Source organism: Suricata suricatta, chromosome 11 (genome assembly GCF_006229205.1).
Source record: "Suricata suricatta isolate VVHF042 chromosome 11, meerkat_22Aug2017_6uvM2_HiC, whole genome shotgun sequence".
In the NCBI taxonomy this organism is placed as follows: Eukaryota; Metazoa; Chordata; class Mammalia; order Carnivora; family Herpestidae; genus Suricata; species Suricata suricatta.
The window spans coordinates 58123979-58192850 of NC_043710.1; the positions used below are offsets into that span (position 1 = coordinate 58123979).

The following is a 68872-nucleotide window of genomic DNA, read 5'->3' on the forward strand; positions in this document are numbered from 1 at the left end:
GTTTTATTAGGTTTTGGTCAGCCCTCCCCTCCCCTTCCTCCTTAGTCCCTCTCAGGTCTCACCCTTCTTGGTTGGATAGATCCAGGTGCTGGGTGGTCCATTCCTGATTGGCTCGTTTCCATTGTATGAGGGGTGGTCTATGGCCATACCTAGGTCTTTCCTCAAATTCCTGAGGGAAACTTGAGGGGGATGGGTGGGGTCTGTTACATTCTTAAGAGGAACCTTAGCCTGAGGTTGTTTGCTGTGGTCAGACACTCCCAGCATTGTTCCAAAATGTTTTTCCACATCCGGGGACCTCACCGGGGTCCTATCCTTTCCCTCTCTGCCTATTTTATCCTATCATTTCCTGCCATAACTGGGACACAGAGAGGTTAGGTGACTTGCTCAAGGTCACACCACTAAAACGAATCCAGGCAGTGAGTCTAAGGTTCATGGTTGCAATCCTCACCTGACATGCTTCTTGTGGTTCCAACACTCTGAAAACCAGAGGGGCCCAAGCATCTTCTGGGCTCCACAGTTTTGCAGGCTGAGGCAGACGTCTTCTTACACATGACCCCCAGCGCCCACCTTTGAACACGGGGGAGTCCCCCAGAGGCAATACTACCCAACACCCTACATGATGGGGCCTTACTGGGCCCCCCAACTTGCCTGTCCCGGGTCATCACACATTTCCGCCAGAAGCCCGGTTTACAGACAGGAAAAGGGATAGAGGAGTCTCCTGGGTCACACTGCCAGTGACGGGCAGAGTGAGGCCTGAAGCCAGACCTGCCGGGCTTCGGCAAGTCTTACCGTCTCCCCAGGAATGAGCCTCAGCCTCACGGGGAGGCCAGGGGAGGCTGAGACTCCACCACTGACTCCAAGAGAGGCAGCAGGGTGTAGGCCAGGCAAGAAGCACCAACAGTGCAGAAGCTGAAGAAGGCGGGGTGAGGCCTCCTAGAGAATTGGGGGTGGGGCTTGGCGATGGAGGCTATGGCTCTAGAGGCTTGATGGTCAGCACTTGCCTCCTGGAGGAAGGAAGGGCTATCCAGATAGCAGCAGAGCCCCAGACACACGGCCTGAGAGGAGCACTGACAGCCTGGGGGAGGCTGCATGCCAGGGCACGGGCCCAGCAATGGTTGGGGGAGCTCAGCCCTAGGGCAATTTTGGAACATTGTTCTGTGGGTGGCCGGTCATGGTTGCATATTTCAAAGTCTTCCTTGGCTGGATGGGGACTAGAGAAGGGGTAGGGGGGTAGGAGGCGGGGCTGGAGCTACACCTTGGGGAGAAGGAAACATCTGGGAGGTTTGGGAAGCAGAGTGTGAGGCCGTGGCCGGATAGTCTGAGTGCCTGAGAAGTTAATGAGATCATTAACCGAGACTGAGAATCCCGGTGAGTGGGCCTGAAAACGCCGGTGAGTAGGCAGGAGTTTCTGTATCTGCAAAGTGGGCTAGCGTAGGCCTGGGGTGAACAGATCAGAGAGGCATGTTTCCCAGAAGCCCTGGGCCCCTACTCCGTGCCAAGGTTTGTCATTCACAAACCTCAACCTTACTCCAGAAACCGGCAGCTCCTGAAGGGGTCCTATTACGCACGTGTCAAAGCTCAATAAGGGCCTGGGGCCAGCTTTCCTCATCTAAGGGCCTTCCTTGAGTGCACTTTCCACCGCTCTAGAGTCCCCCTCCTCAATCCGAGCCTTGGAGAGGGGGAAGAGATGGGCGCTCGCCTCTTCAAGCCCCTCTTTTCCCAGACTCCTTGTTTGGGCCTTGCAGGGCTCTCTACAGAAGATGCATGCCCGAAGCGCGGCCGGCCTGCTAGCCTTGTGCGGGGCTGGCACAGAACCTTCGAGTAGAGCAGACCTGGGTTCGGCTCTGGGGTGCTCCGGGAGATTCTCCGCGGAGGAACGAGGAAGGTCTGGAGGGAAGGAGGGAGACCGGAGGCCTGAGGAGCCGAGAGAGGTCGGGCCAAGCCCTGCGGCCCCTAAGTCACCCTCCACCCCGGGAGAGGGAACCCGGCGGCCACCTCCCAGCCGGTTCGCCCCAGTGCACGGCGCCAGTTCGCCTGCGCAGCAATCCTGGCCCGCCCGCCCCGCTGGAGACCACGCCTCTGTCCCCAAATGGGCGGAGGCCGCGGGGCGGGGCGGGCCACAGCCTGGGAGGGAGTCGGAGCTCGAGCCCCCGCCCCAGACCAGCCCCAGCCGGATCCCCGGCCCGAGCCGGAGGCCGGTGCAGCCTGGGTTCCAGCGGCCGCGCGGTGCCCTGCATCTGCGGCCGGCCCGAGCCGGGGCGGCGCGGCAGGTAGGAGGCGCTGCGCAGAGGGAGGCGTGTGCGAGCGCGCGTGTCCGTGTGTGTTTCGGAGGTGTGTGTGTGTGCGGGTGCGGCGCGGGCGGGTGCGTGCCCTGTGAGCACTAATAGGTGTGCGGGTGCGCATTCCCCTGGCGGGGGAGGAAGGAGGTGAGAGCGGGCCTTGAGGCCCGGGGCGGGGGGGGGTTGGGGGCTTCGAGAATCCGAGTAGCCCCACCCCCCGGGCTACTGCCCACCCCCATCCCCACCCCGCGGCCTGGGGCCTCTTCCACCTCCCTCTGGGTGGGTGTTCCGGAGCCAGTTTCTTAGTACTGAGGAGGTGAGGTTTAACCCCTCCGGGCTTGACTGTCTCTTCTCATCTTCCTCACCATTCCTCTTTCTTGTTCTCTTCCCAGTCCTTCTCCATCCGTTCAATTCCACAAGCCCACCTGGATGTCCCCCTCAACCCTGGCCTTGGAGGCTTGGGAAAGGGGCATGGCCAAGACCATTTGCGTCCTAACCCTCCCTGGTTTGATAGGGCCTTTTTCTGGGCTGTTAGGCTCGGGTGTGTCAGACTGGGGCTGGAGGGGGGACGGCCGTGAAGATCTGGGAGAGAATGGATCTTGGGCTTCTCTGATCCTGCCTGTGCCCCTCAGATTTGGGGACCTGGGGAAACCAGCCTGGGGTCCAGAGGTGAAGTAGGACAGAAGGTCAGTAACAGGTGCCAAGTCTTCATGTGGAGGGAATCCGCACCAGCCCTCAGGGATGAGGAGGGTAGGGCAGAGGATGAAGTGAGCTACCTTGTCCCTCAGGGCTGCTGAGACAAAATTTGAACTTAGGTCAGCCTGGCTCACAGGTCAGAATCTTCCTGTACCAGCGTTGGAGAGTATAGTGCTGAGGCCACCCATTCTAGGGGGAAAATCTGGGTAGACTTCCTGGAAGAGAGGGGTTTGAGGGTAGGGCTCAGCCAGCTCTGCGGTGAGGCCTCCCAGGGAAACCGCTATGTTCTGCTGCAAGGATTGAGACCTCCCAGGGTCTTTGGGCCTGGTCCCTGCTCCAGTCCCCAGAGTCCTGGGGTAGGGGTGGGGAGGCCTGGCTGCTTTGCCTGGCTGAGGGACTGGCAGGGTAGGGTGGACCCAGCTGGCGCTCCTTTAGGCTAGTCCAGAGCTGGGTGCCAGGCCATTGAGGTGGGGTCAGTGCCCTGATGAGCCTTCCTTCTGACTGGCGAGGTAGATGGGGTAACAGATTAGCCCTTGTGAGCGAGCATCTAGTGCTGGAGCCCAGGGCAGGGGGCTGCCCGGGAGCTCGGGGAGATTTCGCTGCAGACACTTGACTGCTGGGGCTCAGGATGAACAATTCAGCAAGCAGAAGAGAAAGGGCAGGGCATTGCAGGCCCAGGGGAAAGGCCTGGAGGTGTGACTCTGAATGGTAGCCCCGTGGGGAAGGGGAAGGGCCTTAAATGGTCAGCTATGCCTCGGAACAACCAGGACAGTTACTACAGAGGCCAGTGAGGAGGAGGCCGCAGCAGGGAGAGGCCCTCTCCCCACTCCTCTGCCGCTCCTCTGCCTCTCCTCTGCCTAGCACCTGCTCAGGGCTAGGTTTGGCACGGGGGAGGGGATCTGATAAGAGATTCCCAGAGCTGGGATAGTGCGTGTGGGAGATGTTTGGGGGGTGCACAGTGCAGAGGGAGGGTGGATTGGGGAGCCCTTTTTGAGATGGGGCCACCACGGGGGCGGGGGGGGAAGTCAGAGATAGGAGGCCTTTGGGCTTTGGGGGACAACGTCCAGGACCCTGCCCCCAGGCCTTCAGGCTGCTTCTGCCTTTTTCCACAGGCTCTCAGGACAGCCCTGAACCCCTGGGCCCTGAACAGGAGGCGGGCTTGGAGCCCACAGAGGGCACAGGGAAGCCTCTCTCCACCTCCTCTCCTGCCTGCAGGGTCTGTCCTTGTGTCAGGCTTCTTCTCTGCCCTTGCCTGTGCCCAGGGATGAATTTTGCTTGATGACAGGGATTGGGGAATGATGATGATTAAGGTAGATCGTGTTGCTAAAAGTGCCTTACTAAGTACCTGGTGTTTGATAGCCATTATAATTAATAGTGCAGTCGATCCTTGAGCAGCACGGGTTCGAAGTGCACAGTTCTACTGGTACGTTGATTTTTACAGTACTGTAAATGTGTTTTCCCTTTTTTAGGATTTCCTTAATAACAGTTCCTTTTCTCTAGCTTAGTGTATTGTAATGCAGTATATAATACATACAAGGAACAAACTATGTGTTAACTGTTTATGTTACTGGTGTGTTATGTTTAGGCTTCTGGTTCATGACAGGCTACTAGCAGTAAAGTTTGGGGGAGTCAAAAGTTATAGGTGGATTTTTGACTGCTGGCGGGACTGGCACCCCCTAACCCCTGCTTCAACCCTCCCCCCACTGTTGTTCAAGGTCAACTGTAATTAATAGTGGGTATCACCTAGTCCCTTTCCTGGGGGAGAGGGCCCACAGCATGGAGGGGAAAACTTTGGGAGCAGGGAAAGGGAGAAGGGTTTCCTCCCATTGAAGTGGAAGCCCCTCCCCTCACTCTTCACTGGTGTGGAGGGCGGGGCTCGGAAGCCTTGGGTCAGCAGTCCTGCTGCCTGTCTGCCCAACCAAGGCCCTGCGCTTCTCAAAGTCTCCTGTCCCCCTAACGGGTATATGAAAAGCTCGGCAGCAGGCCTTAGGCTCCCCCAGCTGCAGGGGGCAGGTCTGCACCCCTCAGAGTTGGGGACTTGGGGAGACCCTCCAGCTACTTTGGGGCCTGTGCAGACAGAGAGGGAGTCTGTCCACAGCTGGTCTTCTTTCTCACCTTCCTGCCCAGCCCTCTATCGTCAGGTTTTAAGTGCCTTTGGAGCCCCTTCCCTCCACCCCGCAAGTCCCCCCCCGGAGACCTTTTCTGCCCCTTCATGCCTTGCCCTTGCTACTCAGAACAGTTCTTGGCTGGCTGCGGCCCCCCACACCTTGCCTTCAAGACCTGCCCGGGTTTGGTGGCTTCTCCCTCAGTTGACGGTGACCCCCTGGGACTGCGTTCAGTTAGGCCAGGCTGCCCACTTCCCTTGGCCTCAGGCCCTGCTTTTCCCTGCTCACTAAAGGCAAAATGGGCCAAGTCCCTTTGGGATTTTAATCCAGGATGTTGTAGGAAGCGGCCCTCAGGCTGGGACACAGGCGGCCTAATGGAATGTGAGCATTTGCTTGCGGTCCTGGCCTGAGTTACTGCTTCCCATTCTGCTTGTTCAGAGATGTGTCGCTGGGGCCCCACCTCAGTGCTCTAGAGGTCTGAGGGTGCCCGTGGCTGAGGCTGCGGTGGCCTGTGGGTGGGGGGCTCTAGTTTACTGACTGCCACAGGGGGGTACACGTGGTCTCTTGGAAGAAGGGGCTAGTGGCCGGGGCAGAAAAAGCTCATCCATTGATACTCAGCTAACCATCAGTCATGGAGTGTGCCCAAGGGATGGCCACAGGACCTTGTGCCCTGGGGGACAAATGGCAGAGAGCCTGACAGCCTGCCCCTGCCCACATGCCACCTGCTGTCGTATAACTTACGCCGGTCAGGTGCAGTGGGCGCTGCATGGTTTGTTACCAGTAACTAAGACTCAGAAGTTTGGGGCAACCTTGTTTTCCATGGAAGCAATTCAGGCTGAGTATTGCTAGCTCGTCCACTCACTCCCTTGAGAGGTGTGAGGCCACATCCCTGGCTGCCCACTATCTTCCCCAGGAACAGTGTTTGTTTTCTCTTGCTGTGGTAACAAATCAGTGCACACGTAACACCAGTTTCTTCTCTTCCGGTTGTGGAGGCCAGAAGTCTGAAATGAGTCGTGGGGATCAAAATGGTATTGGCAGCGTTCGTTCCATCTGGAGGCTCCAGAGGAGAATCTGTTCCTTGTCTCTTCCAGCGTCTTGTGGCTGCTGGCCTTCCTGTGACCTCATGACCCCAGTCTTTCTACTCCCCTTGTCCTGTTGCCTTGTCCTCTTCTGGCCTGCCTTGTCTTCCTTCTGTCTCCCTTTGATGAGGACACTGCGATTAAAGTTTAGGGCCCAGCTGGAGAATCCAGAATAATCTCCACAACTCGAGATCCTTAATCACATCTGCAAAAGATCTTTTTTGCCACCTAAGGTAACATTGTCAGGTTCCAGGGAGTAGGACACGGATATTTGGGTGGGGGGGGGGGCATTCTTCAGCCTCTCGGAGGGACCACTTGCACTGTCATTGCAGGCCATCCTGAGATTCCCCTCTTCCCGGGCACCCACAGACACTGGCTTCCCCCAGTGTTCACCCCTGGTGCTCCGTCTCTCCCGGCCCTCCCTCCCCAGCCTAGGAGTTTTTGTGGGCAGAGCCTGGAACTGCTGCATCTCTGGCCCTAGAGCCCAGCCTGAGATCGTGGTAGCCAGAGCTCCGGGATATTTGGAAGAAGGGAGTGTGCTAGCATGTTCCTGTGGGTTGCCCTGGTGACCAGACCCTTGCCTGTGCCTGACAGTATGTCAGGGCTTTCAGAGTGGCGCTCAGCTCATTGTAGTCATTCATTCAACAAACTCAATGCCAGGCAGGGTTCCTTGATCCCCACTGTCACCCTAGGAGGGCTGGGGCCTGGTAGGAGCCCCATTTTGCAGATGAGTATAGTAAGGCCAGTGAGGCCGAGTCCCACCTGGAGCAGAGGTGTGTGGGGCGAGCTAGGCCAGTTGGGCGGGTAGAGCCAGCCTTCATTTTACGGATGAGATAGAACTTCGAGGCATGAAGAAGGTAACTGTCTCCCAATCTGTGGATGAGGATGAGGATGTGGATGGGACATTCTGAGGCCCCGCCACATGACATGGTGCGGAGCAGCACACAGACCCTGCAGGTGCTGCCAGCACACCTCTGCCCGGAGGTGAGGCTGTCACCCACCTCTGCCTCCAGTGAGAACCCCAGCCAGAGAGCCCCTGCCCTGCACGTGGCACACCTGCCTCAGGGAGGGTCTCCCTTTCAACCCCACAGCCACGGCCATGCTGCACAAGGCCCTGCTTCTCAGGGTCTGTTTCTATAGTCTGTCTGCCTTCGTCCTGGCTTTCTTTCCATCCCAGCTTCCTGTGAGCTATCCGGGCACCCAGCTCAGATGCTGGCACCCTCCCGAGGCCTCAGCCTGGCTTCCAGGACACTCACTTGCTGGCTCTGGCAATGTTACTGTGCTGGCACCTTCTTCCTTCTTCCTCTCCCTTGCATCTCGTCTTCCAGCCTCACTTAAATGGTATCTTCCCCCACAATGTTCCGTCCTCCTCTTAACCGTCCATTTCCACTTCTTGGAATCACAGCCTCCCAGTTCGAGAGCCTGCTTAGCTGTCGCCTCCTCCACGAGCCTTTCATGCCCTGAGTGAATCTGTGCCCCTTTCTGAGCAGGTCTCTCAGCTTGGCACCAGGGCTGTCTGTCCTCAGGCAAGTGGACCTCCCAGGTGGCGCCCTGCCAGACTCCTGTCTGTGTCCTTGGCAGGTGTGAGGGAAGGTTGGGGAGCGGACGCCCGCTGGGTGGACCTCCCAGGGGCTGATGAATGGGTCCCTGTCTTTGTTTGAGGGAGGGATGGAAGGCCAGGCAAGAGCACAGCTCTGATGTGAGACAGGCCCCTGACTCAGTTCCCAGTGCATCTCTTCCCTCTCTGAGCCCTTCACCTCGTCTGCCATGAAAACAGCACAGCTCATTTCTGAGGGTGTGCACGAGCTCGACCCAGGACTGCAGTGTCAGTTTCCGTGTCTGAGAAATGGGTACCACCTCAGCAGGTTTCCCACTTGAGTCTTGGAGGCACGTGGTACCGGAAGCACAGACGGCCTGTTCAGGAAGCAGGAAAAGAGGCTGTCCTGGTAACAAGCCCAGCAGATTGAAAAAAGCAAGGAGTGTCCCCTTTTCTGCCATTCAATGGTGAGGACCTGTAGGCCAGCAAGGGCGGGGGCTTGCCTGGAGTCACACAGCACAGTGGAGCCATGACCTGATCAAGTCGCATTTTGTCAGGTTGTTTCCCTTGTGTGGGTGAGCTGTAGCTCCAGACATCGCCCCCACCCAAGTAGGAGAGAGAAGCACCCCTGGTGGGTGGCACCCAGCTGTACTGCCCCCCTGCCCCCAGCACCTTCTCAGAGGGCAGGATGTGCGCAGCTGGGAGCTCCCAGGTAGGGTGGCCAGTGGCCCTGGGTTTCTCAGGATGCATGACTTTCAGGGCCCAAACCAGCTGCTCGCCCTGCCTGGAGCCCACCTCCTGTCCAGGGAAGTCCCCGCCGCCAGGAGTGTGGCTCCTTTCTCAGTCCCAGCTTCCTCCTGCCCCGCCCTTGCCCCAGCAGAGCCCAGGCTAGCATGCCCCTTTGGAGCTCCTCTCCCAGAGGTGCCTGCGTGCTGGGGTGCCTGGCCTCCTCACACCACCCTGTGGAAGGACCCAGGGCCCAGTGAGGAACAGCTGTGGGCCAGAGGCCGTGGGACTCAGCTGGGACCACATGGGCGAGCCAGCCTCAAAGCTGGCTTTTCCCTCGAATGCACTGGTGGGGGTTCATCAGCACCCCAGGACCAGAGACCGACCCCGTGCCCTCGACGGGCCTGGCCCTGCTCTTCAGGCCCTCCACGTTCTCCAAGCATTGGACGACTCGGTTGCATTTCTGTTTGCAAAGATCGCCACGTCTGGGTGGAGACTGGTTTGGACACAGAAACGATAAGGGCAAGGGAGTGGAGAAGAAAGACAGGATTTCCCAGCCCCGGTGCCAGGCTGCCTGGCGGTGGCTGGAGTGACTCACCGGCCCGGCCCCCTGCCCTGCTGCTGGAGCCCAGAGTGTGAACTGGAGCATGAACTGTAGTGTGAACCGGTGGCCCAGCTCCCTTCCTCACACGCTTCCCTCCCCCACCCTGCCATCCTTTCTCTAGTCCCCAGTACATGCCGGAGGCCAGAACAGTGGTATGGCAGCTTGAGGGGGCAAGAGGAGAATGGGGGTGTGCTGTGGGATAAAAGGGGATGCGTACACTTGCAGAACGAAAACCGTACAACCCGCCAGTCCCCAAATGCCGAGGCTTTCCCTTTCTAGGCTTCTCCCTGGCACCTGGCCTGCTCCGTCCTGGCTCAGGCCACAGTCCTCCCCACCCGGGGCGCTGCCTCAGCCTCTTTCCTCAGCGTCTGCCCGCGAGTCTCACCCCTCCCTCCACCCCTCCTTGGCTCCCCTGTGCCCTCAGTAAGAGTCTGAGCCCGGTAGCCTCGCATCCTAGCCATGCAGAGCTGGCCGTGCCAGCTTTCCCCACTCTCTGCTCCACACCCCTGCCTTCCCCCATCTGGAGTGCAACCTGCCTGCTCTCCCCATGCCTTCAAGCCCTACTCTGGCTCCCTCTTGAAGGGACACCACTGTTTTTCCTGTCCCTATAAACCCACCTGCAATGCACCTTACTCCTGGGAGCATGACTGCTGAGTATCTGGCTTAGTTCATGGTATGTGTCATGGCTGCTTGTCTGTCTGTCTGTCTGTACCCCTCCTCCCTGGGACATCTTTGAGACTCTGACCCTCATTGTTAGCGCAGGGCCAGCTGAATGGGTGTCAGCCAAGATCTGAATGTTGGCATTGTCTGTGTCCCCGAATTGGGAGATGCAGCTGTTCTGTCCATCTTTGACCATGGGATGGGGAGGGGGGCCTGTTGCCTAGAGTGGGGTGTGGTGGGAGGCCAAGGAAGGGAGGCAGGGGCATGGATGGGGGGTTTGGTTGCCGGGCTGTGGGTGTGGGGCTTCGTTGTCTCCTTTGGCTGGCACTGGGTGAAGCCCGCTGTGCTGGGCTCAGGCTGCAGGATGGGGCACCCCAGTGTGGCGTATGGGCGGTCATGGCCCAGAGGAGGGACCCCCGGCAGGCCTTCCTGTGTCCTCCCTTTCACCCCCACAAGGGGCCGCCCACCAAGGAAAGTTGAGTCTCCTGCTCATGAAGCTCTAGAATTTGCCTTATCTTCCTTTACACGTGAATCTGTCATTTCAAGTGCTATGGCCTGCCTTCTCATTTTACTGCTCTAACCTTATACTTTAAAAAAAATTTTTTTTAATGTTTTTGAGAGAGAAACAGAGTACGAGTGGGAGAGGGACAGAGAGAGAAGGAGACAGAGAATCGGAAGCAGGCTCCAGGGTCTGAGCTTTTAGCAAAGAGCCCGATGTGGGGCTCGAACCCACAGACTGTGAGATTATGATCTGAGCTAAAGTCAGACGCTCAACTGACTGAGCCATGCAGGCGCCCCTAGCTTTGCACTTTGCTAGTGCCTTCTCCATGTGGCAGCCAGCTGGGTCTCCTGTCCCTCTCACTTCTCCGTCCCCTCAGAGGGAGCCCGGTGTCTGCTGGTGTTCCAGGACCCATGAGCCTCACTTGAGACCTCGTCCTCCCTCACTGCCACCTGGGTAGGTACAGCTCCTTTCCCCCAGCACCTGCCCCCAGGGTCAAGAACATCTGGGGTCCCAGCCTGGTGCCTCTTCTCAGAGAGGAAACCTTGTAGGTATGTGTCTGGTTGAGGTACAGGGGTTCCATCCTCACCTTGTGGGACCCTCTCTTGGGTCAGAGTACTCCCAGTGGCAAAGCCACAGTCTTCTGAAAGATGGAGGCGGAGGCCCACAGAAGGTCACGGCCCATGTGTAACAAGGCCAGGCCAGGCCAGGCCAGGACCCCGCCCGGGGCTCCTTCCCTGCTCCCCACCCTAGGTTGTCCCACCCACCCTGGGTGCCAGGCGTGACACTCCAGTGTGTAGTATCCAGAACTGTCAGGATCGGGGTCACTAGATTCAGCCACCCCTTCTTCCTAGGGCCATTGCCCTGGCTCTTTTGTTTAACATCCTATTAAAGCATAACTGCCCTGTGGAACTGCATAAAGTTGTTCAGGCGCACAGCCCAGTGACCACACCCAGATCCAGAGGTGGTACTATCAGAGATCCGGCTGGCCCCTGGCAGTCTCTGCCCCCAAAGATAGCCACTATCTGCCTCGAGGTGACTGGAGGTGGGTTATACGGAGGTGGGTTATGCGTACTTTTCAATTTTACATAAACGGGATCACAGTGTTTCTTCTCTTGCCTAATGTGCTTGTGAGAGCCATCCGTGGAATTGTGCGCGGCAGCCATTGGTTCATTTTCATTGCTGGACGCTGTTCTGTCGCAACACTGTGTTTACCCTCTCTTCTGTTGATGGGCGTTGGGTTTTTTCTGATTTTCAACTGTAACAAACACAGCAGAGATAAACATTCTTGTACAGGCTTTTTGGTAAATAGGTGCTTGGGTTTCTCTTCAGGGTGTACTTAGGAGTAGAAGAGCTGAATGATGCCTTTGTTCAGCTTTAATAGATATGGTCAAGTGGTTTCGCAGAGTGGTTTTACCCATTCATACTTCCACCATCAGTGTAGGAGGGCTGTACGCTTAGAAGTGTGTGTGTGTGTGTGTGTGTGTGTGTGTGTGTATGTGTGTAGTGGTATCTCATTGTGGTTTTAATTTGCATTTCCTTGGTGACTAGTGAAGTCGAGGGCTTTTTCTTCTCATTTTATTATTGGCCATTTGGACATAATCTTTTTCTTCTTTTTCTCTTCAAGTTTTAATTTAAATTCTGGTTAGTTAATGGATAGTGTAATATTGTTTTCAGGAGTAGGATTTTGTGATTCATCATTTATATAGAACACCCAAGGCTCATGCCAACAAGTGCCCTCCTTGGTACCTCATTATCCATGTAGCCTGTCCCCCACCCACCACCCTTCCAGCAACCCTCCATTTATTGCAAAGAGTCTCTTATGGTTTGTTTCCCTCTTTCTTACCCCACCTCTTCCCATATGTTCATTGTTTTGTTTCGTAAATTGCACATCTGAGTGAAATCATATGGTATTTGTCTTTGACTGACTTTATTACTCTTAGCGTAATACACTCTAATACACTCTAGCTCCATCCACGTCATTGCAAATGGCAGGATTTCACTCCTTTTGGTGGATGAGTAATATTCCATTGTATATACATACCACATCTTCTTTATTCGGTCATTAGTCAGTGGACATTTGCGCTCTTTCCATAATTTGGCTATTGTTGATAACACTGCTATAAACATTGAGGTGCATGTGCCCCTTCGAGTCTGTATTTTTGTATCCTTTGAGTAAAAACCTAGTAGTGGGGTTACTGAATCATAGGGTTATTCTGTTTTTAACTTTCTGAGGAACCTCCATACTGTTCTCCAGAGTGGCTGCACCAGTTTGCTTTCCCACCAATAGTGTAAGAGGCTTTCTTGTTTTCCACATCCTCACCAACATCTGTTGTTTCCTGAATTGTTGACGTTAGCTATTCTGACAGGTGTGAGGTGATATCTCATTGTAGTTTTTATTTGTATTTCCCTGATGATGATTGATGTTGAACATCTTTCCATTGTCTATTAGCCATCTGGATGTCTTCTTTGGAAAAATGTCTATTCACGTCTTCTGCCCATTCTTAACTGGGTTATTTGTTTTTTGGATGTTGAGTTTGATAAGGTCTTTATAGATTTTGGATACTAACCCTTTATTAGATATTTGCAAATATCTTCTCCCATCCCATAGGCTGCCATTTAATTTTGTTGATTGTTTCCTCATATATGCTCTTGTTCTATTTTCTTCTAAAAGCTTTATTGTTTTCCCTTTGGGTTAGATTTGCAATCTATGTGGAACTGATTTTTGTGTATAATGGGGAGTTAGGAGTCAAGATGAATCTTTTTCCATATGGATAACTAGTCAACCCAGCACCATTCATTGAAAAGACCATCCTTTTGCCAGTGCACCATGATGTCACCTTTGTCATAAACCGGTGTCCTACATCTAGCCTTTTTCTAGCCTTTCTATTCTGTTCACTGGTCTGTTTGTCTCCCAGTGCCATTAGTATACTGTCTAAATTATTATTTAGTTTTATGGTAGGTCTTTAGGTCTTCTTTATTTAAATGTTTATTTATTTACTTTGAGAGAGAGTGAGTGAGTGAGCAGGGAAGGGGCAGAGAGAGAGGGAGAGAGAGAATCCCAAGCAGGCTCCACACTCAGTGTAGGACTTGATCTCACAAACCATGAGATCATGACCTAAGCCAAAACCAAGAGCCCGACACTTAACTGACTGAGCCACCCAGGCGCCCCTATGGGAGGACTTATCAGCTGCTAGTGTGAATCCTCCAGCCTGCTCTTCTTCAAATGGCCTTGGCTGTTCTTGGCCCTCTTTATCTCACCTCTTAGAGGAGAGGCCCAAGGCCCAGAGAGGTCAGGTGACCTGCCGCAGGGATCTGGACCACCGTCCTGCTCCTTCCTCCGCTGCACCCTGCCCTCCAGGGCTCCGCGTACTGCTGAGGCTTCCCCTGTGAACTTCATCGTTTTCTTTCAGTCAACTTCCTTTTCCCTTAATGTTTCTTAAAGGAAATTATGTGTCTGCTGTAACTGGAAAGTCAGTAATGGGGTACCTGCCTGGGTGGCTCTTGGTCAAGCGTCTGACTCTTGGTTTCGGCCCAGGTCATAATCTCAGGGTCATGAGATTGAGCCCTATGTTGGGCTCTGTGCTGGGTGCAGAACCTGCTTGGGATTCTTTCTTTCTCTGCCCCTTCCCTGCTTGTGTGTGTACGTGTGCACACGCTCTTTCTCTCTCTTTCTCAAAATAAATAAACTTGAAAAAGAAAAAGTCAGGGACACCTGGGTGGCTTAGTTGGTTGGGTGTCCGGCTTTGGCTCAGGTCATGATCTCACAGTTTGTGGGTTTGAGCCCCGCCTCAGGCTTTGTACTGACAGCTAGGAGCCTGGAGCCTCCTTCAGATTCTGTGTCTCCCTCTCTCTGCCCCTCCGCTGCTCATGCTCTGTTTCCCTCTGTCTCAATAATAACCATTAAAAAAAAGTCAGTATTACTCTCCACAAGTACAAGGTAATTGGTACTTAAAAATAAAGTACAAACAACAGAAAAATTAATTCACTTTCAGCCAGATGCTGGTGTTCTGAGCCTGAGGCCTGATCCTCCTTCATCAAGTATAGGTGTACAGGGGCCACAGGGGACTGAAGACATGCTAGACCAAACTGAGTTCTCCTTCAGAGAGAGTCCTTGAGAAAGAACGGGATAGGGAACAGCTTTCTTGCTGACGTCTTTCCTGCCACATCAGAGTACCCTCTAAAGTGATCACAGTGTTAATCGGGGCTCTGCTTTGGGAAGCCTTGGTGTGATAAAGAGTCTGGAAGCTTAGGATCCAGCTAATGGGCCGCAGATTTTGGCCACATTCCTCAATGTTCTCATCTATAATATGGGACCACAACTCTCTCTCTGGTTCTTTCCTGGTGGTGGCGGCCACAGGTTCCAGGGAAGGCTCGCTGGTGTCAGCTTCCGCCCACAGCGGGCTCAGTGTGATCTCAGATGAGCTGCTGCTTACTCCACCCTGTGCACAGCAGGGCCGTGCGCACCCCCATGGAGGCCCAGGGAACAACAGCAGGCTGGGCCATTGCTGCCTGAAGTGGTTACACACCGTTCCCAGGGTGAGGACAGGGCCGCGCAGGGCAGGCCCAGGGCACATGCCACTTTCTCACCCTGTCACCTGAGAAGCCGGAACCAGGTAGGGCTGATCACCAGCAGCTCAGAGACGTTAACTGCATGTCCAAGGATGCACAGCGCTCAGTGGTGCAGTCAGGACTGGAGCTCAAGTCTGACTGACCTGCCAGAAACGTGGTTCCTCTGGGCTCCCTGGTGAGCACTCTCAGGCCCTCATCCAAACCCGGATCAGCACCCCATCCTCAGACAGCAGCCCCCAGTGCCAGGCTGGGCCTGAATCACCCTGCACTGCCGGCCACTGAGACTTGATGTCTCTCAGGAGCACATGCAACTCCATGCGGCAGTGTCTCCTTTGGTCCTCCCAGAGACCCTGGCAGGGTCCTTCCAGATTAAGGACCACGCAGACCAGAGATGCAATGTGGCCCGTCCAGGGTCGCACAGCACAGGACATTGGGGAGCTAGAGCCAGCTCTCCAAGAGCTGGAGAAGGGCTGGCTGCCACAGGGAGTGCCCCGGTGCAGCTGTGAAGCGCCCGAGATGGTGGGGGTGTGGGCGCTGCAGTGGGAGTCGGAGGGGGGACAGGGAGAGGCCTGGTCCAGTGGGAAGGGGCAGCCCCCTGCCTTCAGGACCGGAGAGTTGGTGCAGCTCTGAAGCGGAAAGCTGACACTCTCTGGTAGTCCCTGCCGCTTTTTGAGCCTGGTTCTCCCACCCATGAAGGGATTCCTACATCCCCTGGGGCGGCTCTCTCAATACAGATGTACTGAATCTATCTCCCAGTGCTGGGCCCTGGGGTTACAGAGAGGAGTCCGACATGGCCCTGCCCTACAGGGGGGTAGGCTGGACCGGGAGATGGATAAGTCCTATGCACACGGGGTACGATGTAATGGGCGCTGTCACGGGGTTTCCTGGACTGTGGAAGGGGAGAGGAGACAGGGGTTGGGGGGTGAGGGGGAGGTACTTGGGCTGAGCCTTGAAAGGTGACCAGGTCTCCAGGTATGCACATGTGGAAGGAACACTGTGTGCGCTGCCTCTGAGTAAACAGCTGTAGGAACTGCAGGGGGCCCATAGCACTGAAGCTGGCATGGAGAATGGTAGGGGTGGGGTGAGCATGGCAGGGGCAGAGGGAAGAGGGCTGCTGAAGGCAGCTGTCAGTGTGGGTTCACACCCAGTGCAAAGGCGTTCAGAAGCGGGATGTGCTGGGCTCCAAACTCAGGCCCAGAGATAGAGCCCCAGATCTGGAAGCCGGCTTTCCTGACTCTGGGTTTATCCATGGCCTTCAGCAGTGATGGCTGCAGCTGTAGGGAGAAGGGCAGAGCTCAGAGGCTCTTGACTCCGTGACCCGGTGGGGTTGTTGACCCAATGGGTGGAGTGGGAGGTGACCTTGGGCCACGCGGAAGGTGTGGGAGGACAGTCGCCCTGAGGTTCAACCTGTGCAAAGAAAGGCTGGGGCTGAAGAGCCTGGCTGGCTTAAGTAGGCTGGGGCAGCCTTGCTGGCAGGGGTGAGGCTGGAGAGATGAGCCGGGGCAGACCTTCAGCCAGGACTGGCCCTGGGTTCAGCCAGGCTTTCCTCTTAATGCCCTCCCCGGGAGCAGAGCCTCCTGGGAGCATGACCACCATGTGGCGCGGAGGGACCACCAGAACCTCATTCTCCGCTCACCTGGCGGTGCTGCCTCAGCCAGCTTGCTCCCTCTCCCTGGCCCCTCTGGGCTCTGAACTTGGAATTGCTAGGGCTGATTTCTGGGATCCTGCTTTCAGCTTCTTTGATCTAATTCTTGCAGCTCTAATTGCTTCCTGGCCAGGTCCTGCTGGAACCTGTGATGCTAATGAGTGGCTGTGTGCCAGAGCCCAGGGACTGGCTCTCCAACCTCCCCTCTTCTTTCCCTGAGGCCTCCCAGGCTGAGTGTTCTGGGCCTTCCTGGAAGACAGCAGGGCCAGAGAGGTTAAGTGGCTAGCCCAAGGTCACACAGCAGCAGAGCATACAGGGCCCTGTGTCTTGGTGGCCAGGAACCGTGTGCCTTCGTGCTCTCCCTGTTGCCCCTCCGGGTTCCACTCTCCTCCTGCCCTCCCTGCACCTCCGTTTCTGGTTGCATCCCTCATCTATCCCTTCCTGTGAACTTGGCTCCGCCAGGGTGTGTGGAGTCAGCCCTTTCTCCTGCGCCACAGGGTCACCAGGCCAAGGTGGAGGCACCAAAGATGTGAGTTCAAGTCCAGACTCTGCCATGGAATGGAGCAAGGCTCCTCTCCTCAATGAGTCTCAGTTTTCTTTTCTTAAAAATGGATGCAGTGGGGCACCTGGGTGGCTCAGTCAGTTGAGCGTCCGGCTTCAGCTCAGGTCATGATTGCACGTCCGTGTGTTTGAGCCCTGCGTCGGGCTCTGTGCTGACGGCTCGGAGCCTGGAGCCTGCTTCAGGTTCTGTGTCTCCCTCTCTCTCTGCCCCTCCCCGCTCATGCTCTGCCTCTCTCTGTCTCAAAAATAAATAAAACACTAAAAAAAAAAAAATGGATGCAGTGGAAGTCTTGTCCAGCACTGCTTGCCAGTACTGCACACGAGCCTCCTGCCTGCTGGTTTGCACATGGCAGGTGCTGGAGAGATGGTAAGGAGGCGTGACTTGTCTCCTTCTCTTTTCATCCCCCCCCTTCCCCCGCCTGCTAAGCAAGTCTTCTCAGCAACACCATCTTTCAGTTATGAAAGCAACATTGTTCCCATTGTGGAGCTGAGAAAATGGGCACTCAGAAAGGTTGAGTGACTTGTTCAAGGCCACACAGCAGGTGAGAGGTGCCACTGGGACTGGCACTCACATCAGTCTTGTTTTCAAAATCGTGTTCGCCCCAGAAGCCAGCATCCTTTGCCTCGGTTTCCCTCAGCTGGGCTGGGAGGTCAGGACCTGTGCCACAGTGGGGTTGCCTTGTTGCCCTGGACAGGCCCCAGGATGACTAGACCTGGGCAGGGGTGGTGGGGTGTGGAGCGCTGCCAGCAGCCCAGATGGAGTCTGAGATACAGGGGCTGTCAGATGCCTGGCGGGTCTGCGCATGCGTCAGGGCCTGCTGGCTGCCATTCCCCACCCTGCCCCCTCCTGGAGGGCTTCCCTGGACCTGTCGTCCAGTCTGAGGCCCTTGCGTCTGGTTACCTGTGGCTATAAGCTCAGGGTGGGGGTGGGGGGGTTGCAGGGAGGATGCCGACATAGACAAGACTCCTTTTTTATTGAGCTCTGTGCAGGGGCCGCACGCACAGCAGGAACAGACCAAGGGGACCCTGCTCTCTGGGGCTTTTGGTTTAATGGGTGCTTCTGGTCCTGCTCCTAGGACCCGAATACTGGGGAGGTGTGGAGGGAGAGGAGGGGTTTAGTTTGGTATTGATGGCTGTGGGCGCCCCAGGACCTCCTAGGGGTCGGCTGGTTGGGGGCTCAGAAGAGGGGTCCAGGCCAAATACAGGGAGATGGGGGTCATCAGGCAGGGATGGTGAACAGAACATGGCTTGGTACAGCCCCCCCGCCCCCAGGGTCCCCAGGGGAAGAGGGAAGTCAGAGGTGGGGGGGGGGAAGGGCCAGAACCAGTCACGCCTGGGGCCCCAGATGAGACTGTTAAGGAGTGAGACTCTGGGAGGTCATCAGGGAGAGTCTGGCTTTAGGGATCAGGAGGCGAGGAGTGAGGGATGGGGGGGCATTAGGGGAGGTTAGGTCAGTGGGATTCAGGAGGAGGAGATGTTATTCCAGGAGGCAGCGCTGGAGGGTGGGGCTAATGAATGAATGTAAATGATGGCTGAAGGGGGGCGCCCGCGCCTTCTGAGTGGGACAGAAATGTGCCTCTCCTAGTGGGGAGGGTCCTGGGGAGAGAAGCTTGGAGGCAGTGCTGCCACTTTCCTGTGCGTGTGGCACCAGCCAGGGAGCTGCAGACTCAGCCTTGGCAAGTCTAGGAAAGGCTGATGAGGAAGGAAGGAGCCGGTGGGCATGGCCAGGCAGCCCAGTGCTTGTGCCCTTGGCCTGTTGGCCTGTGGGCTGGCGCCCCGTCTAAGCATCAGAAATGAGAGGATTCAGGATGTGAAGTCAGGTTAGTTGGTTCTTGTCCCTGCTGTGCAAGTAGCGCTGTCTGTCCTCACCTCTGAGCCTCTCAGCTCCTGGCCTGTCACTTGGAGAGGAGGGGCCTGCTTCACAGGGCCATGGGGAGGGAGCTCACAAGGGTCACCTGACTCAGTGTGCCTCGGTCCTCCAGTCCTCAATAAGTGATCTTGCCTTCCTGTCCCGCCAGGTACCCCAGCAGCCATCCACGTCCCCACCTACGCTCTCTGCTGCCTTGTCTGGCTTCCCTTGCTGGGGTCACCGCCACCATGTTCTCATGTGTGAAGCCCTACGAGGACCAGAACTACTCGGCCTTGAAACGAGCCTGTCTGCGCAAGAAGGTGCTCTTCGAGGACCCCAACTTCCCGGCCACTGACGACTCACTGTACTATAAGGGCACCTCGGGGCCCACTGTCAGGTGGAGGCGGCCCAAGGTCAGTGTCTGGTCACAGCTGGAACTGAGGCGAGCCGTCTGCAGGGGACAGGGTGGAGGCTCCAGGTAGCTGAGAAAGCGGGGGACCCTCCTGCTGCAGGGTTCCATCTGGATAGGGAGCACGAGCATGGGCCCTAATCCCGTGGCCACCACGGCCCGGCCGGACTTTGACCCTTCTCTGGGCCTCAACTTTGTCACAGGGCAGATGGGGCCCTCGTGCCTGCCACCCTTCTCCCAGGGTGATTTTGGGCAAAAAATGAGGTGAATGGGGATGTGACCTGTGTTTAGTAAAATGTCAGTGAGTTAGTTAGTAGAGTGTCACTCTGTTAGTAGAGTGACGTTGAAGTGTAAGGAATTTGCTGATTGTTTTTGTGATGATTTTGAAATAGCCATTTGCTACAAATGAAAGGATTTATTATGATAAGTAATTAATAATAATAGTAGTAAAAAATACTAGCAGCTCACAGGGCTGTTGGGAGCATTAGAAGAGATAGCACACGAACTGGGAGGCCACAGGCGCTGAGGCTGTCACATGGACGGACGTTCGTGCAGGGGACTGTGCTGTGTCCGTGAATTGGAGGAGGCATCTCACAGCTAAAGGGTGAGGAGCACAATGTGGAAAGGGCAGGAGACTCGAAACCCTGAGGCTTTTTGGGACATGGCAGGAACATAGGGGACCAGGAAGCCTGGGTCCTGGGGCTGGGGGGGTGCTGGTGTGCTCTGGGGCAGCGGGAGCCCTGGAAGGGGAGGCTTTCGGTGGGGTGTGACAGGGTCAGATTTGGGCTTTACAAAGTTCTCTCCAGCCTCCTAGACATTTTAGGAAAATGGAATTTGGTTTTCTCCTAGGCTATGATCTCCAGTCCCTTCCACCTCAGAAAATCCTGTGTGTTTTGTTTTCTTGGACTGGGGTGCCCGAGAGGTGGAGGAACTAAGGCAATGCCCTGATTGCCCAGGGAGCTGGTAACAGTGCCAGGCTGTCCCATCTCTCCTCGCCCTCCACTCTGACACCAGATCTTTGACCTCAGCCCTGTGAGCTGCCTTGGTTCTCCAGAACTCCCAGGAGCCTGCTGGCCACAAGATTCCTGCCTCTCACGCCCCCTACCCCCACGCCTTCCTCTCCCTCCTTTGTCTCATGGGTGGGGAAGGAGGCCAGCCTCAAAGGGCCTTTGTGAAGCTGTGTGTGTGTGTGTGTGTGTGTGTGTGTGTGTGTGTGTGTGTGTGTGTGTGTTGTGAGGGGGAGACACTTGAGCTCTCTGCCTTCCTCACTCCACCCCCTGGCTGCCCTTGTCCTGCCCTCTGGCCAGCACCCAGACGTTTTAGATCTGCGCCTCTGGAAGGAGGCTGGGGAAAGTTGGGTTTGCCATGCTGGAGGAGGAACTGCCATCCTGGCTGGGCTCAGCTTCCCCCTGCTGTGTGATCCTGGTGGAGCCACCTGCCCTCTCTGGGCCGCTTTCCCTGCCAGTTGGGGAGTCCTGCCATGCCACCTTGTCCTTCACTGCCTTCCTCACTGAGCTTGGTGTCTGGTCCTTTCTAGACACTGAAAGAAAAGGAGCAGTGCTGCCCCTGCCCTGGAAGTGGAGGCCATGACGGACGGCGCGTGGTGGTTGGTGTCGAGAGGGAGATCCCTGAGAACAGCCTGGAGGTGGCTGTGGGGGATCGGTTCTGGGTTTGGGAGGCAGCTCAAGGCCAGGCACGGCTGAGTGGTGGTGGATGAGGAGGTGAGGCTGTGTGGACCGGGGTGCGGACGGTGGGTGTGTGAGCAGTGCCCGCTGGGTGGTGAGGGCTCGAGGACTGGGCGTGCCCTCACCGCTCTGTCAGGATGGGCGGTTGGTGGAACAGGAAGTCAGGCCCGGCTTGCCTCAGGCGGATGGGGCGAGACCAGCCCAGTGGGGTGACCGTGAACTCCCAGCTGCTTGGTTCTTGGCCAGTGAGATGGAACTTTGTCCTGAGGCAGCTGTGTTTCCATGGAGTCCTACTTCCTGGGGCCTGTGACCTGACTGTTTACACATAGAGCAAAGAGCCCTTTCTGGACAGCCCCCGGGAAGGCCTTCTTTGCCCCATCTCACCGTCAGCCCCTCTCTTTTAAGTTGGTCGGTATCTTGGTCTCTCTGTTTTTGAGGATCTCCTCAGTCAGCCTCTCTCCCTGCTGGCTGCCCTCTTGCTTTCTCCCAAAATGGAACGAGGGGGTTGGTTTTTGATTCAGATGGACTTGACCCTACCTCCCAGGAGGGTTGTGGGAGGTGTGACCTTGGCCTTAATTGCCGCATCCATAAGTGGGGAGAATAACTTGCTGATCATGGTTTCTGGAGGCTGAAACGGCTTGAGGTATCTGTGACTTCAACACGTGGGAGGCACATGATGAACCAGCTCCCTCTTTCACCCGTCTGCTCCCTGCCAACCCTGTGTTGGGGACCCAGAGCTGACCCTGCCTAGAAGGACCCAGGTCTTGTGGGTGGGGCCAGGCCTTGTCCACCTCACTGCCCACCCAGGGCACCTGTCTTAGGCCCACACCGCCGGGTTCATTGTTTCTTTGTTCCTTCCAGTTTGGCAAGGCCTGCTGGCCTCCCCCACAGGCCTGGCCAGGGAGATAAGAGAGACTGTCAGCAAGGCCTCTGGCTCTGGGGGATGTCCCGAGAGTGTGGAGGTATGAAGGGCTGCCTCCTCTGTCAGGTGCAGGACCTTAGAGCCCCCTTTCCATCTCTGTGGGGACACAGTCCCCCTGTCCCATCTGGCACTCAGCCACTCTCCATCTCTGGAGCTAAGTTTGCATGCAGGTCCTTTGGTGGAACCAAGAAGGGAATAAGTAGGGGTTCCACAAACAGATGTGTCTTAGAACCCCCCTGAATTCTCCCAGGGTGGGCTGGGGACCACCCTGGGCTTGTGTTCATCATGCAAGCACTTGGAGAAGACCCTGGTACTTGGCTGTGCTGGAGAGTAAGCCTTTCCGTGCCATGGAATGGATAGCTTGGCCAGGGCCAGCTGCCTGGGCCTCTGCCCTGCCCAGGAATGGTTCCTTCTGCACATGTGCTCAGGTGGCCTTGCAGACAGGACTGCTGTGGGAGGAGACGGGGAACAGGGGACAGGGGACAGAGAGGCAGGTCTCCTGCAGTGGGGGTGGGGCACAGGCTAGTACTCCTGGGAACCTGCCCTTTTTCCCTGTGTCCCAGGCAGAGAGACTGCTTCCTTCCTGGGCCTTTCCCCCCTTCCTGGGCCTTTCTTCCCTTCCTGGGCCTTTCTCCCCTTCCTGGGCCTTTCTCCCCTTCCTGGGCCTTTCCCCCCTTCCTAGGCCTTTCTCCCCTTCCTGGGCCTTTCCCCAGGGGTGTGGTTGACGCCTATCCTGATCTCAGATTCCCACAGGGAGGTGATGGAGGAGCTGGGTGGAAGGGGAAGGCAGAATGTGCCCTGGGTCTGCTGTCTTGCTGCATTCCTCTTTGTGCCCCAGGGCTGCAAACCTGAGGCTCTTGTGCCCCAGAGGGAGATGGTTCCGGGCTATGACCTGTGTCCGGTGGAGCCGGTCTGACAAGCTGAAGGCTGATAGGTGAGAGGTGACTGCAGGCACAGAAGCCCTGGGAGGCCCAGCCCCAGAGAGAAATATGTGGAGCAGAGGAGCTGTCACCTCCCAGCCCTGCAGGACAGGTTGGCCCGGGCTCACAGCAGATGCCTTTCCGGTCTAGTCCCGCATTCCCCTTTGCCGTCTCTCGCTTCCAGAATCCTGCCAACAGCCCCAGCAGAACCTGACAAGGCCTGCTCCTGACACTGGTAGTGGGGTGGGCCAATCGGGCCTGGGCCCTGCCCTGGAGCTCGCAGGCCGGTGGGGTGGCCCAAAGGCAAACCTCAGTGTGAACAGTGTGACAGGGAGCCCAGTGGAACATGGTGTCAGGCGGTGTGTGTCCCAGCTCTGTGGCAGGATCCCATCTTGGGGTGAATTTGGAGTCAAGCCTCCTAGTCATCAGGCCTCTCCATGCCTGCTCTGTTGGTGTCACCGCCTCCAGGCAGCCTGGGTTCCTGCTGTCATAGCTGTGCTGCCGTGGAGGGTCACAGTCAAGCTCTTCCTCCTCAAGGGCCCTCCCTCGAGCCAAGAACTTCCCCCTGACTAGCTCTGCGCCTCCTTGATAGTCCAGGGAAGGTGGAAGACCACACATAGGTCTTGAGATCCTGGCCCTGATGACCTTGAGAGCTGATGGGCAGTCCTGTCTCTGTCCAGGGCCTTGGCTGGGAAGATCTGCAGGGGAAGGGTACTAGGAGGTCTCTGCAGACCCTGGTGATGCCAAGTGGCGGCCTCCTTTCCTCCGCGCTGGGGATGTGGCCAGGATCTGTGGATATGAGGCACCCCTCCACCCCCACCCGCCTGCCCTTCTAGGGAGGCAGCTGCTAAGTCATGGCTCCGGCTGGCTCCAGTGCTGGGCGGGTGTGGGCCAGGGCCTAGGAAATAAGATAAGGAGGGCAGCGTGGAGGGAGGGAAGGCCTCTTCCTGCCCATGCTTTCTGCTAGCACAGCCTCACAGTGTTTCCATGACCTGGGGCACCACTACTCAGAACTGTGGCAGCCCAAAGCCTGCCCTGTGGGGAAGCCATCTTGTGGCATGGCTCTGGGTCACCCTGGAGTCTCATCTGGAGCTATTTACGCCCTCAGGGCAGTTTTGGCCTTTAATCTGGCCCTCCAAAACCCAGGTTTTCCCAGGCCAAGGTGACAACAGTTGCCTCAGTGAGTGAGCCCTTTGCCTCATTTTCCCTGCCGAGTGCCCGGCTTCTGTAATCCCTGGAATCCTTACACAGCCCTGTAGGGATAATAAGCCGCTTTGTTTGCACAGGTGAGGAGACGGAGGCTGGAAGAGGTTGGGGCTAGTTACATAGCCAGTAACTGGGAACCAGGAATTTGAATCCCATCTTCCCTGTTACTTCTACTGGCCACATGCCATAGGACCTCAGGAGCTGGGTTGTGATTGAGCCAGTGGATATGGCGGCAGGCCCAGCTGTGTGTCTGGGGCGTGTTGATCAACTTCTCAGTTTCCTCATCTGTACAATGGGCACAATGCCCACCCCTCAGGATCATGGTGAGGATTGATCCTGGTGCCAGCAGGATGCATGGCACATGGAAGGTGTGTCTCAGTGTTCACCCCCTCCCATCGTGGGGAGCACTCACTCCCTCAGCTCTGTGGAATAAAGATGCTTCAGGACACAGGTGGGCACATGCATGCCCCAAGCAGAGATCGGGACTGGGAAGGGGAAGAGAACTGCCATCATGTCTAGCCCTGCCCCCACCTGACCCATTGGGCCACACTGGATGCACGAAAGCCACTTCAGATATGGCTTGCTGTGTGCCCTTGACAAATCACTGCCCTTCTCTGAACCTTCATTGCTCATCCATAAAATAGAACAAGTCCACACTCCTGGGGTGGGTAGAGGATCCAGTGAGACAGACTGACAGTGTGCCTGCACAGGGCCTGGCATGGTCAGCTCCCTGCCTCTCCCCTGCCTTGGCCACTCATTCACCACCTGTGGGTTTGTAGTTTGTCTCCCTGCTGGGCCCCCACCCTGTGGATCAGCTGGTGTGGGTGCTGCAGGGCTCCTGGTGCTGGAGGATGAGGAGGATGTAGGGAACTGACCCCTTGCTGGTTGGGGAAGACCACGGAGGGCAGGAAAAGGGGGTGCCCAGGGTCCAGTCCCCCAAAGACCTTCCATAGCATCTGATCATTTTCGAACCTCTGGCAGAAGGGTAGCGTTCTTCAGCCCGAGGACGGGAGAAGGGCCTTCCAGGAAGCACCTCAGCCGGTAGGAGCTGGATTTGGAGAAACCAACTGGCCACGCCAGGGGCCCCCTGGTCTGTCAGGGGAGGGGGTGAGCCTCCATGCTGACAGTGAGGTCTCCTCTTGGCTTCTCTGCAGGACATATGTGAGGACCCCCGCCTTTTCGTGGATGGCATCAGCTCCCATGACCTACACCAGGGCCAAGTGGGCAACTGCTGGTTTGTGGCGGCCTGCTCATCAATTGCCTCCCGGGAATCCCTTTGGCAGAAGGTGAGGAGGTGTGGGGTGGGGCCCTCGCTGCTGGATAGGGGAGGTGCAGTCTGAACTTGAAGATGGGACTTTATGAACACCTGTCTGGGGGCGGGGAGCGGGGTGACAGCAGGGCTCCCAGCATTGGCGGAGCAGCAGAATGTGGATGTGTCCCGATCCGCCAATTGGGGGCCCACAGTGTCCCTGGAGCCACTTGGGATATGCATGGGTGGAATGGGGAAGCTACCTGAACCATGTGCAGTGTGACGACCCCACTAATTAGGGCTCAGGAGACCCCATGCCAGTACCTGCTGTGGAGACTTGGCCAGTCCTTGCCTCTGTTTTCTCACTTGTGCGGCAAGAGTGGTGCACGTGATTTTTTTTCCGGATTCTTAGTTCTAAGCGCCTCGGGTTTCTGAAAGAACAGGCTCTGGTCCTGACGCTCCGCCCTCTTGTGGCAGCACTCGGCAGTGCAGCCCTCTAACCCCACACTGAAAGTTCCCTTCCTGGGTAGGTGGGCGTGGAGGCCGGAGTAGAGACTGGGCTCCTGGTCTCTAAAGAGTAGTAGACTGGGACTTCATCTTGGGTTCCTGTGCCAGCAGATACAGGTCATTGCCCCTTGCTCACCCCTGTCCTTCCTGTGAGGAGCTAGTGGCAGGGCTGACCAGCTCTGGGCATCTCGGCCTAAAGGCTTGGGTTGGAGCCCCCGCTGCCTCACCATTTGGTAGCTTTGTAATTAGCTCTGGTTCTCATCTGAAAAACCAGGATAGGAGGGAGTTTGTTGGGGCAGAACGAGATACTAGTCTCAGGGTGCCGTGCTCAGTGAATGGTGTCTGCACTGCTGGTGTTAGGATAATTAATACTCGTAGAGCATAGTGGGTGCTCCCAGGCAAGCAGGGAGCAAGGGGCAGTGCGTTTGTTCTCATTGTCTGAGGCGTCCCTCGGCCATCAGGGGGAGCTGTGCCTTCAGCCGAGGCTGGGACTGTGGCAGGTCCTCCACTCTCATGTCTTCTGCACGGGGGTGTGACCTTAACAAGCCACCCTAGGGTGGGTATCCCTGGAATCTGGCAGGTGCTGGAGGGGCCTCAGAAAAGGCCACGCTGCAGCCTACAGACGTGGGGAGTTGTAGGATGTCCAAGCTGGGAGGGCCTCAGAGAGCCGCACATAGGATCATTTCACTGAGGTTGGGGCTCAGTGCTGTTCTCTGGGTGTAGACCTGTCCTCACCCCCCTGCCTCCAGGCTCCAGCCCCCTTCTCTGAGCCCACAGCAAGGTTCTTCTGCCTCTGAGCCCACCCCTAGGTTGGTCAGGGCTCAGTCTGGGGCTGGAGGTGGCACACAGGAATCCTTCTGGGCTGGCCCTGCACTCCCACCCTGCCCTGTAATCACCTGTTTACCTGTGGTCTCCTTTGTTGAGACAAGTCCCCCCACTGGGCAAAGCTGGTCCAACTGTATTTTCTCAGTGAGCCCAGCAGGAGCCTGGCACAGAGAAGGCTCAAGGCTCAAAAAAGTTTTGAGAGCAGAGTGCTTCCCCAATTTGTTGGACCCAGCTACTGGCCAGCAGCCCCATGGCCAGCCCTCCTACCCTCCTTCTCCTGGAGCTTTCAGTGGGACCAGAGCCTGGCCCGCTGTGTCCCCCGTCCTGGGCTCTCTGGCCATTTGTAGGGAGGAGCCTCGGCTTGCTGTGGGCCCGGGCCTGGGCCTGGTCTTGGGCAGTGCCCTGGGGCAGCTCCCCATATCTTGAGTGGAGGAAGGGGCCCCAAACCCAGAGGCAGGAGGCCCATCATCCATACTGTGGCAGGTCTGTGTTCGTCTCTGGGCCGAAGTTTCCATCTGCAGGATGTCAGGGCATCTGGCCTGGCTGGTCTGGAGGCTTCAAGGGCCAGGAAGCTGATCTCCAGGAGCGCGGGTCCCCAGGAGGCTGGAGCAGAGCAAGGTGCTCTCGGCTAATTGCACTCTGCCTCCGGGTGCTGCTGTGGGGACAGCTCCCGGGTCCTAGAAGGAGGTAGGAGGCCCCGGGGAGCTTATTACTGTGCCTTACCTCCCCTCCTGTCCCTGCTGACCGGCCCTGTTGTTGTCACCCCTTACTTGAAGGCCCGTTGCCCTGCAGGGCCTCCCCTGCCCTGCCCTGTTTTCTCCATGGAACAGGGGTGCTTGGCCTCAGTGCTTACCCTACCCCCCAGCCTCCTCACTCACAGGGACACTCAACCTTACATGCTGCTACATTGTGCCTTCAACACACATACCCCTTCCTCCAGGACGCCACCCCTTTACCTCTAGTTCTTGATGCAGCCTGAGGCCGGCGGGCACAGGATTTGAAACCAGCCAGGCCCAGGTGTGATTCTGGCTGGGTCCCTTGTTGTCCCGTGCCATTGGGCAGATCAGGTTCTTCTCCTCGCCTCGGTGTAAACCTGACCTTTCTAGTCCCCAGAGTTGTAGGAGGAAGAGCCTGTTGGGGGGAGAAGCATGTGGCATTTCACAGCAACTTACACGTGTTAAATCCTTCTGCCCCGCTTCTGTGTTCCCCGCCTGTTTCTCTGTTCTGAGGCACCCTTGGCAGTGGGCCTCCCTGTCCTGTGGGATTCCGGGGAGGGGCATCATGGTCTCCCCACCTTGACTGTACATCCTCTGAGGGCGGGACAGTGGGCTTCCGGTGGCCACGTTTTGTGGGCCAGAAATCAGGATGTGACGGTGGAGTGGGCCATCCTCACTCGAGCCTGACCTGGCTCAAGCCAGACCCAAAGGCCTCTGTGAGCTCACGACCCCCAGCCTGGTGCCCCCCAGGCCTGATCCCTGCCCCGAGCCTCTCTGGCTGGAGGAGAGGAAGAGAGCAGAGCGGAAGGGAGGGTCTGGATGTCCGAGAGGGGAGTGTTGGGGGGTGGCTGGTCCTGGGGCTTGGCCTAGGAGGGGCACCTGGTGGCTTGGGCTCTTTTCGAGTTCTATTTAAAACGGTTCCCATCCCACCCCGGCCCCTGTCACACACACAATCCCTGCCCTTTAGCTCCGTGGCCGTCCACTCACCCCAGGTAACTAAGCACGAGCGATGCCCCAGAGCCATTCTAGATACTGGGGACAGAAGATCTGAGCAAATGCAGCGTTGCTTAAGGTTCACTTCAGCCGGAAGCAGCAGTGTTAAGGGGTTGCTGTATCTCCTTCTCCTCTGGTTTTCCGGTCGGGGTTAAAGGCGTTTGTTTTGTTTTTCAGCACGTAGTTTTGCAGTCGCATACACAGCTTGGTTACTTGCTCTTCTCCAAGCATCCCTACGCCAGGTTTTCGTGGGTCTTTCCAAGGTGTGTGGGGGCCCAGCAGAGATCTGTGGATGGCAGGGGATGCCCTCCTGCAGCCTCCTGCCCCCTTCCTCCCCTCCCTTTCCCCTTGGGCCTTCCTGGCCTCCCGTTGTCCCTCCCTCCTGCCCCGCCTATCTGAGGCCCAGACGACTTCCACCTTCAGCCTCCTCTGGCCCGCCCAGGCCGAGACCAGGCTCTCCCCGGGGCCGTGCAGCCTCTGGATCCCCACCGGTAGAGACTGAACACCTCTCCCAGCATCCTGCAGGTCCAGAGATGGGGGCGGACATACCCTCTTTCCTCAGTGCGGCTTCCAGACTGCACCCTCCACTTGTAAACCCCTCCGGGCTTGTGTAGTTCCCCAGCGCCTCCCCCGCCCCTCGTGCACCAGCTACCAGCTACCACCCAGGGACCAAGGGCTCCGCACCTCCGATTTCCCAGCCTTTTCCACCCCACATCCTGCCGTGTCCCAGGGATTACTATGCCCGTGCGGCTGGCACCCCGCCCTCAGCTTCCCAGTCTCAGAGCCTGTTTGCATCCCTGTCAGCCTTTACCCTCAGCCACCCTCACCTTCCAGGCATCTCCCTCATCCTGCACTTTGACACACCCCTGTCCCCCAACCTCATTTTTGGCTTCAGTCATGTCTGTGCACTCCCCCATCTGCGTGTCTTCTGGTTGTCCTTGGCCTTGGGCCCTATCACATCCGTTCTCTTATCAGCGTTATTTATTCATTTATTCACTCAACAAGCATTTTCTGAGGGCCTCCTATGTGGCATGCTCTGTTCTGGGTGCTGGCCTAATTTAACAGGGATTGCTCAGCCATGTCCTTTCCTCTCCTCACCCCTGCAGCTGCCAATGTTCCGTGAGGGTCAGGCAGTTTGACGTCTCGCATCCTCTCCAAGACCCTGGGTCGCTACCCGCGACCCCCAGATCTGACCTCAGAGCTTGAGGTCCAGCTGCTCTGTCCCCATTGGCGATGCCTTGTTGTTCGTGTAGCCCAAGATCCCACTGACTGATTAAGCCTCCATCTAGCTGTAGACTGTGCTTGTGGTCCTCTAGACCCTTCAGATTGTTTTCAGTTGTTACTTTGGCCTGTGCCTCTGTCCACTTTTCTGTGTGTGGCATGTCACTGCAACTTCCCCCCTCCCTACGCCCCTCCCAGCTGTCCTCCAGTTCTTCCATTTACTGCACTATAATAGCAAAGCTCCTGATTCCACCTCAGGCACTGGAGTTAGAGACATTTGTCAGATTCTTCCTCCAATTCTAGTCTCCTGGGGGAAACTGAGGCTGGATATGGCTGGAACAGGTGGTGGGATTTTAGGGGGAAGACACCTGGGTGTGGGGCTGCCCTGTGGTGCAGTGTGGAAGCAGGGCCAGCAGGCAGGAATCATGTGGGTCAGTGATTCTCCAAGCACAGTCCTGGACCGGCAGCATGGACAGCACCTGGGAGGCTGCTCGAAGTGCAGATTCCTAGGCCTTATCGGCCCTGACAAATCTGAAGTGCGGGAGGTGGAGCCCAGCAATCGTGTTTTCAGTCCTGCAGCTGATTCTGATGACCTCTGAAGGTTGGGAACAGGGGTTTGGGTCAGAGATGGCGGTGGCCGGGCCAGTCCTTGTCGTGGGGCTGGGGGGAGGGTCCTCAGGGTCCCCGGGAGCGGGACTGAAGGCCTTTCGGGTAGTGTGGAGTGGTGAGGGTGACTCCTGCAAGGTCTGGCTAGGGTGGCTTTACATCTCAAATCAGCAGGCCTCTCCTTCCTTGTTCCCCCCACGCTCCTGCCAGGGTGTCCCCAGTAAACCTCTCCTTATAGTGAGTCGCTGCTCCCCACCTCCCTCCCCTTCTTACTGCCCCACGCAGCCTCCCTTCTTCACAAACAAGCACTCCCAGCCCTTCCTGGTAGTCAGGTACGGTTACCACAGCAATTGACATCAGCAATCCGATCCCCGAGGAGCCCGTCTGCCTCCTCCTTGCCTGTGGGGCCTGTGTTAGTTACCGCCTCTTTGAGGAGTAGAGAGGAGGCGTTTGGGGACTCCCACCCCCATTTTGAGGATTGGGCAGGGCCGGGAAGGGCCAGTGGCCAAGAGGGGAGGGCGGGAGGGGTGGGCGGAGCGCCATCAGTGGCCTGTGGCCCTGGCAGTGAGTGCCCGGCACAGCGGGCTCCCAGGCAGCGGAGAGGCAGCAGCAGCGGGGCATGGCAGAGGACGTGCCCAAGCCGCCGCAGCTCAGCATGCCCCTGGTCCTGGACCACGACCTGACCAAGCAGATGCGGCTGCGCGTGGAGAGCCTGAAGCAGCGTGGGGAGAAGCGCCAGGACGGGGAGAAGCTGCTGCGGCCGGCTGAGTCCGTGTACCGCCTTGACTTCATCCAGCAGCAGAGGCTGCAGTTTGAGCGCTGGGACGTCGTGCTGGACAAGCCGGGCAAGGTCACCATCACGGGCACCTCCCAGAACTGGACACCCGACCTCACCAACCTCATGACCCGCCAGCTGCTGGACCCTGCTGCCATCTTCTGGCGCAAGGAGGACTCGGATGCCATGGATTGGAACGAGGCTGACGCCCTGGAGTTCGGGGAGCGCCTGTCGGACCTGGCCAAGATCCGCAAGGTCATGTACTTCCTCATCACCTTCGGCGAGGGCCTGGAGCCCGCCAACCTCAAGGCCTCCGTGGTCTTTAACCAGCTCTGAGGGCAGCTGCTTGCTGCTGCCCCCTCCCCGAGCCCGCCTGCCCTGCCCCCTGCCCGTGGCCCCTGCCCCCAGGCGGGTGCTCGAGGCCATTCTTCTAGCCGCTGGCTTGTACTCAGCTCGCATGGGACCCCCTGAGCCTGTGTCCTTCCTTCTCTCCTCTCCCTGGTGCTGGCGCTCCTGCTCACGGGAGGACGATGCGAAGTACTTGTAGTCTAGAAGCTGAACCAGAGGCTGCTTCTGCTAAAGACCACGAAGCCTGGGGAGATGGAGGAGCTTAAGCGCCCTTGTTTTCTCTCTGCTTCACTGTCCGGAGAGAGACTCAAAGAGACTGAGAGAGACAGACAGAGGCACAGAGACAAGAGAGATCCAAGGCCCCTGCTGTTGGGCTTCCTCCGGAGATAGGAGATGGGGAGACCGATGACAGAGCCTTGGGGAATCCCTCCCAATCACAGGGCATTTTGCAGGAGTCGGAGGTGAACACTCAGCCCTGAGGACCCAGGAAGGCGCTCCTCCATACCTGGACCTGGCATGGTCCCATGATGCCCCAGGGGCCTCAGGACGTCAGGCAGGGTTACCGCAGGGGTTGGTGGGCAGTGGGGAGTGACTGGCAGGCTGGGGACTGTGCTTGCCAACTCTTGCTCTTCAGAGAATGACTTGGGGAGGGAGAAGTGACAGGGAGAGGACAGATAACATGTTATAGAGGGATGTCTCTATCTGTCCATGTGCGTACATATTGAGAGAGAGCACGCTCTATTCATATGGCTATATTCTAGAGTCTGTACCTGCCACCTGAGCAAGTCTGATTTTAGATGATCTGTTACGTAGTTGCCCAGCTAGTTTGTGGGTGGCCCTTAGCAGGGACTTGGTAAAGAGGGGAGGGGAGCCCCCTGAGCTAAGAGCCTTTGAGGTGCCTCCAGTGAAGTGGGGAACAGTTTAGTGAAGGGGTCTCCCTCTGCCTGGGGAAGCTGGATTGGTAGGAGCCCTGGAACAGGAGACTGTAGATTCTTTGCTGGGACGTCAGCTTTTTCCCAGCATTCCAGGCAGGGAAGGCCCAGGCCGAGGAGCCTCCTTTGAGGGAGTGGCCTGGCCTGCTGGCATCTCAGGAAGTGACCCCAACACCCTGTCTCCGGGCCAGCCCTGGTTTTTTCTTGCCAGAAACAGGCCTGTGACATTTTCCTCATGAAGCAGAGCCATCAAGGGCTGTAAGGCCCAGCAAACAGCCGCCCTGAGAGACAGAGGGTGAGAGCCGTCCCCCTGGATGGGGCTGCGGGGAGGGCGAGCCCTCACTCTGGAAATGTGCAAAGAGGAGCAGGGTGTTGGAGTCAGGATTCTTTTTTATAAGTTTTGTTTATTTATTTTAAGAGAGAAAGAGTGCACCAGTGGAGTAGGGGCAGAGAGAAAGGGAAAGAGATAATCCCAGGCAGGCTCTGCACTGTCAGTGGGCCTCAGATCCATGAACCAGGAGATCATGACCTGAGCTGAAGTTGGATGGTAACCGACTGAACCACCCAGGCGCCTCTTGGGATTCTTTAGGTGGGGATTGGCTGTGGTCGTTTCCGACTCTCAGCTCTGGGGCCTGAAGTCCCGGCATCGCCTGCCTACCTTCTCTGCCAACTGGGGGAATCTGGACCTCGGGGACGGTGCTGCCCTTGGCCCCTCTGCCGCTCTGGGGACTGTCTTGGTGCAGACTGCCCCCCTACCCCCCCCCCCACCCGCCTTACTGCATCCACCCTGTGCGCTGCATGTCTCCAATAAAGCCTCTATGCCGCTGCCTCGTGGTGTGCAGTCTCTCACCGCAAGCCACCCTGTCCCTTCAGGAGCTCTGACAGCCCTCTCCTGTCCCTTCATAGCCCTGAGCACCCTCCAGGGCCTTCTCCCACATTCCCATCCCCCCTGCTGCTTTCTGAGATGAAGCATAGAGCAGTCAAGTGACTGGTCCGAGGTCAGACATCAGGATGGAGTTTAGAAACAGGTCTCTGGACACGCAACCAGTTACCAAAACCCTGAGAGCTTTTTCTCCAGGGGCCCCCAGACCAGATTCTGTTTGGGGCGTGGAGAGAGTCGTGCTGGGGCCACAGGGAGGCGCCATCTGGTCCTCAGCAGGTGGGGCCCAGAGGGCACAATCTCCCTCTCCTGTAGGGTGGCTGGGCAGGCAGGGGTCCGATGGGACAGGGAGTGGCAGGGGTAGGGGGAGAGGCCTGTGCCTGGGTTTCACTGAGCCTCTGTCACCCTTTTAATGCAAGTCCTTGGGCAGCCCCTGCCCTGCTGACCAGATAAGACTGATGTCACCATACCACCTTAGTGCCCCCCCTTCATTAGAGCTCTCTCTGGAGCTCACTCAGGTTTTGGACAGAGACAAAGAGGCCCAGAGGATAAGATCACCTGCCTAAAGTCACAGAAGGTGTGGAGGGGCCAATGGAGGGGTATGTGTGTGGACCAGGCTCTGGGTCTGCAGCCCCTAGGAGCCTCCTGAGCGCCCAGGCCTGGGCGAGGCCAGCTTCTTCCCAATGACCACGGTCGGGTCCTGCTTCAGGAGCCGCACTTGGAGTTTTGCTTGGGAATGACCTTCACTTTGAAATGTTCCCTGCAGCCCCAGGTCTCACATCCCTGCCCTCTATCCCAGAGCCCTCCCCGGATCAGCTGTGGCCACTTGTTTCCCGTCCCCAAGCCCTGCCCTTCCAGCTGCAGCCTCCATCTCCCAAAGATGCCTCTGGAAGGGGTGGGGGCAATGGAGCCAGTGAAGAGGCTTGCCATCTCCTGAGCTTCTGCCCCCCGCCCCCACCCCACCAAGGCAGTGTGTGCAGTGGGGAGGGGCCTGCCGCTGACCACCTGTGACCCTGGGCTGCCTCTCTGAGCCTGTTTCCCTGTCTTTTGGCAGGGGCTGATGATTGCGCCTCCTTGTAGGGCCCGTGTGAGGCTTAAGTGAGTTAGCGAAGCACGCAGCACCCCTCCTGAGCTGGCACACGACACCCTCTCTCCATTTGCTCATTGTTCTTCTCCCAGTCATTGTAGACACATGGTCTCACTTTTCAGTTATTCCGAGAGGAGTGTCAGGACAACCTGTTTACAGAGGAACACAGGGTTCAGAGAGGCGAAGTGAGTTGCCTGACGCAGCACAGCAGCCCAGGGCAGGGGCCAGGCCTGGCTCTGGTTAGAGAGTGGACAAGAGGGTGTGGCTTCTCCTCTGCTACCATCTCCAGGCTCAGAATGGGCCCAGCTGAGGGGCTCTTTAGCCCTCACAGTGTGGGAGGGGGCCCGGCAGGAGGGGGCCTGTCTCAAGGCTGGGGTCCCACGCAGGTCTCTGAGGGCAGCTGAGCATCTAGCTGTGTCCTGTGAATTCCCTGCCCTGTGAATGGGAAGCCCTGGGCCCCTGCAGGTGCATCGCGTCCTGCTATCTGGGTGGCAAGCGACATGGCTCTGCTCTCCCAAGGGTGTGTGGAGTAGGGGTGGAGGGGGGACAAGCTTCCTGGCCTCTTCCGGTCCTGGCATCTGAAACCCAGGAATTTGAGACTCTTGGCATCAGAAGCTGAGAACTGAGGAACCAGAGACTTTCTGGTTTGGGGACTTCCCTCACCTGACTTGGGTAACACAGGAAACCCCACTGCAGCCGGACAGCCCACAGCCCTGCTGGCCTTTTGCAGAAACGCTCCCAGCTGGCCCTCTGGGGTCACAGGCAGTAATCTGTGAAAAGCTGCTTCCCTGTGCCACAGCCACACACACTGACATTCACACACACAAACGCACACACACAAACACACTCATGCTCACACGCGTGCACGCTGTGTGCACCCACGTACACGGACAGTCATGCACTTGCACACTCACACGTGTGTGTCCCACTGGCTCAGTCCCAGGAGGATTTGAGCCCAGAGGGCTTCAGGCACCAGGGCACCAGGGGGGCGCTGTGGGACACTCGCTGCCTGAGGTTTCTGGGCTGATTTTCCAGTGGTCTCAGGGGGCCTACAAATCCCACAAAGTCTTTGCCTTGCTGTCAGGTCAGCCCAAGTAAGTGCCGTGACCCTTCAGGCCTCTCTTTTCCCATCTGCACAGGGGGCTGCTGCTGTTTCTCCTCTTTGGAGGCTTGACCAGGTCACCTGAGGTCCGTGCCAGCCCCCAGGTTTGCAGACTATTGTGTGAGTGCACACACTTGTACCGCACACACCAGCGGGGATGACGCCTCACCTGTGCACAGCCCTCCACAGTTAAGGCAGCACCCCTGAGGCCACTGGCCATTTTGGTTTTCTTTTTTCTTTTTCTTTTTTAAATGTTTATTTACTTTTGAGAGAGACAGTGTGAGCAGGGACTTCAGAATCCGAAGCAGGCTCCAGGCTCTTGAGCTGCCGGCACAAAGCCCAACACAGGGCTTGAACTCATGAACCATGAGATCATGACCTGAGCTGAAGTCAACGCTTAACCGAGCTCCCCGAGGGGGGGGGGCCCAGTTTGGTTTTCACAGCAGGAGTAGGGTAGGCAGATGCCAACACTGAGGCTCAGATCGGTGGCCTAGTCGGAACCCTAGTCTTTGCCATGGACCCTGATTGGCAGCGTGTCCCGTTATGGATACAAGGTCCCCAGCCGGTCAGGGCTGTGCTGTGGCTGGCACCTGGAGACTTTCCTTCCAGAAAGACTTGGCCATCTGTGGAGCTGGGCCAGGCCCTAAGCTGTGCGGGGCGCGGGGTGGGGGTAGGAGGGATCCAGGCATGAATGGAGCCCAGCCTTGCCCTCTGGAAGCTCCCTTCCGGTGATCAGGGAAGGAGCCTGGGAGTTGGGGGGCGCGCCAGGCCCGGAGACCCCTGCGAGCTGCTGTTCAGCTGGCCCCCGAGGGACAAGGAGTGGGACAGTCCTGGCAGAGGGAGCCACACGTGCAGAGCCGAGGTGGCCTGAAGCATCATGTGTGTAGATTTCTGTGGTTCCCGAGGGAGGCGGGTGTTTGGCGGTGAGCCTGAGAGTCAGCGGAGCCTCGGGGCTGTGAATGCCAGGCCGAGGAGCTGGTGGCCGCGGGGACGGGACATCTCACTTGGAGATAACGTGGGAGGAGAGAGGTGTCTTCTGTGCTCCCTCGTCCCATCCCTCCACCTCAACCGTTGGCAGCCGGTGGCCGGCTTGTTTCCTTACTCCCATGCCCTCCAGGCAACTTCTCATTTCATCTGTAAATATTTCTGATGCATCTCTGAATATAAGGAGTCCTCACAAGCAAAACACGACAAAAACAAAGCTCTGTAACCATAATCGTACAATACAACTCAAATAACTTTACGATACTTCCTTCATAGCATCAAATACCCAGTGAGTGTTTTGGCTTCCAGGTTCTGTCATAAACGTGTATATGTTTTATGCTTTGTTGGAATCAGATTCAAATGAAGGTCTGTAACTCCAGTGGTTTGTTTCCCTTCGTCTTTTATTGTTTTCCTTGAGATGTCTTTGCTGAAGACACCTGGCCTGTGGAGTTTCCAACTATCTGGATTTTGCTGCCTTTGTTTTTGTGATGGTGTTGAATGTGCTCTCTGTGCCATCCCATAAGCTAGGACTTTACCCCTAGAGGCTGGTAAGGTTCAGGTTCAAGTTTTTTGGCATGACTGCTTCATAGGAGATGCTGTGTACTTCTCTCACAAGGCACATGAGATCTGGTTGTCTCTGTTTTTTGTGATATGAGAAGGCGCCGATGACCATTGCTAAATCCGTTATTTGTCGGTGGTGGTAAAATCGTGGGAGTCATATTCTAACTTCGTTCTCATTTCATAGCTGCTACTCCTCTCCAGAAACACATCTCCCTTCATCTGCTGGTGGTTACCCGCTGATCCAGTCTGTATAGAAAAGGCAGGATCAGTCCCGATTCTTTCCCTGAATTTTCCATTTATTAAAAAAATGAGTCTGTTTCCCAGCTGGTCTCTAAGAGTGACTAACTATTTGTAAGTATCATTGTGGCCTCGTAGATTTGAACGTGTTTGATGTGTTTCACGCATCGCAGTCATTGCCCTTATTGAAGCTGGGATCTGCCAGTCTTTGGTCAGTGAGTGCCTCTTTAGGTTGGTTCCTGAATCCTTTGATGTGGCCCCAGGGCCTTTGCTTTCTCGATTCCTGGGATGACAGGATGCTCTGTGGGAGGGATTGTGTGTCCCTGAGAACACACCTTCCTGCACAGTCTCCTCCCTCTCACTCAGTACCCTGCTGGCAGCAGAGGGGTTGTGGGGGTTAGAAGCTGGCCATGTTGGACCCATTGGCCATGACGTAGGAGAGGAAACTGAGGCCCATAGGGATCTGACTCAGGATCTGCAGGCCCTAGAGCCTCATTAGCTGCTTCCTGAGCCCCAGAGAGCCCAGAGCCAAGCCCTGGGTTTGGCTAATGATCCCCCTGCCTCCCCAGCAGAACCTCCCAGTGCCCTGCGAGGGCTCCTCTTCCTCCCTCCCCGGCCCCATGCAGTCCAGAACTTTCAGAGCAGGGAGGAGTGGTGGAGGGTGTGCCCAGGCCCGTGCGCTCAACTTCAGCTTCGGGCTCCCTATCCCTCTGTGTCCTCAGGCAGCCCCTCATTCCTCAGCCTTCCCATCTGTGCAGTGGGGCTGAAGCCCGCCCTGCACGTGCCCCATTTTTGATACACCTTTCTGTCCTGCAAGCAGAGTGGGAGACAGCACCGGGGGCTGGAGCAGAGGCTGGCCTGGGAGGTTTCAGAAAGGACCCAGAGCTGACTGAAAATGGAGCAGCCAGGATGGAGCCTTTTCTGGGTTGTGGATGCTGTAGCGGGCCCCGAAGCCCTGAGTGTGAATCCTGCCTCCCTCATCAGTGCCCATGGGCAGCATTGTGCCAGCAGCTCCCCATAGTGTTGCCACAGAAGGTAGCGATAAGGGTCAGGGGCAACAGCGAAAGGTGTGCCTGGCACCGGGCAGGGCTCCGCGGGTGGCAAAGCGCCTCTCACTCTGCTTAGCACTTTCATTTTCTTGGTCTCCAGTGTCTTGCAAGGAACCCTTTGTCTTTGCCAACATCCTTGTTGATGGTAAGAGGTGTGTAAACAGAAGGCTTCTTAATGAGTATGGGGGTTGGGGAATGGCTTTTGGCAGAAGTATCTGTGCTCAGGCTGGTCTGGGCCTTGGGATTTACAGCCTTCTGGGGCATCTTTGGCTCCTCAGCCTGGATGCCTGGGGGCCCAGTCCCATGCCTGAGGGCCATTTTCCTCCAGAAGGGGCTGGGCTGCCTATGGTCGCGGTGGGTTTAGCCCCACTTGGTCCCATGCTGGGAAGGACCAGCAAGTCACCCTGAGTCTAGGATGAGGCTTTCCCTCCCCTGCCCACCTCCTGCTGCCCAGATGTGCCGCATCTGCCTGGGGTGGGGGGCCCATAGCCAACTGCCAGGACACCTGCTGAGAAGCAGCCGCTGGCCCTGCTTGGGCCCACCTTTCCCTTCTGTCCATGCTCCCCCAGGCTCCCCATGTCAGCCTCAGCATCTGCCTCTCCCAACAGACAAGAACTCTTCTGAGGGCAGGGAGTGTGTCTGATTCATCCAGGTCCTCGGTGTCAGCACGGACCCAGTGCAGAGTGGTCCACAGGTCACAGGTCTGAATCCTGGCTTCAAACCCAGTCGGCCTTACTCCTCCAGAGAATGTATGTTTTCTAGCTGTGTGACCCTGGGCAAGTTACTTGCCCTCTCTGAGCTTTCATTTTCTTAGCTATTAAGTAGGGATGGATGATAGTAATCTTTGCACAGGGTTATCCTGCAGATAAACTGAAATAAGCTATGGTGGTCCCAGGCATGGCACCTGGCAAGTCTGAGACGTTCCATAAATAATATTGTCAGAGACCCACTCAATACATATGAATTTCTTCACTCGGTTAACACACGTGTATCAAGCACTGTATCTGGGCCAGGCCCTGGACATGTATGTGCTGGGCCCGTAGCAGTGGCCAAGTGTGATGCATCCCGTGCTTTCAGAGAGCTAACATTTCAGCGACAGAAACAGAATTGAACGCAGTGTCACACAGTTGCTTAATTATAATTGTGGCAGTGGTCTCTGAAAAGTGCCAGGCGCCATGAAATGAACAGACAGCGGTCCTGGCCTAGTCTGAAGCGTCAAAGAGAGCTTCCTGGAGAAGGAGGCGGACCCTAAAGGGCAAGTGAGATCAGCTGGGTGAAGAAGAGAAGGAAGAGCGGTGCAAAGTTCCGAGCAGAGAAAGAGCCTGGAGCAGGAGGGAACCGGGGGGAAGGGGGCAGAAAAGCCAGTCTTGGGGCTAGTGGCGGGGCAGCGCACAGTAAGGGGTTGGAGCTCACTTCTGAGAAAAGTGACGTGATTAGAAAGATGACTGTGCTGCTGCGTAGGGGAGGGCACAGCTTACAGAGTTCTGGGACGAGGGATTGGGGGCTGGGCCAGCGTGGTGCTGGGGACAGAGAGGAGATGGATTCTAGTAGAATGTAGGAGCTCCGAGGGGCCCGACCGTCTGGAGAGGGGAAAGCGGGGAGGCCGCTGGGGCTGCCTATTTGTGGCCGGCGCTGGCTGGGAGACCGCACCGTTCACCAGATGGGAACCGGGATGCGGGTAATAGATTTCTGAGTGGTGGAGGGTGCAGAGGGAGGCCCGAGGGAGGGGGAAGCTCAGAGTGACAGCCTCCGACCACTGCAGAGAAGGGAAGCTGAGGCCCAGAGAGAAGGGTTCACCCAAGTCCCAGTCCCCTGGTTCACGGTGGGGATGGGACTTGGATCCAGTATTCCTTTCCATTTTGACTCCCTCGAGGCGTGCACCCCCGTGTCCTCAGGAAGCCGGATGTGACCCTCACTGTGTTCCTGTCCTGTCCCCCCTCCCCATCCAGGTCATCCCAGACTGGAAGGAGCAGGAGTGGGACCCCGAGAAACCCAGTGCCTACGCGGGCATCTTCCACTTTCACTTCTGGCGCTTTGGGGAGTGGGTGGACGTGGTCATCGATGACCGACTGCCCACAGTCAACAACCAGCTCATCTACTGCCACTCCAACTCCCGCAGAGAGTTCTGGTGTGCCCTGGTGGAGAAGGCCTACGCCAAGTAGGTGGGGGTCGGACCGGGGCGGCTTGCCCTGGGGGCTCTGCCTGGGTGCTGCTCTAGCTGGGGCTCCTGGCGCCGGACGTGAGGGACCGCTCCACAGTCATGCGGCGAGCTCAGTGCCCGGGGCACGGCCAGCCGAGCCTATGCTGTGGTGGAGGGAGACCCAGACTGAAGGTCTGGTACCTGGTGTCCAGTCCCCAAAAGCCCACCCATGAAGGGAGGAACAGTTTCTCCTTGTTTTCCCTGGGAGGGCAGAGCCAGCACTCACATTTGGTGTGGGTGGTTTTTCCCCAGAGATCCAAGCCGCCCAGCCCTCCCTGGTCTCTCGGAGCCAGAGCTGGTCGTGGAGGGTGGGCCCTCTCTGCCGGCTGGGCTCCCCTTCGTCCACTCATTCGTCTGTCTTCCCGAGTGACTGTCCATCCATTCTGTCTCCACTGACCCCTCCTCCTGCCCTGTGCCAGGCCCTGGGTCCCCAGCACAGGCACAAGCAAAGGTTTGCTGAGCTATGGAGATCTTTGGGGCAGAGTGACCTGCTCGGGCGCCTGCAGGCCAAAGGCAGGCCAGGGGGTGGCCTGGAGCAGGGGGGACAGTGGGGTCAGATACCAGTCCACCAGCCCTGCTGAGATCCTTTCCCTGGTTCCTCCTCCCAGGCCCATCTGTTAGTCTCCTTGGACTGTGTGTGTGTGTGTGTGTGTGTGTGTGTGTGTGTGTGTGAAAGGAAACAGGAAAACAACAACTTCTAAAATCAAAAACAAATCTAAGGGACACCTCGGTGGCTCAGTCAGTTGAGCATCGACTCTTGATCTCGGCTCAGGTCTTGATCTCACAGTTTGTGAGACTGAGCCCCATGTCGGGCTCTGCGCAGATAGCTTGGGATTCTCTTTATCCTTCTCTCTCTGCTGCACCTTCTCTCTCTCTCTCTCTCTCTCTCTTTCTCTCTCTCTCTCAAAATAAATAAACTTAAAAAAAAAAAACCACCCTCAAGGAAACAACATTGACAGACTCCATTTTCAGTCCTAAGAAAGGAAAATCTGCCCCCTGGTGGTCACTGAGTCTCCATGGTCCTAGATGCAGCTCTAGCTAGAGCCTCAGTAGGCTTGTTCTCTTACTTACTTGGGTAGCAGTTTTATTAGTTTTTTTACTGTGGTAAAATATAGTAAGACTTGGCCATGTCTAAGTGTCCAGTTTAGTGACAGGAACTGCAAAGGGTGTACCCAGTACAGTGCCAGGTACCCAGTCACTATATCTATACCAAAAACCTTTTGTCATCCCCAACATAAACGACCCACTGAACACCCCCTTTCCCCCTCCCTCAGCCCCTCAGAGAACCTCTATTCTGCTTTTGTCTCGATGAATCTGCCTCTCGCAGCTAAGTCATATATGTGGAGTTGTACACTATTTATCCTTCTGTGTCAGGCTTATTTCACTTAGCATGTTTTCAGGGCTCATTTATTTATTTGTTTTTATTTAAAAAATTTTTTTTAATGTTTATTTATTTTTGAGAGAGAGACAGACAGACAGAGCACGAGTGGGGGAGGGGCAGAGACAGAGGGAGACCCAGAACCCGAAGCAGGCTCCAGGCACCCAGCCGTCAGCGCAGAAGGCCTCATTTATGTTGTAGCGTCGATCAGCATTTCCTCCCTCATCATAGCCGCGCGGTGTTTCGGTGCCCGTGTGTGCCATATTTTGTTTCTGACGGACTCGGGTTGTTTCCACCCGGGTATACTTGCTGTGAACATCGGCAGTTCTGTTTGTATAGTTTTGAGTAATCACCAAACTGTCTTCCACGGCAGCGGCATCATTTATGTTTGCTTGCTTTTTCCTTTACTTACTTTTATAATTATAAAATGAATGCATGTCCTATAGTAAGTCCAGAAGATATAGAAACCCAGGCAGAAGGTAATAAAAGTCACCTGTACATGCCTGCATATTCTTCTGGGCCCCCTGCTCCCCTTCCCTGTTTGGGGCCACCTGAGTTAACCAGGCTTCCCCCACTTGAGGAACCTTTGCTGCCCTGCCCCCAAGGTCCCACCCCACTCCTGTCTCCCTCCCTGTGCTCCCTGCATCCTCTCCACACCTCCTCCCTCCCTCCACCAATAGCAACTTTATTTGTTTATTTATTAGAGAATGAGGATGAGTGGGGGGAAGGGCAGAGGGAGAGGGAGAGAGAGAATCTTAAGCAGGATCCATGATCAGTATGGAGCCCAACATAGGGCTTGGTCCCTTGGGATCATGACCTGAGCTGAAACCAAGAGTCAGATGCTTGACTGAGCCACCCAGGTGCCCCACCAACAAATCTTAATATCTCTGATGCCTCTTTTTGTTTATAAGTTACTGTGTGAAGCCTGTGTTGCCATTTTGTGGCCATTTTCAATTTATGTGGTCCATTTTGCTCTCTGTCCCATTCTGCTGCTCACAGCCACATTCAGCACTGCCTTTAAGACCCAACCCTTTCCCTAACATTTAAAGAAGAAGCCATACTTGTGCCCCTAGCACCTGATATATTGCATAGAGAGGATGCTTAATGCTTTTTATTTTTTGTTTTTATTTATGAAATTTTTTTAGTAATCTCTACACCCAACATGGGGCTTGAACTCCCAACCCCGAGATCAAGAGTTGCATGCTTTTCTAATTGGGCCAGCCAGGTGGGCCCCAATGCTTAGTGTTTTTTTTTTAATAAATTATTGCATGCATTTTAAACATAACTGGAATCCAGCTGTATTGTTTTTTTCAAATGTATCAAGTGAGCACTAGTATTTTCCCTGCGGTAGGAATTCCTTTACAAGGCTTCATTCAATGGCTGCCTCATATCCCAGAGCACAGAGGCAGCATTAGTTTCTTTTTTTTTAAGTTTTATTTATTTTTGAGAGAGACAGTGTGTGCACAAGCAGCGGAGAGGCAGAGAGAGAGGGACAGAGGATCAAAAGCTGGCTCTGTACTGACAGCATAGAGCCTGATGCTGGGCTTGAACCCACGAACTGTGAGATCATGACTTGAGCCGAAGTCCGACACTTAACTGACTGAGCCACCCAGGTGCCAGCAGTAGTATTAGTTTCTGTTCTTTTGGGTTTTTAAAAATTTTTTTCTTTTTAATGTTTATTTTTGAGAGAGAGAGAGAGAGAGAGAGCAAGCAGAGGAGGAGCAGAGAGAGAGGGAGACACAGAATCCAAAGCAGGCCCCAGGCTCTGAGCTGTCAGCACAGAGCTTCACGCACGGCTCGAACTCATGAATCGCAAGATCATGACCCAAGCCAGAGTTGGACACCCAACGAACTGAGCCACCCAGTCACCCCTATAGCAGCATTAGTTTTCAAAGTCAATTTCCTGTTGTTAGACAGTTAGGTGACTTCTGGTTTTATGTTGTTATAAATAATGTTAACTATTTATAATTGATGTTTCAAAAACTACATGAGCTTTTAATACTTTTGAGAATAATTGCTCAATTTCTGGACAGCTAAGCTTTGAAGAGCAGCTGCTAGGGCCAAGGGGAATTTGAGTGAGATAAATGGCCTGGGAGCCGGAGACAGGGATTCCAGTGTTGGCTCTGCTGTGTGACCTTAGCAGTTTGCTTGACCTCTCTGAGTCCCCCAGATCTTCCCTATAAGGTGAGGGCTTTAGACGGGTTGGGGAGCATGAGTGGGAAATTCTTTCCACATTGCTCCCCCAGGCTGGCAGGCTGTTACCAGGCCCTGGACGGAGGCAACACGGCAGATGCGCTGGTGGACTTCACAGGTGGCGTTTCCGAGCCCGTCGACCTGACTGAGGGCGGCTTCGCCAATGATGAGGCCAGGAGGAGCCAGCTCTTCGAGCGTGTGTTGAAGGTGCACAGCCGGGGAGGCCTCATCAGTGCCTCCATCAAGGTGAGAACAGAGTGCAGCTCTCCCCTCCATCAGCCCTTACTGGGGTGTCCCAGGCACAGCCCCTGCTCAGATTGGCTCATAAATCTGGACACTCAGCCTCATGGGGGAGGGGAGCAGGGGGAGCATGCAGCCCCCTCCCCAGTGCTGAGCAGCACAAGCCAGAGGTCCCCCTGCCCTACCCCCCTACATATGATATGCCTTGCTGTTTGACCAGCTCCCCCCTTTTGCAGGCGTCTTGTACTGGGGCAATGGAAAAAGAAAAAGTCCTGCTTTGTAGCTTTTTCTGATTTCTTTGGTGTAAATACTCCCTCCTTGTTGATTTCAAGCTAATGTTTTAACAGTTGCACAATTGAGCCAGTGCCAGTTAATGCCAATGCACCCCTGGGCCAACCACACTTTAACTACCCATGGGGGCTTTGCAAACATTGAGCCCAGTACTTAACCAAGGGCCTCCCTTTATGTAGGGCTGCCATTCCTTCCTTGTCCTATAGAGGGCGGTGTAGGCACACACCATCCCTGCCCCTCCTGCTGGTGCCTGACCAGACCCTGCCTCTCTGGGCAACTGTGTTCTCCCCCAGGCAGTGACAGCCGCAGACATGGAGGCCCGCCTGGCGTGTGGCCTGGTGAAGGGACATGCATATGCCATCACTGATGTGCGCAAGGTGCGCCTGGGCCACGGCCTGCTGGCTTTCTTCAAGTCGGAGAAGCTGGACATGATCCGCCTGCGTAATCCCTGGGGCGAGCGGGAATGGAACGGGCCCTGGAGTGACACGTGAGGCCCAGGGATGGGAGTGCGGGCACAGGACAGACACTGGGTGGGTGGGCCCCAGTAGGAGAGCTTGGGCAAAGACAAAGGTGGGTTTCCCAGAGGAGGTGACACTCAGGCTGGGCCTTGAAGGATTTGAGAGGAGCATGACTTTGGGAGGCTTACTTTATATCAGGCATGTGTGCGGGGGTGGGTGGGGTGGATTCTGCAGGAAAAGTCCCGGAAGTAGGGATAAGCTGATTCCTGTAGGCGACAGAGAACCCAGCCTGGTGATGAGTGGGAAAGAAAGCAAGGAAGGAGGCCAGCAGGGGTGAGAATGGGGGTGACTGCTCTGTGTTTGGCTCATGGCCCTGGTGAGGCAAGAACTGGAGCCAGCCCCCCAGTGAAGGAGCCCCCTTCTTTGAAGGTCATCTGCCCTTCCCCCACCAGCCTGCAGCCTTGCTCTCTGACCTCCGGCCCCTGGCATGGTGGCAACCCACCCTTACCACACAGGCTTTTTAGAGGGGGGATCTGGGCTGTCCCTCGGGTCTCCTCTCCCTTGCCAGGGTGGCCCTGGTGGGGTCCTTCCTCTTACATTCTCCCCTCTTCCCTCCCATGCCCACATCCCAGCTCAGAGGAGTGGCAGAAAGTGAGCAAGAGCGAGCGGGAAAAGATGGGTGTGACCGTGCAGGATGACGGGGAGTTCTGGTGAGTGTGCTCATGCCCCACGGGGGCGACCAGGGCTGGGGAGGGGGGCTCCTGTAGCAGGGAGCACCAGATGGGGAGGCACGAGCCAGGGCTCTAGCAGATGTATCACCATCAACGTGCTCTGTGGCCTAGGAAAAGTCACACCTGTACTTCTCGGTGAAAAGCATTGGGCAGTAATGGGCCCGTTCATCTCCGTAGTCCCCAGTACCAACCTCTGGGGACCCTGAACAATTCCAGTGCCTAGGCTGGGCCCTCAGCAAGCAGACCAGGATGCCAGCAGCTGGCAATACACAGGGCGGGGGTAGTGCTGACAGCCTGATTGCCAAAAGCAGATGGGGAAGAGGAGAGGCCTCCTGGAGTGGCTGCCTCCTAGCTGGGCCTCAGGGCACAGGGGAGCCCTTGGTGGGCAAGGAGAGAGACCCAGCCCAGGGGCAGGAGAGCATGCATGGGTTTGAGAAGAGGGGGTTCAGGGAGGTGAGGGGACTTACAGGGTACGTGGGTTGGGGGTGGGCTGGGAAGATGGCAGCAGCCTTGCTTAAAAAACCCAGTAATGATTCCTGTATTCATTCAGACTGCATTCATTCAGCCTGCATGTAGTCCTGACCCTGTGCCAAGGTCAGTGTCATTCTTCAGCAGGAGATTTGATTTGGGAACTCAGCTGCTTCCTAGAGGGGCACAGGGCACACCATATGTGCGGTGGGTGCCGTGAGGGCCCTAGGCAGACTCAGGCAGATAGCAGTGATCCTGGGACCGCTTGTGAGGACCCCTCCTGTGGGTGTTGGAAGCCACCAAGGGAGACCCACTAGGCCCTCTGGTCTGGGCTCCTGCGGATGAGATCTGCTTTCCCCGTGTGGCTCAGGGCACATGGCTTAAAACAGAGTGATGGAAAACCGGCATCAGTGGAAAGGGCTTCTTCCTAAGTCCTGTCTTATATATGCTCACACTTAATGCATGCATGTGCATGTTCTCACATATGTGCATGCATGAAGGGGGATGGGCATGTCCTGCACCCCGGCCCAGGCTCCTGGAGGGTGTGTGTGGCAACACCACACCCACCCCAGCGCACTTATCGTGGATTCCCCCACCAGTTTATTCAGGCCTCATGACAGCCGTGCTTGATAATGCATGGAAACATGCTTTATGAACTAGAGAGGCTGGACACATAACTGGTAACAACTGTAACAGCTAGTCTTTGCCAGCTCCTGTCTGCTGGAAGTTGTAGAAGTTGTACTGCGTGCTTTCGTCGCATTACTTAATTCCTACGCTAACTCTGTGAGATAGGCAGCTGTTGTTAGAGTCATTCCCATTTTACAGATCAGGAAACTGAGGCCAGAAGAGATGTGTAAGGGCCTGGTAATGCCACGTCCACACTCACTCCTGCGTGGGTCGTGGTTCAGAGCACACAGGGTGAGTGGGTGGTGGCCAGCCAGGGGGACCTGCCCAGCCTAGCCCCCTGCCACACCCAGGATGACCTTCGAGGACCTGTGCCAACACTTCACTGACATCATCAAGTGCCGCGTGATCAATACATCTTACCTGAGCATCCACAAGACGTGGGAGGAGGCCCGGCTGCGTGGCGCCTGGACGAGGCACGAGGACCCCCGGAAGAACCGCAGTGGGGGCTGCATCAACCACAAGGACACCTTCTTTCAGAACCCACAAGTGAGTGTTTTCAGGGACTCCTACTCCGGCCCTTGAGCAGCTACGGGGGCCCTTGCCACTGGCCTGCGTGGACTCCTGCATTACCCTGGGCACATCCCTGCTCCCCCGTGGGCCTCTGTGCACCTGTCTGCCTAGTGGGGGTTGGGTGGGTGTGTTCGGGTGGCCCTGGGTAACCTGCAGATGGTAACGGTGAGGAAGCTGGTCCAGAATTACAAGGATATTTAGAGGGAGGCTGAGCTGGAGGCTCACACCCCTTGTTTCCACACACACAGTGCTCTCCTTCCAGGGGAACTTGGCCTGACTGGCTCTTCCTTGGGGAGAACCTCTCCCCTGCGCCTCGTTAGTCATGACCCTGGCAACTGTTCACTTTTCATGTTTGGTGTGCCTTCATTTGGCACTGACTGCATGTGGACTTGGAGCTGAGCCTCCACGATCTCCCCGAGTCCGCGCCCCGCTCCAGCAGTGTGGGTGGCGTAGGCTCGTCTCACGGATGAGGGCCCGAGCCCCAGAGAGGTGCTGTGACTCACCCGGACTCACATGTGGAGCTGGGGCCCAGCTCTGGTCCACTTCCGGGAGCCAGCAGGCCTGTCTCTGGCTGGGCTCACGGCCGTGTCTCTCTCCCCTGACCTTCCCTGCAGTACGTCTTTGACGTCAAGAAGCCGGAAGATGAAGTGCTGATCTGCATCCAGCAGCGGCCCAAACAGTCCACCCGCCGGGACGGCAAGGGTGAAAATCTGGCCATTGGCTTTGACATCTACAAGGTGAGGCCAGCTGGGACCCCTGCTCTGGGTGAAGAGAGTGATGGAGCTGGATTTTAGGCCACCTTGGCCTGGGGGAGAACACTCTAGAACACTCTGGTCACTGACCTCATTCCTGCCATCCTGGCCTCGGTGGCCGATGCCATGGGCGTGCTGTGGTGTGAGCCCCATTTGGAACACCCACAGAGGCCCAGCCCGCCTGGCGCCGGTGGCCATGGGAGTCCTCAGCCTGATTTCTTCCTGCCGCAGACCCACTGGCTGTTTGGTGGATGGAAAGGAGGTCAGGGCCAGGCCCTGGGAGGAAGCTTCTTGGGCAGAGCCAGGTGGGCTTATCGCTGGCCGCTCCCCCTGGCCTGGGACCCAGGCCCTCCTCATGTTGCAACACCTGGGGTGTGATGGCACTTGGTGTAGCAGGACGCCACGGGCCTGCGGGACACCAAGCACGTCGGGACATCACTAGGCATGCACTAGGCATGTGGTCTGAGTCGAGCCCCTGCATTCAAGGTGCTCCGTCATGTCGTGACTGTTTGTTCGTGTCCTTCTGTTGGTAGATGCATCGTGTGCGGAGGTGTTGTGACTTTGACATGTTGTGACCTAAAGTGACATGAATGTAGCTTAGCATGACACTCGTTCCAGGGGTTGTCTAGCATGTCCCGGCAGCTGGTGATGTCCTCTCCTGGCCACGTGCTGTGACGTGGGCAGATAGTGACGTGGACACGGTTACCAGGGGGATGCCCGTTGCCCCGCTCCTCCGAACAGCTTTACTGAGATATAATTTACGTACCATACAATCGACTCACTTAAAGTGTACAGGGACCTTTAGCGTGTTTGTAGAGTTGTGCGACTGTCACCAGTGAATTCTAGAACGTTTTCATCACCCGAGAAGGGAACCTCGCCTCCTTTAGCTGTCACCACCGGTCCCGTCCAGCTCCTGGCCATCGTCCACCCCTGAGCCTTGGGCAAGCACTCATCTGCTTCTGTCTCTGTAAATTTCCCTTTTCTGGGCATTTCATGTAAATGGATTAGTCGCTCTTTTCATGGCGGCGGCGAGGGAGCGATGTGCAATGTGGGTGGGGGCCTGGGGGCTCCCCGCGGACCAGCGTCCCTGCTCGCTGCAGGTGGAGGAGAACCGTGAGTACCGCATGCACGGGCTGCAGCACCGGGCCGCCAGCTCCATCTACATCAACTCGCGCAGCGTCTTCCTACGGACGGACCAGCCCGAGGGCCGCTACGTCATCATCCCCACCACCTTTGAGCCGGGCCACACTGGCGAGTTCCTGCTTCGGGTCTTCACCGATGTGCCCTCCAACTGCCGGTGCGTGGGGGCTTGCTCGGGGCCAGGGCTGGGAGGGCCGGATTCCGTAGCAGGCGGACCTGACTCTGCAGAGATGTTAAGTGTCTGTCGAGGCGTGGAGCCCAGACCTCCAGCCTCCCTGGGCTGACATGAGCACCCATGTCCTTCCCCTTCTTCTCTTGCTCCTCTGTCCTGGCCTCTCTTGGCTACATAAAGGGACAGTGTTTTATATGTGCATAGCACTTCACAGTTTATGAAGCTTTCACTCCCCTTATTTGCTCTTCCTGAACCCCAAGTGGGGGCCTGACCCCTCCATTTTACAGATCGGAATTGGCAATCGAGGTCGGGGGAGGGGGGTGTCCAAGGTCATGACACCACCAGTCAAGTTGGGCGAGGCGGACTGCTAGAGCCCTCCCCTCCCCGTGAGCCCCCCACGGCCCTCCCACCTTGGTAGGCAGCCCCGAGTCAGTGCTCCTTGCACGCATGCAGGCCTGGGAGGCAGCATGTGTGGTGGGCTCAGGGGGCCTGGGTCCTGCCAGCCCAGGCTCCACCTCTGTCCAGCCATGGGGCAAATCCCTTCTCCCAGTGAGCCCAGTGCTTCGTAGTCTGTAAAATGGGCGTGACGATTGTCACCAATCACCCAGGGCTTTGGGAAGATTACAAAACTGGCAACAATCCAGCAGGGGGCTTGGCACACAGTAGGTGCTTAGTAAATTGCTTTTTCTCTCTGAGAGGATGGGGCTAGCTACAGTAGAGAGAGGGCAGCAGGAAGCCCATGGCGGTTCGCCCAGGATGAGCAATGTCTGGACTAAATACTGCCCCCCTCCCCTGCCCTCTTCTTGAACCCCCTCACCTTCTGTCTCCCCCTCCACCACCTCCGCCCTCTCCCCCCTCTGCCCTGTACCAGGGAGCTGCGCCTGGATGAGCCCCCCCACTCCTGCTGGAGCTCCTTGTGCGGCTACCCCCAGCAAGTGACCCAGGTGCACATCCTAGGGGCTACTGGTCTCAAGGACTCCTCGACAGGTGAGCGCCCCTGGGGAAAGCACCAGGACCCATCTCCCCAGGGAGATGGCCTCCCTCCCCCCTGCTCAGCAGTAGACACCCAGCCTCTAGAGCTCTCTGCTCTCACTCACTGAATGAGCAGACCTTTCCTAACATCCACTCTGGGCTCAGCTTTGAAATGAAGCTGGGTGCGTAGAGAGGAATGGGCTCTGCTGTCTGCTTTTAGGCAGCTTCCTGTGTGATGGGGCAATCGACACAGGGACAGACTGCTGGGAGGCAGGGTGCACGGAAGCCTCCCTGGAGGAGGTGACCTTCTTCCAGGCTGAGGCGGCATTAAGATATGAAGCCCGGTAAGGTGGGATCGGGAAGAAAAGGTGGTGGGGGAAGGTAATAGGTGATCAGGAAGGGAAGGTGGCAGGGGGAACAGCATGGAGGCCAGAGAGGACCAGGATGCCTCCTCGTGTCTCTGGAAGTTAGGAGGGGGGTCAGGCTGTGCTGTCCCTTGTCTTGAGTATCTGAACTCTGTCTTCTGCTTTGGGAAAGGGAATCACCTCCTAGACTTCTGTCCCACTGGGTCTTGCCCCAGGCCACATCATCACCCCATGGCCCACTCAATTTCTCTAGGGGCCAACTCTTACGTGATCATTAAGTGTGAGGGGGAAAAAGTCCGCTCGGCTGTGCAGAAAGGTACCTCGACACCCGAGTACAACCTGAAAGGCATCTTCTACCGCAAGAAGCCAGGCCAGCCCATCACAGTCCAGGTGAGCCCGCCTGTCCTGAGGGCCTCCCCTGGACCCCCTGCCTGTTTTCCCACCCTGTTCCTGACATGGTATGTATAGCCTGGGAATTCTCTTGCCAGCCCGTCCTGATGCCCCAGAGTGCCCCCTGTGGGGTGAGCTGTATTACCTGCTATGCTTTTGAGACACAGTAGGGTTAGTCTCCTGGCCAGGGATGGTGGTCAGCTCTGCCAGCTTTGCCCTCGTGGCTTGGGAGTTGTTCCTTTTTTAAAATACATTTTTTCTTAATGTTTATTTATTTTTGAGAGAGAGAGAGACAGAACACGAGTCGGGGAGGGGCAGAGACAGAGAGGGAGACACAGAATCTGAAACAGGCTCCAGGCTCCGAGCTGTCAGCACAGAGCCCAACATGGGGCTCGAACTCGGGAATGGTGAGATCATGACCTGAGCCAAAGTCGGACACCCAACGGATGGAGCCATCCAGGTGCCCCTGGGAGTTGTTCCTTAAATCCCACAGGAAATGGGTCCACTGGAAGAGGGTGCACCAAGGTGGCATGTAGTGGGGGTAGCCATTTCCCCAGAGCAAGGGGCCAGAAAGCCAGGGCCCTGGGCTTGGGTTTCCTTCCCTTTTCAGGCCAAGGTGGCCTGTGGATGTTGATTCTGGGCTCATTACTGGGAAGTCCTCTGTCCCCTGGACCCAGGCCAGGACCTCCCTAGGGGGCAGAAACCATCAGTAAACAAATGCTCAGGTACCCTCGGGAAGCCACTATAGGATTCCCAAGTTTTCCTAATCCTGGGCCCCACTGGATCAAGTCACAGACCCATAGTTGTTGGGGCTGAAAGGACCCGGAGTGGCCGTTTAACCCTCCATTTAAAATGGAGAAATCACTTGTCCAAAATCACCTAAGATCAGTGGTAGGACTAATAATAACAGACTAGACTGGGTGTGTGGAAGGGAGTTTGACAGATGGGAGGAAGCCTGAGGCTCTGGAAGGGGTACAGCCTTGCCCAGGGCTTACGGCGAGCAGAGGCAGTACACGGCTCCTCTTAGCCAGGCTTGCACTGCAAGAAGGGGGTTCGAGGTCCTGCCACCAGCACCCCCACAGACCAGTACTCCTGCTCTTAAAGATGGCCACCATCCCACAATCCTCTTGTCTCCTCCCAGATCTGGAACCACCGGGTCCTGAAGGACGAATTCCTGGGCCAGGTGCACCTGAAGGCCGACCCGGATGACCTCCAGGCCCTGCACACCCTCCACCTCCAGGACCGCAGCAGCCGCCGGCAGCCCAGCGACCTGCCAGGCACCGTCGCTGTGTGTGTCTTCAGTAGCACCTCCCTCACAGCTGTCTGAGCCCTGTCCCCCTGCCTGGCCTCTACAGTTTTACCACCATCTGCATGTCCCCAACCAGGCCAGGGACTAGCCTGGGAGCCAGGACACTGGGGGTCCTTTCCCAGCTTTTCCACTGACTTGCGGTATGACCTTGGGAGGCCTCTGCCCCTCTCAGGGTCTCAGTGTCCCAAGGGCCCTGAAGCATTCCCTGCTCACGGAGGAGTCTTCCTGCCTGAGATTTACAGTAGCTCTTCTGACCCCAGCTGTCACCACTGCTAAGGGACTCTTATCCGTTGAAAACGTTTTCTCAAGGCCCTGCTGTCTGCCAACGGAGTGCCAAGATGTCACTTGTTTACACACGACCTTCCACGTCCCCAGGCCCCACTCTTGTCCCTTGTGTCCCGGGCCTGCCCCTGTGGCCCAGACCTTCCTTTCTCTGTCACCTACACCTGGTTTTCTCGACACCTTGAAAGGACTCTTGGCTCTTGCTTAGGCTGGAATTAGGAAAATGTGCAGGTGACATTCATTCATTCTCTAATCCTGCCCACTTGCCCATTCATCTATTTATTCCACAGAGATTTGCAAAATGAATAAACGATACCCAGGAGACCCCCGGTGGAGCTAGGGCCTTCCGTGCAACTCTGAGAGACCCGGCCTCCTCCCGGGGCCTCACCCTTGCCCGGGGCCTCTCAGAGGTTGATGCCCAGACACGGCTGCGTTCTCACCCTGGGTTCTGGTTTCACACGCCCCCCTTTGGTGGGCCAGGAGGCTGTGAGAGTCATGGGAACCTGGGGGAGGCACATATGTTCAGATCCCCCTCCACTGCAAGACCTGGCTTTTCCTGGGAGGAAGGACCTCAGAGTGCTGGCCTCAGGCCCACTGGGCTCAGATCACTTGTTGGGCTTGGCAGAAGGCCGGTAAATCCATCACCTGACCAGAGGCCCCTCTTCCAGCACTCCCCCCAAAATGCAGCCCTCCTCTTGCTGCCTGGACCAAAACATTCCTTTAGTCTTCAGTATTTTATATTCTTTCATGTTAATCATTTTTAACCAGGGCTTTTTAAAGGAAAACTGAAAACCTGAACCCCTTTTTCCATCTTAAACCCCAGTTCCTGTGGTTCCCCTGATTTTATTTTCATTCTGCCGGGGGGCGGGGGGGGTGAGGAGAAGTGCCACCTTCTCAGAGACCTGCAGGTGGGTGAAGAAGAGAGTGTTCTCTACTCGGTTGTATCACAGCTCACCCATGTTTTTGGCGAGTGTTGGCGCCATGACCTGCTTCGGGGCTCTTCTGAACCCTGCTCTGGGTCCAGACTGGGCAGCAGACACGAAAAAACCCAGTTGGTTCAGGAACAAGAATTCATGTGGTTTTGCTGGGAATTCCTTCCGGGCACCTGAATGTGTGGCTCCAGATCTGGCTGGAGGTGTCCAATTCTTGACTTTACCTCCTCACTCCGTGGCCAGCTCTACCCTGTACCCTGACCCCTGGCTGTGCGAAGGGCCAGGACCTGACCAAGGAGGGCAAGAGGATTCCTTCTCGAAAAGCTGGGACTTCCCTTGAGAACCTGGGGCTGGGACAGAACCACGTGACCAGGAGCAAGTCACTGAAACCTCCTGTGCCTCGATTCACCCCTTCTGCCAAGTGGGGCTAATGGTTCTTGTTTGCCAGCACTCTTGCTGACAAGTGCTGAATAAGGGCAAAACCGTACCCTCTCTGTGTCTCTGTATGCGTGCACACTATACACATTCATGTAACCACTTCTCAGTGTCTTTTTCAAGTGAAGGCTCCCGAGTTGGGGTGGAGAGGCGAGAGCCAGCTTGGGGCTTCGGGGGCTGAAACATGGGTCTTTGCTCAGCCGTGCCCCCTCGGGCCGGGGGCAAATCAGGACCAATCGGCAGGCCTGTGTGGGCTTCAGTCTGAGGACTGGGCACTGCCTCTTCCCTCTTCCCCCAGAAGCGGGTTTGGCAGCCCTTGCTTCCTGCCCCTCTGAGTGGGCCAGGCTGGCTCCTGGCTGTGCAAAGGCCCCTCCCTGGTCCCTGGGCAGGAAGGAGTTCTTTCAGGCTGGGACTGGAGGGTGGGTGGGGAGGGCAATTGCTCTGCTCACCTGACACACCCTTCAGCCCGTGGGGCCCACAGAGTCCCTGTCTGCAGCTGGGCAGGGCCTCTGGTCCATTCTTCCTGGATGTGGGGTTCACTCCCCTCAGGGCCTACCGTGAGGTCAGGAGTGGATTCCTGTTCTGTACTCAGAATAAACATTACTACAATCCCAGAAAGACTTCCTGGTATCTGTCCGTCCCTCTGGGGGTGAAGGGCAATGGGGGGAATATTCCCAGGCTTAGGTGACTGTCCTCTGGTCAAGAGGCACGTGAGGGAGGACTTGGGAGTTAACAGCTGAGTCTGGGCCCCACTCCCTGCCCAGTGCGTCTCTGGGCAGAGGTCACTGGGATCATTCCATCGTTGCTTCGTCTGGCCTCATCCCAAGCCCTATCCAGGCGGTGGGGATACCAGGAAGCAGCCACAATCCAGTCCATGGGGCAGTCCACAAACGAGTGGGGGAGGCCAATGGAAAGGCTCCAGTCCTAACGAGTACCACTCAGGAAGTGGTTGGTGAGCCAGTGGGAGTTCTGGGAACTTCCAACGTATCTGGGAGGGCAGGTCGATGCCCTGATGCAGGTGAGAAATGGAGGAAGGGAGGCAGCCACAGGAAGAGGACCTGGGTTTGTGGGGCACAGGTGGATGTGGAGAGGCCAGAGTGGAGGCTGTGGAGAGGAAATGCTGGCAGCTCTAGCCAGGCATCCGGGGGAGAAATAGTGGACCGAACTCCGTGATGACTGGGGTGGAGTGAGGAGTGAGGGAAATGAATTAAGGCCAATTTGTAGGCTTCTCTACAGGACTGTGAGCAAAGGACATCGTGAATTCTGAGCCCGCTTAGCACACTAGATGCTAGTGGGTGCTGAGCACATTGTTGCTGCTGTGGCATCTGGATTTCATGCGGACCTCTCCACTCCCTACCACGCTGGGCCCATCCTCACAGATCAGGTCTGCATTCTGCCTCAGTGGTCCTCTTGGGGCCTCAGTTTTCCCGTCTGTGCAGGCGGACAGAAGCCTGGGAGGCTCCGCAAGAGAGGTGATTGGGGTAGTGGTGGGTAGCAAGTGTCAACGGCAGGTGCTACCCCAGAAGTGGGGACGGTGACCTGTAGCAGCTCCTGCTAGGGCCACCTGGCCAAGACTCTAGCAGCCAGGTGTCTGTGAGGGTCAGGAATGTCGAGTCGGAGTCCTGCCGCTGCTGCTCCTCACTGCTCCCAACAGCCTGGATGCTCACCTTGCTCCCGGGGGCGCTCTGGAGGGCCGCGCTGCTCATGTCCAGCAGGTGGCGCACTCGGGCCTCCCACCCCATTCTTTGGGGTGGCCTGGTCCCTGCAGACACACCTCAGTTATAGAGGATGGGGATCTAAAGGAATGCCTCCCTCTGCTGAAGCCCAGGCCCCTCTAAAGAGGTATGCACTGAGGGGGCAGCTGCCAGGGTGACAAGGACATGCCAGGTCTTAGCAAAGAGTCATCGGTGTTACTCTTTGCCATTGCTAATAACAGTTTGTATACTCCTCCTATTTATGTCCAGTGCACACTTGTGAGTCCCATTATTTTACTTCCATTCATATATGTCCCCGGAATAGGGTTGCTCCAAGTCCGTTGATTTGAGAGAAAGTTTCCTGGGTGATTATGGACAAGACCTGCTCCCACCTCACGCCCGCCCCACAACAGGCTGTGGGGACCGTGTTGAAGTGAAGAGCTTCCAGGGGACACATCCGAGGGGAGCCCTTGGGAAGTGGGTCTGGGGTAGTGTATGTACAGGGACTGAAAGGGCCAGAACATGGGGCTTGAGACCTCCTACCGGGGCCCTGCCCTGCCCTGCCAGGTCCCTTCCTCTCAAGACTGTCAAACAGCCATTTACAGAGAAGGAAACGGCTTGGTGGAGGGCAGGCAGGTGCCAAGACTCAGCAAATCAGTGACCAGGTCGGGATTAGGAGGCTTGCTGCCCGTGCAGGGAGCAGGTGGTGTTACTGCGTATAATAGCAGGCAGCTGAAGCCGGGCTGAGTCGCTTTTGCCCGAGTCCCACGTGGCTCGGCAGCACGGTGGAGGGAACCCGGGGCCCCTGCCTCCCCACAGGGCGGCCCAGCCTGCCTCCTACGCTGATGTCACGGCACCCAGGTCTTGGAGGCCCCTCCGACTCCGCCTCCTGAGGGAAGGGCAACAGTGCCGCTGGCCAGCCGCCCTGGCCGGGAAAGGAGGGGAGAGGGCGAGAGGGACACAGACTGTCACACAGGAAAAAACTGAGAGAGACACCCCACCCCCGCCGCCCAGACTGGTGGGCCTTGGAGCAAGATAGTGGAAGAGGGGACGTGTGACTGCACATTGTCCGAGACCCGTGACCCCAGCTCTTGAGCTCTGCATGCAGGCGGCAGCTGCGTCTGGTCCGGTGGGCAGCTGAGAGTGGGGAGCTGGGACTTCGGTAAGCATGGGCTGCCCACTGTCCTAGGCACCGGGAGAAGGGGGGTCTCGGGCTTGGGCCAGTAGACCTTCGCTCCTGGTCTGGGCCTCCGGCCACTTTCGGGGTTCCAACCACAGTAGCCACTGAATGGAACTGTCCTGAGCCTGGACAGATGGAGGCTTATAGTCCGGAGAAGAGAAGTGTCAAAGGGGCATGGTATCCACTGAACTGTCCATGACCCGAGCTGGGGCACCAGGGGGAACTGCCAGGGTGGCAAAGGGAGAGTCTCTTTTGGCCTCTAACACTTCCTTTATCTCTTTGTTTCTCTCTTTGTTGTTGTTTTTTTAAGGTGTTTTTTTTTTTTTTATTTGAGAGCGAGCGAGCAAGTGGGGGAAGGGCAGAGGGAGGGAGAGAGAATCCCAAGCAGGCTCCATACTCCCTGTGAAGCCCAATGCTGGGTTCAATCTCACGATCGTGAGATCAGAACTTGAGCCAAAATCACAGGTCAGACGCTTAACTGACTGAGCCACCCAGGTGCCCCTCTTTCTCTCTCTGAGTAAGTGACTTCCTTCCTCTGCCTCAAGCTTCTCGCCTGTGAAATGGGAGTGGGAAGCCCTACCACCCAGGGTTGTTGTGGGAAGAAGGTCAAGTCAGGCACGGACATAGAAATGTAACTACAGTTTTTCTTTCCCTGTTGTCGGTTTGAAAAGCGGTCAACTTAAACATGGACTAGTTCTGCTTTTTAGGAAAAAGTTGATCTTGGAGCTTTTGTCTCCTGTGGGGCCCTTAAATTCCATGCTCTTGCCACCCATTCCACCTTCCAGAGCCCTGGGGGCCCTGGCGCTGCCCCAGCTCTCGAGGCTCCTACCGGCGCAGGAGGCCAGGGCGAAGCTGGGCATCGTCTACAGGGTCCCCACGGCAGCTGCCTGCGCCCTTGCTGAATTGCTTTCCCTGCCAGCCAGGCCGGGTGCAGGTCTGAAGAGCCACGCACCTGCTGTGTTCCAGAGCGCCAGGGCAGGGGTCAGGGCTCAGGTGTCAGGCAGTGTCCTGGGCAGAGGATCAAATGCCCCAGTGCCTCTGAATGGGCCTTGTGAAAAATTGATGCTCGCCCTGGGGGGCAGGTTGGGGGCCAGAGGGGGCTGTTGCTGGGGCTGCCTCGGATCACCACGCTTGGTCCCACAGTTCCTTCCTGGCTCTGGCCCTGGGCTGTGTGAGGCAGTGGCTGAGCCCACCCCCAGCCCTGGATCAGCTCTCCAACTTTGGGGGGGACAGAGATGGGGACAGACCCTGATCTGACAACATAATGCGTATTGCCAGGGCTGGGGAGATAGGAAGCTATAGCATCAGAGCTCTTGGCAGCCTGGGGGAGGTCAGGGAAGGCTTCCTGGAGGAGGTACTGTCTGAACTGAGCCATGAAGTATAGGTGGGAATTTACTAGTCAGAATTCCAGGCAGAGGGTTTAGCATATGCAACAGCCAGGAGGTATGGAAAGGGTTGGCATGTTTCAGGAGTAGTGAGTGCCAAGGATGGCCCAAGTACAGGGACGGGGAAGGAAGGAAGCAGTAAGAAGCGAGACTAAGACATCAGCAGGGGCCACATGCTGCTGGGTCTTAAAAGCCTTCCTGGCAGGTTTAGAGCCCCCATCCTGGAAGCAGGGCATGCCATGAGCGTGTCATGCTTAGCCTGTGACCCTCCCCTTGGGCCGGGCTGCTCCTGTCACCCAAACTGCTGGGGAAGCCCTGAGCTGGGAGGCTGGAGATCAATTCCTACTCCTGAACATCCCCTGCCCTGCCATGTGACTTTGGCAAGTCTTAGTCCCTCTCGGAGTCCCTTTGCCCATATGTCCAGGGGAGGGAGCTCCTAAGAGCCCTTTAGAAATCTCTGAATGACCGTAACCAAGAGAAGAGCTCTGCGGCTCTGGGCAGTGGAGCTGGTGACGGCAGCTGAGGCTCAGGTCACGCAGGCTGGGCTGTGGCCAGAGGGAGGGGAGCCAGGGAGGGAGGGTTCCCCAGAGGGAGGAGCGGCGGAGGCTTGGGGAAGAGCCCAGGTGACCCCAGCTAGGCTCAAGGCTGCCGGGGCTGGCCTGCTCAGACCCTTCACATGGTCTCTCCCTCTGCAGAACTGTATCTGGCCAGGCAGGAGGCAAGAGCATCTGACAAAGGACATGGTGATTCTTCAGCAGGTGAGTGCTCCCGGCACCCCATTGACCTTCATCTTTCTATGCCAGGAAGAACCCTGTTGGGTGGCTCATCCTCCCCCATTTCGTATTCTCTCATCCATACGGTTAATGGTAGGGCACCTTCCCCAATACTTTCTTTTAGAAACCTCCTATCTAAGCTTCAAAACCCAGCTGTGAAACTCTCCCTGACTTTCCCAGGCTCAGTCTAGAGCTGCTCCTGGTGTATCTGCTGGGACTTTCTCACTACCCTCACCCTACTGGATAGAAATTATTTACTTACATACATCTCAGGGTTCCCGGGCATATGCAAAGGCCCAAATGTGGGAAAGCCTTTGGGGACAGGGAATAGAAAGTTGGTCAGTATAGTGAAGCCAGGCCAAGAAGGTCTGGAGCCTTGAGCCTGACTGGGGAGCAGTGAGTGGGGGACGACCTGGTGGGAGCTGGAGCCCCCAGGGGTAATACAGAAAGAAGCAGAGATGCTGTGCCCCGCTGAATCCTCCAGCCCCCCTTCCTTCCCAGGGCCACAATGGTCCCTGACCCTCAGCCCTTCCCCGTGATCAGCCTGAGGCTCTAATGAGCTCCTGGTCTCCCAGGCCAGGAATGTGGGCCCTGAGCCAGGTCAGTCTGGCACCAAGCCCTAGGGCTGGTGGGAGTGTGTGCCGTGGGGGCCTGGCCAGCAGCTCCACAATCTCCAGGCCAGTCAGAGGCCAGTGGGCAGCTTTGTTCTACAGTTTCATGTGTGCGTGTGTGCATGTTGTGCACGCATTTGTGTGTGCGTGTGAGAGAGAGAAAGTCAGGTTTCTGGCAGGGCAGGATCAGAGCAAAGTCTTCCATCCCAGGGCTGGAGGAGACCCCCACTAGCGTTCCTTCGCTTAATAGCCTGTTCAAAGGCCCACCAGCAATGGCCAGAGCCAACAGGAGAAAGAAAGTCATTGTCACTGAGCATTTGCTGGTGCCAGGACCTTGATTGCAGGCAAGGCTGAGTGGGTGGGTGCATGTATAGTCCCCCAAGGGGCAGCCTGGCCCCCTCATAGCCCCCAGGGGGGTTTCCCTTAGGAAGCTTGTGAGGCAGGCCTTGGGCTGACTGCACCCTCTCCCTCACTTGCTCTCTCTGAACGCTGGCCCGTCTCCCCCTGTGGGCGGGCTTTGCTGGGAGAAGGTGTCCACGGGTAAATGCAGGCTCTGCCCACCCCTCACACAAACAGTACATTTCTGTGACCGCTTTGCTCCTGAGAAAGGCCCCAGCTCTGAGCATCCAGCCTATGGGCACAGCCCGCACACCTGGGCTCCGGTTTGGGCTTCACTTTTGATGAGCGGACAGACTTGGGGCATGTTCTTCAGCCTTCCTGAGCCTCTGTTTCCTCAGATGTAAAACTGGGGGCGGGGGGGACCCTCTTTCCTAGGATGGGTGTTGTGAGGATAAAATGCCATGACGGTTCAGTCAACATGTTTTTTCCTTCACCTGCCTCTCCCTCCCATCCTGAGACCCGGTTCTCTCTCACATCCGGTCTGCCTGCCCCGAGCACTTCACTTCTCATTTTCCTGGCTGCCTTCTCCTCAGGCCTTGAGGTGGCCACTGTCCCTTCAGGATCCTTCCTGCTCTGCCCACGGTAGAATCCGATCACACTCCGTCTCTTTCCTCTGCTTACCTGAGGCCTCCAGATGAGCCTGGAAGTGGGGGACAGACCTCATCCTGCTCCCCACTGTCTCCTCAGCCCTGGCACCAGCCCACCCAGTAAGGCTCTGTGCTAAAGAGGAATGACTGTTGTGACACCCCCACTTGGTCTAAGGAGCTAGGCAGACAGTGGTGCCCACCTCAAAGGAAAGTGTGAGAATGAAATGTCCTGATGCATCTACAACACTGAGGCTGACGGAAGTGCCCGTGGGGGTGGTCGGCCGCCCTGATGACGACCACCAGTAAGACCATGCTGGTAGTGTTCCTGTGCATGAGATTTCCCTGTTCTTGTTCTCTCATCCTCTCTCTCTCTCGATTTGGTATAAAAATCTCAGGAGACCTTGAAGAACCTGATGGATCTTTCCCCATGTAGGAAAGATCAGTTACAGAGATTTGTTCCCCGCCCCCATCATCCCAGCCTTTCTGAGTCCCCGTAGGGTTCTGGGTGCAGGAAACACCTTCATACACCTGGACAAAGAATCCAAATTTCTTTACTCATGAAAAAATTATTTGAGGGTTCTAATTCTTCAAAAGTAGCAGCCACATTGGTCCCACTCTCTGTATGTGATTTCCTTTTCTTGCTGTAAGGCTATGAGGGTAGGGATCGTCAAGTCCGTGTCACAGGTGAAGAAACTGAAGCCCAGATAGGGTCCTTTAGCTATAAGCTGGGGAATGTCGGGACAGGGCAGGGAGCCACGAAGGTGAGGGGGCGGCAGGCGGGAGAGGAGACCCTGGGAGGGGGCTGCTGTGTGGGGTGTATGGGTGTGATAAGAGGAGCAGGCACGGGCTTGGGGAAGGAGAGTTCAGACTGCCCTTGGGGTGACATTTGCAGGACACAGGTTCTTTCCTGGGGACCCTGAGGAGGTCTGGGCAGACCCATCATGTGGACTGGCGTGGGGGGTGCCTGGGGATTCCTGGCGTACCAGAAGCTGCCTCTCCGCCAGCCCCGTTCTCACACACCCACCCGGCAATGTGGCACTGAGCCGATTCTCTGTACCAGGCTGGGCCCAAAGGACACAGATACATTGCTTCCTGTGCTGGGGCAGTTACCAGACTAAAGTGGGAGGCGGCTTGAAACATGGCAAGGGCACTTTTGAGCGTTGGAACTGTAGTAGCAGGAGTCCTGGGGTGGAGTGGGGCGGCAGGGAGCCTGGGGATGGGGCAGACTTTGGCCTTGCCTCTGGTGGGGGGTGCGGGGGGCGGTGCCAGGGAAGATATGGAGGCCATTGCAGTAGCCCCCCACATACAGATGGAGGATTGAAGTCTCCGGAGGAGGGACTGGCCCAGGCTGCATGGCCCGCTGGTGGCTGCAGGAGCCCAGAGGTGTGTGGTGCACGTGACCCACTTTAAGGACCGCAGGGAGGGCTGCGTGCTTCAGGATGATACGATTTCTGGCACCGCGGTGGATCCAGAGAAGGGACTGAATGTACTTTGCCCGGATTCATAAGCACAGGGAGGTTTGAAGATAAATTTGTGGGCTGTTGAGAACAGTTGGATTGACCCTTTTACTGAACTATAATGTCCTTCTTTGTCTCTTACAACAACGATTTCAAGTCTCTTTTGTCTGATATTCTAGCCACCCCAGCTCTTTTTTGGTTACAGTTTGCATGGATTATATTTTTCTATCTTTTCACCTTTAATCTATTTGTGTCTTTGGATCTAAAGTGAATCTCCTGTAATAGCATATAGTTGGATCATGGGTTGTTTTTCTTTTTTTTTTCTCAGCCTATTCTGCCAATCTCTACTTTTTTTTTTTTTTTTTAACATTTATTTATTTTTGAGACAGGGAGAGACAGAGTGTGAGCAGGGGAGGGGCAGGGAGAGAGGGAGACACAGAATCCGAAGCAGGCTCCAGGCCCTGCGCTAGCTGTCAGCACAGAGCTTGACATGGGGCTCGAACTCACAAACTGTGAGATCATGACCTGAGCCGAAGTTGGATGTCCAACCAACTGAGCCACCCAGGCGCCTCCAACCTCTATCTTTTAATTGGAGAGTTTAATTTGTTTCCATATAAAGACTTTTGCCATTTTGTTATGTTTTCCTAGAGGCCCTTTCTCCCCCTCTTCCCCACCCACCCGAATTCCTCTGTTACTGCTGCCTTTTGTGTTTGATTTTCCCCTCACGGTACTCTTTTGATTCCCTTATCATTTTCATACACATATATTCTAGTGGTTACCCTGGGGGTGTACAATTAGTATCTTTGCATTTATAACAATCTAGAGGGAGTTAATACTAACTTAGCCTCAACGGTACATAAAAAATGCTGCTTTAATACAGCTCTGTCTCTCTTTTTTATCTTATTACTGTCAGAAATTACATCTATACATGGTGTGCCCATTCACATAGATTTATAATTGTTTTATGCACTTGTCTTTTAAATCATAGGGGGAAAAGAGGTGTTATAAATCAAAATAACAATAATATTGGCTTAAAATTTTTTTTAATGTTTTATTTATTTTTGAGAGAGAGAGGGACAGCGTGAGCAGGGGAGGGTTGGAGAGAGAGGGAGACACAGAATCTGAAGATTCTGAGCTAGCTGTCAGCACAGAGCCTGACACGGAGCTCAAACCCACGAACTGCAAGATCATGACCTGAGCTGAAGCCGGATGCTCAAGTGACTGAGCCACCCTGATGCCCCTAAAATTTTTTTAAAAAATATTTTTGAGAGCAAGAGAGACAGAGTACAAGCAGGGGAGGGGCAGAGAGAGAGGGAAACACAGAATCCGAAGCTGGCTACAGGCTCTGAGCTGTCAGCACAGAGCCCGACGCAAGGCTTGAACTCATGGACTATGAGATCATGACCTGAGCCGAAGGCGGGAGCTTAACATACTGAGCCACCCAGGCTCCCCGTGCTGGCTTTTATATTTGCCTATGTAAATATACTTTTATAAAATTACCTTTATTGGAGTTCTTTATTTCTTTGTTTTGAGTTACTGTCTAGTGCTCTTTAATTTTAGCCTGAAAAGACGACTTCTGGCATTTCTTGTAGGCAGGTCTACTAGCAACAAGCTCCCTCAGCTTTTGTGTACTTGAGAATGTCTTAGTTTCCCTGTCGTTTTCGAAGGATGATTTTGCCAGATTTTGAAGTTTTAAAAAATTTTTAATTCCAGGGTAGTTAACATCCAGTGTTACATTAGTTTCAGGTGTATGACGTCATGATTCAACAATTCCATGCGTTCATCATCAAGATAAGTGTACTTTTAATCCCCGATACCTATTTCACCCATCCCCCCCACCTGCCCTCTGGTAACAATCAGAGTTTGCTCTCTACTGTTAAGTGACTATTTCTTGGTTTGGTTCTTTAACCCCCGCTTTGTTCATATGTTTTGTTTCTTAAATTCCACATATGAAATCATATGGTGTTTGTCTTTCTCTGATTGACTTATTTTGCTTGCAGAGTGCTCTCTAGATCCATCCATCTTATTGCAAATGAGAAGATTTCATTCTTTTTTGCAGCTGAATAATATTCCATTGTGCATGTGTGTACATTTATATATACATACAAACATATGTATACACACACATATACACTCACACCCCATGTTTATCCATTCCTCTACTGACACACACTTGGGATGCTCCCATAGTTTGGCTATTTTTTAAAAATGCTGTAGTAAACATAGGAATGCATGTATCCCTTCCAATTAGCATTTTTGTATCCTTTAAGTGAATCCCCAGTAGTGTGACTACTGGATCACAAGGTAGTACTAGTTTTACTTTCTTGAGGAGCCTCCATTCTGTCTTCCACAGTGGCTACTCCAGTCTGCATTCCCACCACCAGTGCACAAGGGTTCCTTTTCCTCCACATCCTCGCCATCACTTGTTTCTTGTTTTTTATTTTAGCCATTCCAACAGGTGTGAAGTGTTCTCTCATTGTGGTTTTGATTTGCATTTCCCCGATGATGAGTGATGTTGAGCATCTTTTCATGTGCCTGTTGGCGATCTGGAGGCCTCCTTTGGAGAAATGTCTGTTCCTGCCCATTTTTTAATTGGACTATTTGGGTTTTGGTGTTGAGTTGTATAGATTCTTTAAATATTTTGGATACTAACCCTCTATTGGATATGTCCTTTGCAAATATCTTCTCCCATTATAGGTTGCATTTTAATTTTATTGGTTATTGCCAGGTATTGAATTCTTAATTTTTTTTTCTTTCAGTACTTTAAATATATCACCTCACTGCCTTCTGGCTTCTGTGATTTCTGATGAGAAATCAGCTAATAATCATATTGACAATCTTTTGTATACAATGAGTCTCTCTTTGTCTTTTGATAGTTTGATTTTAATATGTCTCAATGTGGATCTTTTTTCTTTTTTTCCTTTGTGGTGCAGAAAATTTTTATTTTGACATCCCAATAGTTGACTTTTGCTTTTGTTTCCCTTGCCTCAGGAGACTGATCTAGAAAGACGCTGCTATCACCAATGTCAAAAAAATTATGGCCTGGGATCTCTTCTAGGATTTTTGTAGTTTTAGGTCTCACATTTAGGTCCTTAAGGTATTTTGAGTTTATTTTTGTGTATGGTATAAGAAAGTGGTCCAGTTTCATTCTTTTGCATGTGGCCATCCAGTTTTCCCAACACTGTTTGTTGAAGAGACCACCTTTTCCCCATTACATATTCTTTTCTTGTCAAAGGTTTATTGACCATATAATGATGGTTTTATTTCTGGGCTTTCTATTCTGTTCTACTGATGTATGTGTCTATTTTTGTGCCAGCACCATACTGTTTTGGTTACAACAGCTTTGTAATAGAACTTGAAATCTAGAATTGTGATACCTCCGTTTTATTCTTGTGTAAAATTGCTTTGGCTATTGGGGTCTTTTTTGCTTCTATACCAATTTTAGGATGTTTATTTAGTTCTGTGAAAAATGCTCTTGGTATTTCGATAGGGATCACATTAAATGTGTAGATTGCTTTGGGTAGTATAGACATTTTAACAATATTTGCTCTTTCATTTCATGAGCATGGACTGTCTTTCCATTTCTTTGCATTGCATTGTCTTTAATTTCTTTCATCAGCATTTCGTAGTTTTCAGAGCACAGGTTTTTTGCCTCCTTGGTTAAGTTTATTCTTAGGTATTTTATTCTGGGTGCAATGGTATATGGGATTGTTTTAATTTCTTTTTTCACTGTTTCATTATTGTTGTTGTGTATAAATGCAGCAGCTTTCTGTCTATTGATTTTATACACTGTGACCTTACTGAATTCATTTATCAGTCCTAGTAGTTTTTTGGTAAAGTGTTTTGGGTTTTCTATATACAGTATCACACCACCTGCAAATTGTGACAATTTTGCTTCTTCCTTACTAATTTGGGTGCCTTTTATTTTTGTTGTTGTCATTGTCTAGTTGTTATGGCTAGGACTCAATATGGCTCTTTTTGAGTTCGTCCTACTTGGAATTGAGTTATTTGGGTGTAGATTTATATCTTTACATCAAGTTTGGGAAGCTTTTGACCATTATTTCTTCAAATATTATGTCTGCCCCTTTCTCTTCTCCTCTCCTGGCATACACGAGATGCACGATGATGATTCCCATCATGCATATGTTGGGTCACATGATGTCCCACAGGTTTCTCGGGTTCTGCTCATTTTTCCTAATACTTTTTTTCTTCCTATCCCTCAGACTGGATAATCTAATGAACCTATTTTCAAGTTTACTCTTCTTCCTTCTGCCTGTTCAAATCTGCTGTTGAACGCCTTTAGTCAAGTTTTCACATAGGCGATTGTACTTTTCAATTGTTAATGTTGTATTTGTCACTTTTAATAATTTCTATCTCTTTATGGGTACTCTGTATAAGAAAATTGATTTTAAAAATCTTGGTGTATAAAGTCCAATGTCTGAGCTTCTTCAGGGAAAGTTTCTATTGATTGCTTTTTACCTGCGAATGAGCCATACTTATTTCTTTGCATGACTCATAACCTTTGGTTGAAAACTGGACATTTAAAATACAATGTGATAACTCTGGAAGTCTGATCTCTCCTCTCTCTCCCTCTCTCTCTCTCCAGTTTGTTGTTGCTTCTTGTGAGTTAGTTTCATTTAGTGACAATTCAAAACTATCTTTATGAAGAGTGTATTCTTTGTTGTATGTGGGCCCGAAGTTTTGGAAACTCCTAGAGCCAAAACCAAAATAAAAACGCTTTCAGTCCTGTGGCTGCGCCGTGTGTGTACGGGTTGGGGATGCCTTCAGTGCCTTCAATGCTCAGGCCATTCACAGCCCTGCCTGAGGCGGGTTCACTTCCTGTTGACAGGGAGCTTGAGGGTCAGTTTGAAGTAAGAGCTTAGGGTGTTCTTGGGCTTTTTCTGAGCATTCTTCTAACCCCTGGCATGTATGAGGTTTTCTGGATTCCCCACTGTATGCGGGAGCTTTTCAAAGCCCACACTCCCCGGGCTTTTGGAGTGTCTGTTGTTGGTCCCAGCTGATTATCTCCAACCCCTGCCCCCCTCCCCACCTGGTAGTTCCCTTGTCTTTTAATGTTCTTTTAAAAAAAATGTTTAACATTTGTTTATTTTTGAGAGAGAGAGAGTATAAGTGGAGGAGAGGCGCAGAGAGAGAAACACACGGAATCTGAAGCAGGATCAAGGCTCTGAGCTGTCAGCACAGAGCCCGACACAGGGCTCGAACTCGTGAGCCGCAAGATCATGACCTGAGCCAAAGTCAGATGCTCAACTGACGGAGCCACCCAGGCCCCCTGCCTTTTCATGTTTTTGACCAGAACCCTCTCCAGCTGCTCCCCTACGCTGTGGGGAGTTCCAAGTTAGAGAAATAAAGGCAAGCTCTTCGCATTATTCCTTTAGTGAACTCCCAGCCAGGTTAGAACAACCATAATTCTTTGATAAGGGGTCCGTTCTGCCCCTTCTGACCCTAAGAACCCACACCAGGGGTAGAGCCTTCCATTGTCAAGATTGCTACAGAGCAGTGCGGGGGGAGGGTAGGTCAAAACACCATAGAGCTCTCCTGCTGGGTTTTGGTCACCTTTCTCTTGATTAAATGTTACTGTAAATAGTTGATTATTTTCTCAGGTACTAGTACTGCTGATTCTGACAATTTTTGCCATGTTTCTTAGTGTTTTTGTAAAGGAATGAGTTCTTGAGTCTCTTCTTTGCCATTTTCCTTGACATCACTTGCTCATGACAGCTGGCACAGTTACTAAATGGAAGCTTCTTATCCCAGCTTGGTGTCAATCCTTGGGTAGGTCCCTCTACCCCCTCTGAACCCCAGTCTCCCCAGCTGGCCAGAACTGGACTGGACGGTGGTGTGGCGGGTTGAGGGCCGCACCACGAGTGTGTGAGCCACTAAGGAAGCACAGAAGAGAAGGTCGTGGTGAGGGGGTGTTGAGAACACGTGGCCCATGTCTCCGGAGACTGGGTGGCTGGGGGGGGGGAAGGGGAGAGGATAGTGAGGTGCAGCATTTCCGGCAGGGTGCTCAGCACAAGCAAAGGTGAGGAAGGGCGCCTGAGTGGCTCCGTCAGTTAAGCTTCTGACTCTTGATCTCAGCTCAGGTCTCAATCTCAGGGTTGAGAGTTCAAGTCCCATGTTGGAACTTAGGAAAAAAAAAAAGTGAGGATAGCGAGACCCTATCCTATGTGTTCAGGGGAGCAGGAGATGAGGCTGGAACAGCAGTGAGCCCTGGTTCTGGGAGAGGATCTGGTGACGCCAGAGTGGGTCCCGGGGGCATTAGACTTACTTCCCAGACGTGGTGTGCAGGCTGCCTGCAGAGCAGGGGCCTAATCCCAGGCTTCAGCTAGGGGTGGCCTGGGTGCATGGGGTTGAGTGGTGGGTCTGGGTCAGGCAGGACCAGGCTCTGACTACTTGCTGGGTCTCCCTGAAGGGGCCTCTCTCCACCCACTGGACCTGATTTACCATCTCTTCCATCTTTTCTCTGCTTCTCTGTGATTTGTTCTTCCTTCTTCTGGAGTGCCCTTCCCTCTCATGTCTGCCTGAAATGATCCTGACGCCCAGGGATCCCCCCTCACATGACTTGCTCAGTTAATAATAACCAACACTCAGCCATTGGCTAAATTTTTTTTTGTTTTATTTATTTTTGAAACAGAGAGAGACAGAGCACAAGTGGGAAAGGGGCAGAGAGAGGGAGACACAGAATCTGAAACAGGTTCCAGGCTCTGAGCTGTCAGCACAGAACCCAATGAGGGGCTCAAACCCATGAACTGTGAGATTATGACCTGAGCTGAAGTCTGACGCTTAACCGATTGAGCCACCCAGGTGCCCTAACAGCCATTTGCTTTTAACAGGAAC

General features: G+C 55.2%; 2 protein-coding genes across 2 annotated transcripts; both read left to right on the forward strand.

Annotated features, from left to right (window-relative positions):
• Positions 1-2121: 2121 nt before the first annotated feature.
• CAPN5 (calpain 5) lies at positions 2122-54549 on the forward strand. Its single transcript, XM_029914664.1, has 13 exons — positions 2122-2270; positions 18982-19225; positions 25109-25240; positions 39976-40184; positions 43851-44043; positions 44622-44815; positions 45419-45496; positions 46963-47158; positions 47797-47919; positions 49035-49231; positions 50118-50233; positions 50837-50973; positions 52115-54549. The coding sequence occupies exons 2-13, from the start codon at positions 19061-19063 to the stop codon at positions 52298-52300; spliced, it is 1926 nt and encodes a 641-aa protein (XP_029770524.1). The 5' UTR covers positions 2122-2270; positions 18982-19060; the 3' UTR covers positions 52301-54549.
• OMP (olfactory marker protein) lies at positions 30691-32579 on the forward strand. Its single transcript, XM_029914665.1, has one exon. It carries the CDS (start codon positions 30691-30693, stop codon positions 31180-31182), a length of 492 nt encoding a protein of 163 aa, XP_029770525.1. The 3' UTR covers positions 31183-32579.
• Positions 54550-68872: the final 14323 nt, after the last annotated feature.

Coding starts and splice junctions, on each gene's coding strand:
- CAPN5 (XM_029914664.1), top strand. CDS start 19,061: ATGTTCTCATGTGTGAAGCCCTACGAGGACCAGAACTACTCGGCCTTG. Junction 25,241..39,975: donor GGGAATCCCTTTGGCAGAAG/GTGAGGAGGTGT, acceptor CTCCCCATCCAG/GTCATCCCAGACTGGAAGGA. Junction 50,234..50,836: donor TCTCAAGGACTCCTCGACAG/GTGAGCGCCCCT, acceptor CAATTTCTCTAG/GGGCCAACTCTTACGTGATC.
- OMP (XM_029914665.1), top strand. CDS start 30,691: ATGGCAGAGGACGTGCCCAAGCCGCCGCAGCTCAGCATGCCCCTGGTC.